The sequence below is a fragment of the Heterodontus francisci genome, chromosome 11 (assembly GCF_036365525.1).
Source record: "Heterodontus francisci isolate sHetFra1 chromosome 11, sHetFra1.hap1, whole genome shotgun sequence".
Taxonomy (NCBI): Eukaryota; Metazoa; Chordata; class Chondrichthyes; order Heterodontiformes; family Heterodontidae; genus Heterodontus; species Heterodontus francisci.
In genome coordinates this window covers 72,427,482-72,499,570 of record NC_090381.1, presented here as the reverse complement: position 1 = coordinate 72,499,570, position 72,089 = coordinate 72,427,482, and positions in this window count along the sequence as shown.

Here is a 72,089-nt window from a genome sequence, read left to right as displayed (position 1 = left end):
TCTTAATAGTGTTTAAGATTTAGTTTTTAATAAATAGTTAATTTCTTGTTGTCTAAAGATACCTGCTTTGGTCTGTTTTATTCTTGGGGGGTGGTGGGGGGGGGGGGGGGGGGGCGGGGTGCTGTTACTAGACTGTTTAATTTGGCTGTTTTCTGGTTGGGTGGGAAAACTTTAATATGTTGCAACCTGTGGAGTGATGGGACTGAATTAACAGTGCATTGCTCCCGCTTTGGTCGTAACAGTGAGAATATAACAAAAATGTTAAGGTAAATGGTACTCAAAAGATAAGCTGCTTGATGTTTTTATAGTGAGAAACTTACTTTGGGGCTGCTGTTTGGATTGTAGAACAAGCCAGAGCAGAAGTGAGATTTAGGTTATCGTTCCATCTATATCCAACATGATCATCACTGAAGGATCATTCACATCTGTGCCACTTTTTCTGATAGCTGTCACAAAGTGTTCATCCTGAAACTCTCATCCATACACACACTGTTCCACCCATCCAGGAATGTCAGAGGGTGGCTGCTAAGGGACAAGGGATACCCTTCCACATTTCTCTGCAACCCCACCATGCCTAAGCAGCATAGCTACAATAGGAGCCATGGGACCACCGGGCAATAGAACACACCTTTGGCATCTTGAAATAAATAATAACAGAAAAGTCTGGAAATATTCAGCAGGGCTGGCAACATCTGTGGAGAGAGAAACATAGTTAACATTTCAGGTCTGACCTGCTGAGTATTTCCAGCATATTATGTTTTTATTTCAGATTTCCAGCATCTGCAGTATTTTGCTTTTTTATTGTTATCTTGAAGCTTGAAGGTTCCAGTGACTTGATCAGTCTCCACACAGGGGCGTGGTTCCCTGCAATATGTCCCGGACAAAGTGGGTCACATCATGATAGTGTTCTGCATTCTGCACAACATGGCTATGGAATGAGAATTGGTATTAGAAGAGGCACATTAACAGCAAGAAATACAACTGACAAGGAAGGATTGGGTGAAGGTAAGAGAGAAGCAAAAGAAGCAGCAGCAGCAGCACAACATCTGGAAACCAGAGAGGTCAGGGAGCAGTTGATACCTCAGTGCTTCCATTGACCTGCTCAATCCATTCACCTGAAAAATGACAAGAAACCCCACTGCATTAGCAGTCCTTTTTACCCCCTTCACCATTCCCTTCATTCAGCAATAAAGAAAAGTTGGATTATTCAGACAATCTCTATATCAGTGACATTTTGACAATGTAGACTAATTGGCTGAAGTAAAAAGAGACTACGCATCAAATTCCCAAATGTGTAAAAAGTGATCAATTCATTTAGAAACCGAAGAAGGAACTGAAATATTTTGATGCCATAATGCTTTACTTAACAGAGGTAAGTGATGCAGTATATTTGGAGTTGATTTTTTTCCCCTTTTTTATGTTTGTTAGATCACATAGTTAAATAGTATCAATCCATTTTCTTGTATTGATAGCAACAATATTTTTCAAAGTCAAAGCTTTATGGTTTATGGAAAATTGAATGGAACCATGGAATATGATTCCCAAACATTTGAAAAATTGTGAAAGAATCCTAATGTAACAAAGTCATGACAATGCAGGTCCACTGCCTCATTTCCCTGGATAAATTCGAACAATGTCATATATAACATATAACTTAATAACTTTTTTGTGAATTTTGTCCTCACCCAGGTGAGGGATACTAAAGGAATGGAAGAGATTCTATTTCTGGTACCCAGCATCAGCATCAACAGCAGCCTAAGTTTAAGTTCGACTCAAAATGAAGGGATGGAAGTCTCAGTGGCAGTAAGGATTCTACGTGAAATACATTTGGTTAGTCTCAATTAGGTGTCTAATAGATATGGGCCCACAACACAAAACTACCCCTAATTTGGCATTCGATTATAAATCTCACTTAGACAGGCCACAGAATGGAAATAGCAAAACAATCTGGTGCAATAGGGCAGGTCTGCTGAGGTTAGGACTGAGACACATTATTCAATATAATAATTGGAATTTACTTTGCATCTGTGCCAAGTAGTAAAAAGAGATTTTAACTTAAATTCGTCACCATATACCGGCAGACCTAATTATAAGTAGATGAAATCATGTAATATAATGCTCAAAATGCTGGTAAAAATTCTTCAGTCTTAAATGATAAAGACAGAATTTGATTTATTCAGGCATTGTAAAACAGTGGCCGTGGGGATATTCCTTGGGTAAGGTGTATTTTTCTGGCCTGTCACATTTCTATCCTTTGTCAGTGGGAGTTTAAAATCAAGATATGTTCTACTGCCTGTATGATATTGTCAGTCTGACCTAGAAATGTAGGAAGAGCCATCTTTGCCTCATTTACTTGACACTGAGGCTAAATTTCACAGACACTAGGGTTTAAATTAAGCAAGATGTAGGTAGCCATGTGCAATCATTATAACAGTGACTACACTTTAAAAGTCCTTCAATTGTGATGAAGTGCTTTAGGACATCCAAAGAATGTGAAGGGTACTGCATGTTCTTCCTTTCAAAAAATATGTAACCTTACCGAGAAATATACCGAAATAGAACAAATATACACACCTTAAAATATATGTGCAGTACAATATATTCAATTCATTATTTAACTTCCAATGTTGTTGTCTTTTCACATGTTACTAAGGAAGTAAATACCATCTTAACATGAACATTTGAAAACAATGCTGAATGTCTTAGATCAACATAATTAGCTTGATGAGGATGTGTCATAAATTCAATTAACACGCCTTGTTCACATGTGGGAAAACACAGAAGGTATTTACTTATCTCTATGATGCTTGCTTGACTAATTAACTCATTTTAATTACTTCTGTATCCCATGCGTTTTCGTCTGTACCGGTACGTAAAGGCACATACTCACAACTACTTTCTTACCTCCCACTGGGAAGGGGTTTGTTGAGACTATTCGTTCTGAGAGGCTAATTTGTGGATGTCAAAGGTGTGAAAACTCAGAACATGAGGATACATGGCGCCATGGCGCCATGGCGCCATGGCTGCCATAGGTTGAACTACGGACAAAGAGCAAAATGACCTGCAGCAGCACAGCCTGCTGTGGAGAGACCAGCTGGTGACCAGCAGAGAGGGGAATTCCTTTAAAGCTATGCAGTTCTGTTAATTGCTCCCACTGGACTGATCATAAGATCACAAGAATCATGGCTGATCTGATTGTGGCCTTAACTCCACTTTCCTGCTGGCCCCCCATAACCCTTGATTCCTTTGTACATCAAAAATCTCTCTAACTCAGCCATGACTATATTCAATGACTTAGCCTCCACTGGTCTCTAGAGGAGAGAATTCCAAAGATTAACGACTCAGAGAAGAAATTCCTCTTCATCTTAAATGGGAGACGGTTTATTTTTAAACTGTGCCCCCTAGTTCTAGATTCCACACGAGGGGAAACATCCTCTCAACATCTACCCTGTCAAGCCCCCTCTGAATCTTATATGTTTCAATAAGATCACCTCTCATTTTTCTACACTCCAGTGAGTATAGGCCCAACCTGCTCAACCTTTTTTTCTTAGACAACACCTTCATCGAATAAGCAGGGATCAACCTAGTGAACCTTCTTTGAACTGTTTTCAATGCAAGTAAGGAAAACAAAATTATACACAGATGGAAGGTCACACAGACCTGAAATGTTAACTCGTTTTTCTCTCCACAGATGCTGCTGGATCTGCTGAGTATTTCCAGCATTTTCTGTTTTTGTCAAAGTACTCTAGGTGCAGTCTCACCAATGCCCTATGCAGTTCTAACAAGACTTCCCTAATTTTATACTCCATCACCCTTGCAATAAAGGCCAGCATTCCATTTGCCTTCCTCATACTTGCTGTACCTGCAGGCTAACATTTTGTGATTCATGTACGAGGACACCCAGATCCCTCTGTACCACAGCATTCTGCAGTTCTATTCTTCTCGACAAAGTGGACAACCTCACATTTTCCCACATGATACTCCATCTGCCAAATTTTTGCCCACTCACTTAACCTATCTATACCCCTTTGCAGACTCTGCACAACTTGCGTCCCTACCTATCTTTGCATCATCAGCAAATTTGGCTACTATACACTCAATCCCTTCATCGAAGTCATTAATATAGATCATAAATAGTTGAGTCCCGAGCACTGATCCTTGCAGCACTCCACTAGTTACAGTTTTCCAACCTGACTCTGTTTCCTGTAAATTTGCCAGTCCACTATCCAAGCTAACATATTATCCCAATGTCATGGGCCTTGTGTAGTTATCTTTTATGTAGTGCCACTACATCTACTGGTTCCCCTTTATCCACCCTGCTTGTTACATCCTCAAAGAACTCTAATAAATTTGTCAAAGATAATTTCCCTTTCATAAAACCATGTTGATTCTGCCTGATTGCATTACGATATTCTAAATGTCCTGCTACTACTTCCTTAATAATGGATTCCAGTATTTTCCCAACTGGCCTATAGTTTCCTGCTTTTTGTCTCCCTCCTTTCTTGAATAGAGGTGTTACATTTGCAGTTTTGAAATCCGCTAGGACCTTACCAGAATCTAGGGAATTTTGAAAGATTATACCCAATGCATCCAAGATCTCTGCAGTCACTTCTTTTAATATCCTAGGATGTAGGCCATCAGGGCCAGGGAACTTGTCAGCCTTCAGTCCAATTAGTTTTCCTTGTATTTTTTCTCTAGTGAGAGTGACTTTTTTAAAGTTCTTCCTTCTGTTTTGCGTCTTGATTTTCTACTATTCTTGGGATGCTTTTAGTGTCTTCTACTGTGAAGACAGATACAAAATACTTGTTCAAAGTATTCCATTTTCTTGTTTGCCGTTATTAATTCCCCAGTCTCATCTTCTAAGGGACTAATGCTTACTTTAGCCATGGTTTTCCTTTTTATATTCTTGTAGACATTTTATTGTCTGTTTTCATATTTGTTGTTAGTTTACTCTCATACTCTAATTCAACACAAAAACAAAAAGTACTGGAAATACTCAGCAGGTCTGGCAGCATCTGTGGAGAGAGAAGCATAGTTAACATTTCAGGTCTATGACCTTTCATCAGAACTGGCAAAGGTTAGAAAATAATTAGGTTTTAAGCAAGTGAAGGGGAGGGGGGTGGGGGAGAGAACAAAGGGGAAGGTGTTTGATAGGGCAGAGAGCAAGAGAGATTAAATAACAAAACTGTCCTGGGACAAAGGCAAAGAGTGTGTTAGTGCTTGCAGTGAAAGACAAAGCTGGTAAATTAGTGCACAGAGAGTGCTAATAGCAGAATAATAAGCAGCTCGGACCAAATGAAAAACTGGCACATGGTTAAAAAATAAAATATTAAAACAATTTTTTGAAAAGGCCAGTCATGCTCTGAAGTTATTGACCTCAATGTTCAGTCCGCAAGGCTGGAGAATGCCTAATCGAAAGATCAGGTGCTGCTCCTCGAGCTTGCATTGATGTTAGCTAGAACACTGGAGCAGACCAAAGACATAAATGTGAGCAGGGGGGAGTGTTGAAATGGCAGGCAACCGGAAGCTTGGGGTTATGCTTTCGGACTGAACGGAGGTGTTCCGCAAAGCGGTCACCCAGTCTGCATTTGGTCTGCCCAGAGTAGAGCAGCCCACATTGTGGGCAGCAAATATAGTATACTACATTGAAGTAAATCGCTGCTTCACCTGAAAGGAGTGTTTGGGGCCTGGGATAGTGAGGAGAGAGGAGGTAAATGGGCAGGTCTTACACCTCTTGCAATTACATGGGAAGTTGACACTGCTTCTCTCTCCACAGATGCTGCCAGACCTGCTGATTATTTCCAGCACTTTTTGGTTTTGTTTCAGATTTTAAGCATCTGCAGTATTTTGCTTTTTTTTGTATTCATTCATGGGATGTGGTCATCGCTGACCTATGCCAGCATTTATTGCCATCCCTAATTGCCCTTGAGAAGGTGGTGGGTGAGCTGCCTTCTTGAACCGCTGCGGTCCATTTGGGGTAGGTATACCTACAGTGCTTTTAGGAAGGGAGTTCCAGGATTTTGACCCAGCGACAGTGAAGGAACGGCGATCCAGTTCCAAGTCAAGATGGTGTGTGACTTGGATGGGAACTTGCAGGTGGTAATGTTCCCATGCATCTGCTGCTCTTGTCCTTCTAGTTGGTAGAGGTCGCGGGTTTGGAAGGTGCTGTCTAAGGAGCCTTGGTGCATTGCTGCAGTGCATCTTGTAGATGGTACACACTGCTGCCACTGTGTGTCGGTGGTGGAGGGAGTGAACGTTTGTAGATGGGATGCCAATCAAGCGGGCTGCTTTGTCCTGGATGGTGTCGAGCTTCTTGAGTGTTGTTGGAGCTGCGCCCATCCAGGCAAGTGGAGAGTATTCCATCACACTTCCGACTTGTGCCTTGTAGATGATGGACAGGCTTTGGGGAGTCAGGAGGTGAGTTACTCACCTCAGGATTCCTAGCCTCTGACCTGCTCTTGTAGCCATGGTATTTATATGGCTACTCCAGTTCAGTTTCTGGTCAATGGTAGCCCCTAGGATGTTGATAGCGGGCAATTCAGCAATGGTAATGCAATTGAATGTTAAAGGGACATGGTTCGATTCTCTCTTGTTTGAGATGGTCATTGCCTGGCACTTGTTTGGCGCGAATGTTACTTGCCAATTATCAGCCCAAGCCTGGATATTGTCCAGGTCTTGCTGCATTTCCACACGGACTGCTTCAGTATCTGAGGAGTCACGAATGGTGCTGAATATTGTGCAATCATCAGCAAACATCCCCACTTCTATCCTTATGACTGAAGGAAAGTCATCGATGAAGCAGCTGAAGATGGTTGGGCCTAGGGCACTACCCTGAGGAACTCCTGCAGTGATGTCCTGGAGCTCAGATGATTGACCTCCAACAAACACAACCTTCCTTTGTGCTAGGTATGACATACTCTAATTTCTTCCTCTATGTTTTTTAATAATGATGGAACAATTACAACCAACTTTCACTTTCCCTTCCTCTCACTACACCTCCACTCACCACCCCCGCCTCCCCCACCCCCCCAGTTCCATCCTCACCCACAAATCCCACTGACACAAAGCAATCCTGTAGCCAATAAACTACCCATTGCACACTCCCGACTGGTCTGTATCAAAGTATGTCTTCCTACACACCAACCCGGGAACCAAAAATGGTCAATGCTGCCAAGTACCTCTAGGTGTTGGAGCAAGTGAATGTCCCATGACTGCTGCCCTGACTTGGGCATCGAGAGAGGAGGCAGCATTTGAGGTATTATTTTGTGGTTGGGGGACAACAGGTGAGAATTGGAATAAAAACAGAAACTGCTGGTAATATTGAGTAAATCAGGCAGCATCTGTGGAGTTGGAGACGAAGTTAATAGGCAAAATTTTAACTTTTTGACACACTTGCAGCTGTAGTGGAGGCAGGCAGTGGGTGAGGTATGCGAACATTTGTAGAGCTGGCTTTGCTGTGGCTTTTTAACACAGTCACGGCAAATTAGCATTCTGCTTCCAGGCTTCCTGACCAACCAGAGCAATTGGGCGTAATCATCACCTGCACCTGATTTTTCAAGCCTCACTATTTAAAGTAGGGGTCAGAAAGATACCATTCTGCAATTGTCAAGATAAAGATAGAGATAGTATTCTTACAGATGGAGTCTAAAAGTGGGTCGACTGTCCCCCTGTTCTCTGAGGCATCCTTGGAGGTAATGCTGTAGATTGTAAGGACCAGCAGGGAAATATTCTTCCCAGCTGATAGTAGGAAGAGGCCAGCCTCTGAGACCAAGCAGGTGTGGCTGTAAGTTAGAGAGGAAATGGGAAGCAGGAATGTGATCCCTCACTCATGGATACAATGCCGTAAGAGGTTCAATGACCTCATCAGGGCAGGAAAGGTGAGTGCCATGGCATTTTCAATTGTCAACCCCCTCACTCTGACTTCCCCAGCATCTTCCTACACAGCACTCCTCAGACCAACACGCCTTGAAGCTCCAGCCACTCCTCTCTTTTGAGGAACCTTCTCATATCCTCATCGAAACAGCCAGCACTGGCACTCACCCTTATCTTGTCAGGTCACATCCATCCCTCACAGTCATCCTTCATAAATATTGTCCTCCATCCTCTCAAAACATTCCACTTCTCTCACTCATAACTCTCATCCTTCTCTCCTTGCAAGAGAAGCGAGCACAGAACAACAGGGAGTGGCAGAGAACTGGGATGGCCTTCCAGTTATTGCCACCCTGAACACTGCAGAGGAGACGGTGATGGAGATCAGCAGAGTGGTGGAGTGCCTGGCCACTGGAGATGGAGAAATGGGAGTATCTCAGATACCTGGTGACAGATTTCGATTACACACAGCCAACGTAGATGCGGTGTCTCCTGTAACTGAAATATAATCATCTGCACAATGATGACGTTGAACACTTGTCAGTTCTAATTCATGAACAGAATCTCATCACCTAAATAAAAGCAAAATACTGCGGATGCTGGAAATGCCTGCGGAACAGCGACACAAGTTTCAGGTTTGGAGCCCGACTCTCTGAATTGCGTGCTTGGCAGTTGCTGTTTACCAGAGCAAACCAATTGCCATCTAACCTCCAGGCTCTCCAAATAATTAGGGAGGGTGGGTGGGATAATGCAGCCATTCTGTCAAGGAATTATTTCTAATTAAGGGACCACAGCATGGGTCAGAAAAGCTCACCAACATTTGGGTTTTTGAGGCTGCAGTGATCACAGGAATGGAAAGGAGACCTGGGAAGGCTGTCCCCTGGGTCTCTCACTTTTATCTGGAGGTCCTGCTGGGAGATCTGAGAGGCTGCAGTGAGGTCTGAGAGGCTGCAGTAAGGTGAGCTCTCCCAAGGATGGGAGAAAGAGGACAACCTGTCCAAACAAAGCAGGTGTGGATGGAAGTGACCAAGGAAATCAGCAGCAGATGTATGGTATCTCCAGCCCAGAGAGAGTGCACCTAAATGATCCAGGACCTCAAGAGGGATAACAGGTGAGTGGCATGCCACTTGCAGGTGCCAAGCCCCACACTCTGACTTGCCTAGGATTGCACAGCACTCCTCAGGACAAGACCTGTCCACAAGATCCATTACAACCACACTCCCATCTCTGCTTTCTCTCCTTGCAGAAGAGAGCACACAACTTGACAGTCACATTGTCAGCCACTGGCAATGCATGCCCATCTGCTCCACTGGGAAAGAGGTCACATTCCAGGTGTCAGCAGTGACCTGCCATGACAGCCTAAGCCTCCTGAAGCATTGGTGCTCAGACATGTCGAGAGAGCTGATCCTCTGCCTGTAGACCCTGTGTTGGGGGTCTTGTCTCCTTCCAACTGAATCTCAGTGTCCATCCCATCTGCCCTGTGGAGGGATATGTGGCTAAGGAGAAGGCAGCTGGTGCTGCTGCTGGTGTTGCTCCTGTTGTTCTTGGTGCTGTTGGCAGTGGTGTGGTTTCTGTTCTTTTCCCACATCAGAGGTGGAAGCTGGAGCTGCATATGCTGGTCCCATGTCGTGGTGAAGGCTGGCAGCAGGGAAGTGCAGCTGAAGGCGAGTGAAGCACAAGACAGTTGAGGTGCTTTTCAAGAATTTGACAATCACCTGACAGGCAGTGAAAACACTTTGTGAGAGAAGAAGTGCTTTGAACAGCAGTCTCTCAATAGCCTTGGCTGGACCTCTTTAGTGTAACTGATCAAAGCCTCCACAGCTTGTCAGTTTCACTGAAGAAGCTCTTCCTGCTGTGCACTCACCTCGGTGACCTGAGCGAGTTGCTGACATATTGTGAAACAGATCCCATGGCTGGGAAATCCAGGATTCAGTGTTAAAACAGCTCTTAAGTGGATTCGTAACAACCTCAACCACCTGTTAATTATGTTCCTGACAGATCCAACGGGGTTCTCTGCTCTCCTTCAATCCCACATTGGGAAAAGCCAGAAGAGGGTGGGATCCCAAACCCTCCACCAGCTGGAAAAATTCTGCCCCATATCTTTCATCTGCATGCAGGAACTGGTGCAGGAAGAGGTCAACTCCTCCTCAGAGGAGTTGTGCACTCTGAGGAAGCATCCTCACACAACTCATGTGCACCCTCCACCAGCTCAGATATGCACACCTCAGTGGAGCCTCCAAAACAGCTAGCTACGTTGTCACATGGTGAGCAGGAGCATGTGTTGGAGAAACGAACAGCAGTGGGGAATAAAGGCCCGCGACCCGACCCGAACCCAACGGGACGCGACAATATGTGTCGGGTTCAGGTCGGGTCAGGTTGCACTTCCGGGTCCGGCATTTGGGCTCGGGTTGGGCCAGGTGGGACACACTCTATCATAGGTAAGTGGCTCCACTGTTAATTTAATTTTTGGACTAGAAAGGCGGTTTTGTTACAGTTATTTTAAGCTTGTGCAAATCAGCAACAAAGTGAAAAACGGAAGGTAAGTTAACTGATGGTTGGGTTGGGTCAGGTCGGGCGCGGGAAAAAATGGAAGGACCCGGGCCGGGTCGGGCTCAGGTCGGATGTGGTTCTATCGGGCTCGGGTCGAGTTTTTTTTGTAGAACCGAACACGCCTTTAGTGGAGAGTCCCTGTTGGAGGGTGCAGGACCCTTCAAACTCTGTTCAGCTGGATGCAGATGTTGAGACTCGGGGGGTCATCAATGAAAAAGACTGTTCTGGAGAAACAACAGAAAATATGTGAAGTTCTGTCAGCATTTCTGAAGGCACTGCACATGATTGGAGAGAAACTGGAGAACTCTGTATCTAACATGAGTGCCATGATGTCTCAGACCTTTGCGTTGATGTTCACCTCCATGAAAAGCGTGGCTATCTACATGGAGCATCAGCTGTGGCAGGCAACCGATTGCATGCTGACCAATGGCCTGTACACTCTGCCAGTGTAAATAGAATGAAGGAAAGCCTCACCTTGGCCGTTTAGCACCTCACTGAAGTGCAGCAAAGTGCTCTTCAGTTCTTGGCTAGCAGAAATGGTGTGGGTGGGCCATGAGAGGGAAGATAGAGAAAGGCATATGGAAGTGGGGACTCTGCTCAAAACACTCCCACTCTTTGCCCCTTGCCCCACCCTCAATCATGGCTCCACATGCTGTCCAATGGCCAAATCTGCCCCTGCACTCTTTGACAGGGCCCCCACAGGCTCCAAAACCTAGAGGACATTGGACACAAGCATCTGAGCAATCAGAGCAGAGGAACGAGCAGCCTGTCTCTAGCTCTGATGAAGCCATAGCGGTAGCAACAGGTAGAGGTTATCGCAAAAGGAAGAGAAAGAATTTGTCATAAGGGAAATCACACGCGTCTAAAAGTCTGTAAACGTGTCAATTTTATTGCCAATGTTTATGCTTCCATAAACCTTATTTCAAGTCTCCATTGTCCAGTCATTCCCATTGTTGCCTCTGGCCTTCCATCAGCCTTGAATAAAATAGTATGACAAGAGTAGAAGACAAGCAATGGCTGTCAGTAGAAGGAGGGATTATTGACTGTGGGGTTTCTTTATTTTGGGGATGGTGCCCAGTGGGTTCAGCACTGGTGTGCCATATAACTACACATCCTCATGTTAGCTGAATCGTGCCTGGATCAGTCCATTGTGAGCAGCCCTGGCAGCTAGGTGAGGGGCTGCAGGGACAACCTGTCCACATCAGGCTCCTTCTCCTCCTCCTGTTGCTTCTTCTTTTTGTCCTTTGAAGATGTTGAGTAGTAATCACCTTCCTCCTCCTGCAGCTCCAGCCTCTCTGCTTTGCAATGTTGTGCAAGGCACACCAGACCACTACCATGCGGAACACCCTTGCTGGTGCATACTGAAGGGTGTCCCCAGATCTGTCCAGGCACCTGAATCACATCTTCAGCAATCCAATGGCTTGCTCAATGACCACTTGTGCTCATGTGGCTTCTGTTGCACCTTTCTTGAGATCCATCGTTAGGGCTCCTCACAGGCATCGTCAGCCATGTCCCCTAGAGCAAGAAGCTATCTGCTGACTCTGCTCGAAGATGCAAATATCTATGGGGGATTCGACTGGCACAAACTGAAGGCATCATGGCAGCTTCCTGGATATCTTGCACATATATGTATGAATATCTGCCTGAGGTTATATACCAGCTAAACATTGATGTAGTGGAATCCCTTCGATTGACAAATACTATTGGTTGATCTGAGGGCGGCTTGATCGCCATGTGAGCAGTCTATGGCTCCCGCATTGCAGCAAATCTGAGGGCCTTCTCATTTTGATAGGTTCTCTTTGCAACTCTTGAAGCCAAAGTGGTCGCCCAGTCAAAATGGCATCCGTCACCTAGGAAATGCATGTGGCAGCATATTATGAGATTCCACAAATGTCACCAGCAGATCCCTGGAAAGAGCCGGAGGCGAAGAAATTCGCCTGTGGTGACCTTGAAGGCCAAAGGCAACGCATGCCCACCTGGTCCACTTGTAAAGAGGTCTTCTTCCAGGAGTCTGTGGATGCCAGCAACAACTTGCGAACAAACTCTGAGTTTCCTGAGGCACTGATGCTCGGCCATGATCAGAAAGCTGATCCTCTGCTTGTATACCCTGTGTTGTGGGTATCGCCACCTCTGAGTCCGAATTCTGGGCTCGTCCCCTCTGTCCTGTGGAGCGGCAGTTGGCTGAGGAGAAGGCAGCTGTGGATTCTGCTGCTCTTGTTCCTCATCAGAGGTCCCAGGTACAGCTGCATAAGCTGCTCCCATGCTGCTGAGCAGGCTGAGAGCTGGGAAATGGAGATCAAAGTCAAAAAAATCCAAGGTAGCAGAAATGAGCTCCAACGTCTTGGAAATCACCTCCAATGTAGTGAAAGCACACCCACAGAACAATTCCTGTGAGATAAAGCCTTTCACTTAGGCAAAGCAGCTGTCCTGGTTCAGTATTTAAAGGCTTTCCAGCCTGTCAATTTCACAGCCACGTCAATCCCTGCTGGTGTCTTGCCTTGTTGACCCAGGTGAGTTTCAGACAGCCAGGAAAGCCCTTGTGTTGGCAGTTAAAGCTGGAATCCAGGGCTAAATCTTCAGTCAATTGGCTTTTTGCATATTTAAATTGCAGACTCTCCATGAGGTTTCCCACGCTCTTAGAAACGTGCACTGGCTAAATGCACAAGACAGTGAAATGCACAAGACTGCTGACTTCCCGACAAGCAGTTATATTCTTCTGTTGTAACCATCCGCACACACAAATGCGCAACCTCCCATTCCCGAGCCCACAGCTCCACTCACACCTTACAGGGTAAAACTCCCCCCAATGTTTCAGGTCAATGAACGGTCATCAACCTGAAATGTTAACTCTGTTTCCATCACACAGATTAAAGGCCTGCTACCCGACCCGAACCCGACGGGACCCGATGACATGTGTCAGGTTCGGGTCGCTCTTCCGGGTCCAGCTTTCGGGCTTGGGTCAAGTTGGGTCGGGCCAGGTCCTGGTCGGACACATACAGTACTACCTTTTGCTCTACTGGGAGGAAAAGGGAAGTTGAGTAAGTAAGTGTCAAAAATTGAAAAGCCTGCCTGAGCTGGGAGTCTGGGACGTCAAGGAGGGAAACGTGCATTCGGACTCCACAGACTCTGAGTCTGCACAGTGAGCGAGTGAGCATCTCTATGACGTCGTCGTGCTCATGCTGTAGCTTCCTTCCATTCCATCCATCCAAAAGGGTTAAGTACAGTGAGTGCACTATGGATTAAAAACAAATGCTGTCAACTGGAGAAAGTGAACATTCCAGTGGTCGGGTCGGGCTCGTGTCAGATCAGGCGCGGGAAAAAATGGAAGGACTCGGGCCAGGTCAGGCTCGGGTCTGATGTGGTTCTGTTGGGTTTTTCTTTCCAGACTCGAGCAGGCCTTTAACATAGACATGCCAAAGACTTGCAGGTTGATAGGTAAATTGGCCATTAGCAATTGTCCCTAGTATAGGTACGTGGTAGGGAAATATAGGGACAGATGGGGATGTGGTAGGAATATGGGATTAGTGTAGGATTAGTATAAATGGGTGGTTGATGGTCGGCACAGACTCGGTGGGCCAAAGGGCCTGTTTCAGTGCTGTATCTCTAAACTAAAAACTAAACAGATGCCCTGACCTGCTGAGTATTTCTAGCATTTTCTGTTTTTATCTTAGATTTCCAGCATCTGCAGTATTTTGCTTTTGCTGGGTGAGAACTGGGAGTGCTTTGAGTGGCGTTCCCATTTTCTTGTTCCCTTTTGCCAGCATCCATCTCGTGGGCCAGCTGCATTTCATTACTATCACTCTGCTGGAGAGCAGCTTGGTGTAGATCAGTCATGCACTTTAAGGCCATGGCTATTGTGTCTGTCATCCTAGTTATGGGGCCAGACATGCTGGTATACAGCATTTGCATGGCTATGGTAAAGGCCTTATGGACTCATTTAATTACTGGATTGATGTATTGATGTTCCATGGAGGAGCCCAATCTATCCATGCAGGAAGATATTCCCGCAATGCGCTGCGACATCAGTCCACTACTCTGTGAGCTGGACTCCTCCATTCTCCGCACTCATGGACAATGTGTATAAAAGGCCTTCCAATACCTCATAGGTTTTCTGGTGCCCCTCATAGATTATCTTTTTAATCAATGGCTCCTGGGTCCCATGTGTGTCCAGCTGAGAAGAGCTTAGAGAGGGTTGTGCCCTTTAACTTGAACTCCCCATGGCTGCTCCTGTCACCTCTGCTTGCTCTTGCTCACTTATGAACTGTGAGTCACCAGGTGAAAACTAACTGTCTAACTGGTACCACCACCATCTATGCTGCTGTATTGTAAGCATAAGTCCTGTGACAGTGCACCCTCAGAATGAATCAGCTCCTCTGAGGAATTGTCATCTGGGAGGTCCATCAACTGCTGCTGTACGTGCCAAGATCCTGTCAGGGAGAAACAAAATGAATTAGTACTGGCAAGGTAAGAATGTTGTAACTTAGCATTATGAAGATGATCATATTGCATTTGTTGCTGAAATCAAGTCAACATGACTGCATGTTATATGACATGTGAGGTTGCTGATATTTAATTATATCACCAGGTAGCTAGGACATCCCAATCTCTCTATCCCCAATGGTCAGGGATGCCAAAATGCCAATAAATCTCCATTACCTCTTCTTTAGCAGCTTTCACCTGCACAATTTGTGGAGGATCACCTTTGGTCCTCTCCTTCGTGTCCATTTCGACAATTTCCAGTTTCCTGGCCCTAATCACCTCCTCTTCACTATGGACCTCCAATCTATCTATACCTCCATCCCCCACCAGGATGGTCTGAGAGCTCTCTGCTACTTCCTTGAACAGAGGCCCAACCAGTCCCCATCCATCACCACACTCCTCCATCTGGCTGAAATTGTTCTCAATTTGAACAACCTCTCCTTCAACTCCACTTACTTCCTCCAAATAAAAGGTGTTGCTATGGGTACCCGCATTGGTCCCAATTATGCCTATCTTTTTATGGGGTATGTTGAACATTCCTCATTCCAGTCCTACTCAGGCCCCTCCCCCAACTATTCTTCCAGTATATTGATGACTGTATCTGTGCCATTTCCTGCTCCCATACCGAACTGGAAAACTTCATCAACTTTGCTTCCAATTTCCACCCGTCTCTCACCTTCACGTGGTCCATTTCCGACACTTCCCTTCCTCAACTTCTCTGTCTCCATCTCTGACTCCCACAGCTACCTCTATTACACTTCCACACATCCTGCTCCCTGTAAGAACTCCATTCCATTCTTCCAGTTTCTCCATTTCTGACGCATCTATTCTGATGATGCTACCTTCGACAACAGCACTTCTGATATGTCTTCCTTTATCCTGAACTGAGAATTCCCCCCACTGTGGTTGACAGGGCCTTCAACCGTGTCTAATCCATTTCCTGCACTTCTGCCCTTGCCCCTTCCCATCCCTTCCAGAACTGCGACAGGGTTCCCCTTGTCCTGACTTTCCACCCCCACCAGTTTTCACATCCAAAGGATCCTCCTCCGCCATTTCCACCATATCCAACGTGATGCCACCACCAAATATATCTACCCCTCCCTTCCCCTGTCAGCATTCCGAAGGGATCATTCCCTCCGCGACACCTTGGTCCACTCCTCCATCATGCCCAAAATCTCGTCCCTTTCCCACGGCACCTTCCCATGCAATTGAAGGAGGTGTAATACCTGCCCTTTTACCTCCTCTCTCCTCACGATCCAAGGCCCTAAACACTCCTTCCAGGTGAAGCAGCGATTTGCTTGTACTTCTTTCAATTTAGTATAATGTATTCACAATGCAGTCACCTCTACATCGGAGAGACCAAAAGCAGATTGGGTGATCACTTTGTCCTTGGCCTGTCCTTGACCTGCTGCAGTGTTCCAGTGAACCTCAACACAAGCTTCAGGAACAGCACCTCATCTTCTGATTAGGCACTCTGCAGCCTTCTAGACTCAATATTAAATTCAACAATTTCAGAGCATGACTGCCTATTTTTATTTTATTTTATTTTATTTTTTTAACCATATGCCTGTCGTAAACCTGTTTTTCAGGTTTTTGCTTTTAGACAGAGCTGTTCATTACTCTGCCATTAACACTCTCTCTGGACTAATGGTTTGCCTTTTAATACAACTATTAACACTCCCTGTGCCTTTGTTCTGTGACATGTTTGTCATTTAATCTCTCCTGCCCTCTACCCTATCACGTCCCTTCCTTTTTGCTCTTCTTCCCCCCTCTCCCTTTTCACTTGCTCAAAGCCTATTTCATTTCTAACTTTTGCCAGTTCTGATGAAAGGTCACAGGCCTGAAACGTTAACTCTGTTTCTCTATCCACAGATGCTGCCAGTCCTGCTGAGTATTTCCAGCACTTTGTTTTTATTTCCGATTTCCAGTATCCGAAGTATTTTGCTTTTATTACCCTCATGTTCTGTGCTCTCTTCTCCTGTAATGAGGGAAATGAACAGACCTATGAGTGACTGTAAAAGCATGTGTGCACCTGATGGATGCAGTGCATTTGGTGAGGGTGACTATCAGGGCATTAAATTGCATCAGAATCAGGGTGAGTGACAGTTGTGGTTGGATAAATGGGAATGTGAGGAAGAGAACAATGGATGGACTTGCAAGATAAGTGGTTGTGAGGAATTATGTGATGGAGTAGGCTTGACAGGAAGGAGTGTGAGGGATGTGCTACTGTAGGTAAATTTGCAACTGTACTCACCTTTCCTGACCTGAATAGCTTATTAAAGCATTTGTTGCATTGAATTGAAGAGCGTGCCACCATGTTCTGCTCTTGACCTTCTCGGCCAACTCCAGCCAAGCCTACTTTGTATTAGCAGCAGGTTTATTCCTTGTGTTGATGCAGTACATTAACAATACATTGTTGAATCTTGATACAGCCAGTGTCCAACCTGAATCTATGACAACACTTCTTCATTTCACTCCCAAGTCGGCCAAATTCCATTCTTGGTTTGGCCCTTTAAATGCTCCAGTTGAGATCATGTCATGTGGATCTGTACCACACCCACTGTCACGTATTGGAGAAGCCCAATCTGGAAGTAAAATTAGAATGACGTGGCTCCCCATTGAAGTTGCACATTCCGACGCACCAGGACTTCTTCGGGTTTTCGCACTCCAACCCCACCTACTTCGAACATGCCTCAGTTAATTTTGGGTCCAATGTGTTTGTTAAACGTGCTGCCAAACAAGGATGTTTCTAAAACTCATTAATTGTTTCATGATATAACAGTACATTGCAAAGTTATGAACACTAATTGTGTCAAAAATCTATGTAAAATAAAGCTAAATTTTAAATGTGAACAACAATATTTGTGATACAAAAGCCTGATCCAAGCATAACTTATAGCACAGGCAATAATGAATCTAACTTAAAAGTTAATTGGATTCAACTCCTAATAATAGTCTTGATTGATGTTTTTAATTCACTGCCCTTCAGCATTTACCACTGTGTTAAACACATACAGGAATAGGCAATTTTCCATCAACACCGAGTAAACAAACATTAATGCCACATCTGCTGTTTTTTGGTTGTTGTTAAACTGCAGGAAAAATCAACTTTGAAGCATCAGCCCAGCCTCATCAATTTTAAGGCATCAGTTATCTTTACAAAATGTACCACTACAGTATATTGAATGTAATCTTTCAATATTTTTCTTCCTGCTCATTTATACACATGGATCTGAAGATCAATTCTTATTTGCCAGAGATTGAAAGTGACTTTAAGTGACATATGACCTCAAAAGGTGAATGCCAGCAACCAAAATTAACATAAAATAAAAGCAAAACACTGCAGATGCTGTAAATCTGAAATAAAAACAAAAAGTTCTGGAAATACCCAGCAGGCAACATATGTGGAGAGTGAAGCAGAGTTAACGTTTCAGGTCAGTGACCTTTCAGCAGAACTGGCAAAGGTTAGAAATATAATAGGTTTTAAGCAAATAAAGTGGGGGTAGGGGGAAAAGAGAAGGCATTGATAGGACAGAGGGTCAGAGAGATTGACTGACGAGGAGGTCATGGGGCAAAGGCAAAGAGTGTGCTAATGATGTGGTGAAAGACAAAGCATTAGTGCAGAGAGGGTGCAAAATTAGTGGGCATGCACATGGTGAAAAAATGAATGATGAAACAAACAAAAATAGAGTCATAGAGTTATACTGCACAGAAACAGGCCCTTCAGCCCATCATTTCCATGCTGGCCACCAAGCACCTATCTATTCTAATCCCATTTTCCAGCACTTGGCCTGTAGACTTGTATGCTATGATGTTTCGAGTGCTCATCTAAATACTTCTTAAATGTTGTGAGGGCTCCTGCCTCTACCGCCACTTCAATAAAAATAAAAATAAATAAAAATAAAAAAAGGTCAGTCATGCTCTGAAATTATTGAACTCATTGTTCAGTCCAGTAGGTAAATGAAGTGTTGTTCCTCGAGCTTGCATTGATGTTCACTGGAACACTGCAGCAAGCCCAGGACAAAGATGTGGGCATGAGAGCAGGGAGGAGTGTTAAAATAGCAAGCGACAGGAAGCTCGGGGTCATGTTTTCGGACTGAGCAAAGGTGTTCCTCAAAGTGGTCACCCAATCTGAGTTTCTTTATTCATTCATGGGATATGGGCGTCATTGGCTATGCCAGCATTTATTGCCCATCCCTAATAGCCCTTGAGAAGGTGGTGGTGAGCTGCCTTCTTGAACCGCTGCAGTCCATGTGAGGTAGGTACACCCACAGTGCTGTTAGGAAGTGAGTTCCAGGATTTTGACCCAGCGACAGTGAAGGAACGGCAATATAGTTCCAAGTCAGGATGGTGTGTGACTTGGACGGGAACGTGCAGGTGGTGATGTTCCCAAGCACCTGCTGCTCTTGTCCTTTGAGATGGTAGAAGTTGCGGGTTTGGAAGGTGCTGTCTAAGGAGCCTTGGTGCATTGCTGCAGTGCATCTTGTAGATGGTGCACACCGCTGCCACTGTGCATCGGTGGTGGACGGAGTGAATGTTTGTACATGGTGTGCCAATCAAGCAGGCTGCTTTGTCCTGGATGGTGTCGCACATCTTGAGTGTTGTTGGAGCTGCACCCATCCAGGCAAGTGGAGAGTATTCCATCACACTCCTCACTTGTGCCTTGTAGATGGTGGACAGGCATTGGGAAGTCAGGAGGTGAATCGCCGCACGATTCCTAGCCTCTGACCTGCTCTTGTAGCCACGGTATTTATATGGCTGCTCCAGTTCAGTTTCTGGTCAATGGTAGCCCCTAAGATGTTGATAGTGGGGGATTCAGCGATGGTAATGCCATTGAATGTCAAGGGGAGATGGTTAGATTCTCTCTTGTTTGAGATGGTCATTGCTTGGCACTTGTGTGGCGCAAATGTTACTTGCCACTTATCAGCCCAAGCCTGGATATTGTCCAGGTCTTGCTGCATTTCTACATGGACTGCTTCAGTATTTGAGGAATCGCAAATGGTGCTAAACATTCTGCAATCATCAGCGAACATCCCCACTTCTGACGTTATGGTCGAAGGAAGGTCATTGATGAAGCAGCTGAAGATGGTTGGGCCTAGGACACTAACCTGAGGAACTCCTGCAGTGATGTCCTGGAGCTCAGATGTTTGACCTCCCACAACCACAGCCATCTTCCTTTGCGCTAGGTATGACTCCAACCAGCAGAGAGTCTTCCCCCTGATTCCCATTCTCCAGTTTTGCTCGGGCTCCTTGATGCCATACTCGGTCGAATGCTGCCTTGATGTCAAGGGCAGTCACTCTCACCTCACCTCTTGAGTTCAGCTCTTTTGTCCATGTTTGAACCAAGGCTGTAATGAGGTCAGGAGCTGAGTGTCCCTGGCGGAACCCAAACTGAGCATCACCGAGCAGGTTATTGCTAAGCAAGTGCTGCTTGATGGCACTGTTGATGACACCTTCCATCACTTTACTGATGATTGAAAGTAGACTGATGGGGCGGTAATTGGCCTTGTCCTGCTTTTTGTGTACAGGACATACCTGGGCAATTTTCCACATTGCCGGGTAGATGCCAGTGTTGTAGCTCTACTGGAACAGCTTGGCTAGGGGTGCGGCAAGTTCTGGAGCACAGGTCTTCAGTGCTATTGTCGGAATATTGTCAGGACCCATAGCCTTTGCAGCATCCAGTGCCTTCAGTCGTTTCTTGATATCACGCAGAGTGAATCGAATTGGCTGAAGTCTGGCATCTGTAATGTTGAGGACTTCAGGAGGAGGCCGAGATGGATCATCAACTCGGCACTTCTGGCTGAAGATTGTTGCAAATGCTTCTGCCTTATCTTTCGCACTGATGTGCTGGGCTCCCCATCATTGAGGATGGGGATACTGGTGGAGCCATCTCCTCCAGTTAGTTGTTTAATTGTTCACTACCATTCACGACTGGATGTGGCAGGACTGCAGAGCTTAGATCTGATCCGTTGGTTATGGGATCACTTAGCTCTGTCGATTGCATGCTGCTTAAGCAGTTTGGCATGCAAGTAGTCCTGGGTTGTACCTTCACCAGGTTGATGCCTCATTTTGAGGTATGCCTGGTGCTGCTCCTGGCATGCCCTCCTGCACTCTTCATTGAACCAGGCTCCTGGCTTGATGGTAATGGTAGAGTGGGGGATATGCCGGGCCATGAGGTTACAGATTGTCGTTGAGTACAATTCTGCTGCTGCTGATGGCCCACAGCGCCTCATGGATGCCCAGTTTTGCATTGGTAGATATGTTCGAAATCTATCCCATTCAGCACGGTGATAATGCCACACAACACGATGGACGGTATCCTCAATGTGAAGGCGGGACTTCATCTCCACAAGGACTGTGCGGTGGTCACTCCTACCAATACAGTCATGGACAGAAGCATCTGCGGCAGGCAGATTGATGAGGACAAGGTCAGGTATGTTTTTCCCTCGTGTTGGTTCCCCCACCACCTGCCGCAGACCTAGTCTAGCAGCTATGTCCTTTAGTACTTGGCCAGTAGTGCTGCTACCAAGCCACTCTTGGTGATGGACATTGAAGTCCCCCACCCAGAGTACATTTTGTGCCATTGCCACCCTCAGTGCTTCCTCCAAGTGGTGTTCAACATGGAGGAGTACTGATTCATCAGCTGAGGGAGGACGGTAGGTGGTAATCAGTAGGACGTTACCTTGCCCATGTTTGACCTGATGTCATGAGACTTCATAGGGTCCGGAGTCGATGTTGAGGGCTCCCAGGGCGACTCCCTCCCTATTGTAGACCACTGTCCTGCCATCTCTGCTGGGTCTGTCCTGCCGGTGGGACAGGACATACCCAGGGATAGTGACTGCAGTGTCTGGGACATTGTCGTTAAGGTATGATTCCGTGAGTATGACTTTGTCAGGCTGTTGCTTGACTTGTCTGTGAGACAGCTCTCCCAACTTTGGCACAAACCCCCAGATGTTAGTAAGGAGGACTTTGCAAGGTCGACAGGGCTGGGTTTGCTGGTGTTGTTTCTGGTGCCTAGGTCGATGCCGGATGGTCCGTCTGGTTTCATTCCTTTTTATTGACTTCGTAGCAGTTAGGTACAACTGAGTGGCTTGCTAGGCCATTTCAGAGGGCATGTAAGAGTTAACCACATTGCTGTGGTCCTGGAGTCACATGTAGGCCAGACCAGGTAAGGTCTGATTTCCTTCCCTAAAGGACATTAGTGAACCATATGGGTTTTTACAACAATCGACAATGGTTTCCTGGCCATCATTAGACTAGCTTTAAATTCCAGATTTATTAATTATATTCAAATTCCACCTTCTGCTGTGGTGGGATTCGAACCCATGTCTCCAGATCAATACCCTGGGTCTCTGGGTTACTAGTCCAGTGATAATACCACTACGCCACCGCCTCCCCAATGTAGACGAGACCGCATTGTAAGCAGCGACTACAGTATACTAAATTTAAAGTACGTAAATCGCTGCTTCACCTGAAATGAGTGTATGGGGACTTGGATAGTGAAGAGACAGGAGGTGAAAGGGCAGATATTACACCTCCTGTGATTGCATGGGAAGGTCCAGTGGGAAGGGGACGTGGTGCTGGAGGTAATGGCGGAGTGGACCAGGATGTCGTGGAGGGAACAATCTCTTTTGAATGTTGACAGGGGAGGGGAGGGGAGGGTAAGATGTGTTTAGTGGTGGCATCACACTGGAGGTGGTGGAGATGGCAGAGGATGATCCTTTGGATGTGGAGACTGGTGGGGTGGAAAATGAGAACAAGGGGAGCCCTGTTAGTGTTCTGGGAGGGAGGAGAAGGGGTGAGGGCAGAAGTGTGGGAAATGGGCTGGACAAGGTTGAGGGTCCTGTCAACCACAGTGGGGGGAATCCTCAGTTGAGAAAAAAGGAAGATATATCAGAAGCACTATTGTGGAAGGTTGCATCATCAGAACAAAATTTACAGGCAGCCAAAGACCAGCTGGTCTATGAATTCTGTCCCATCTAGTCATGTTGCTATTAAGCATCATAAGCCCCCACTGATTCCACCCATTTGTTTTACTGTAATGATGAAAGTAAAGAAGTAATAGAAAGCCTTTTTTTTCTTTTGAAATTGTCGGTCCCCTATATTTTTGAATAAGCAGATAAAGGCCAAAGCTTTTACAGACTAAAGCAACTAAAATATTTATTTGTCATTAAATATGAAGCATTAAAGTATTTTACAGACTATCAGGTACAAATATTAAATATTAACACAGTAATAAGTCTGTAATAGGTATATTCCCCTTTCAGAAAATGTCTTTGAATATTAACAAAGCCTCTCAGTAGGCAAATATTGACTATTTTGACCTCTCGTCCCTTTTAATCTCAATGTTGATTAGAATTGAATCGGAATTGGAATTGATGTATACCTCAAAAATATCAGGAACCAGACTGCTGAACTTAAACAACCTGCAATTTTTAGCTTGTTGGAGTATCAGTCCCAACCATTCTGAAAAATCCCAAACCTTTCCTTTTCCAGCATAAACTCATGTGCAGGCATTCACATAACTGTCACATACATTACTGCTCACCTTTTAGGTTCTTATGTTGGATATTCTCAAGTTCAGCATTATAAATTACTCCCATGGGTGAACTTTACATCCCCTATGAACCTACCCATGTCTAGCTACATATGTTGAGCCTTGGATCAAAAGCTGTACTCCAGCTTACTGAAGTATATCATGTGTGCCATGTGATCTTCTTAATTTTGTACTTAGATGATAAACAGAAAGGAAGGCTTGCATTTATATATCATCTTTCAAGACCTCAGGAGCACCAAAGCACTACAGCCAATGATGTACTTTACTCACAATATGCTGCATGTTATCACACACCAGCTTGTTCAGTGAGTGGAAGTCCTTCCAATTCATATATGCTCTGGGGTCTTGTGTTAGAATACAGATTCTTAGCCTGTATACACTAGTGCGCTAGGGCCTCATACAAGATCCCTTCCTTTTGTCTCTTCTCCCTACAGCTGTAGGCTTGTGGACTTTTGCATGTTGCTCATCTCCACATACTCTTCCAGTCACAATGGCAGTCTACCCACCACACTCATGCTGTCACTGGAACCTTTGGCCAGAAGCCCCAGTCAAAAATCCAATAAAGGCTCCAAAAAGTAACCTCACAAAAAGTTTTAACACTGCTCCAGCAGCCAACAGAGCCAAAAGTAGCCAATAACAGCATTTACAGTGAAAATTAACAAACCAGTGGCTTACTGTAGAGCAGATTCTATTAAATAATGCTGAAAGAGCACCTCTTCCAACTATTCCCACTTATGATTTGTGGTAGTTTGTCAGTTTGGCAAATGAAACGCTGAAGAGGCTTAAAATGTTATTAAGGTCTTATATCAACTGCAGGATTCTAATTTACATATATTTATTAGACACTCACCAGTTTCAGGTGAGCACGATGGATGAGTAAAAACAGGCCCGACTGAAAATGGCATCAGGCATACTTCTGGTGCAGAGCAGGGTGCAAGGCTGTGACCCAATTTTTCAGGGTCCTAATATTTTCATTCTCAGATTGCATCCAGTGGTTTAGGGGTCTTTCGCATGGGAAAAAAATATATGATTAAAAATAGGCAATTTTAGGAAAGAAAGCAGGAGAAATCTTTTTTACATAAAATGTTGTGATATTGTAGAATGCACTACCAGTATTAGCAAATGAAGCAGAGACAACTTCAACATTTAGTAGGTTTGACACATGGTCGAAAGAAAGAGAACTTTTGAGATATGGGGATAGTAGGGCACATGAAATTAGGACTGGTATTCATATGGAGGATAAATATTAGATCATCTCTCATTCATCTTAAGTCCATAGGGTGTAGGCCCACTCTAAACAACCTCTCATCATAGAACAACTCCCTTATCCCAGGACTCAATCTAGTTTTAGTCTTAATCTGAACACAAGGGATAACATACAAATAAAGCCTGCTACAATTTCCTGTTCTCAAGCTGGTTTCTGTGTTAAAGTTTCTGAATAACTTTTGCAATTCCTGAATCTGCCATTGAGAACAGGAAATTGTAGCAGGCTTAATTTGAATATGATTGCTTGTGTTCCGATTAAGAGTAAGACTAGATTGATTCCTGGGATAAGGGAGTTGTTCTATGATGAGAGGTTGAGTTGAATAGACCTACACCCCCTGGACTTCGGAAGAATAAGAGGTGATCCAATTAAAATATATAAGAATCGGAGAGGGCTTGATGGCATAGATGCTGAGAGGTTGTTTACTCCGGCTATAACTAGTTATAGTCTATAACTAGGGGGCCTAGTCTCAGGATAAGTGACTGGCCATTTATGACTGAAATGAGGAGAAATTTCTTCACTCAGAGGTTTGTGAATATTTGAAATTCTCTATTCCAGAGGGCCGTGGATACTCAGATATTGAAAATCTTGAAGGCTGAGATCTAAAGGAATGAAGGGATACGGGGGATCGGGCAGGAAAGGGGATTCGATGTCGAAGATCAGCCATGATCTTATTGATTGGTGTAGTATAATGTAATATAGGGTTGTTACTGGGGCAGAATATGTAAATAGACTGTGAGCATCATCACAGGACGTGATGTAATATAAGCTGGACAGAGCCTTGTGGAGAGTTGTGGATGATACCTTAGATGCAAGACGTGTTTAATAAACTCCTGTTAATTTAACCGTCAGACTCATATATATTCTGTACTAAGCCTGGATAGTTATCAGAATATTACAATTGGCAGAGCAATCTCAAGTGGCCAAACGGCCTACCCCTGCTCCTGCACACTTTTCTTATGCCAATGAAGGTCCTGCATCTTTAGTGTGAGTGCTATCTTGCCAGTGTAAAAGGCCCCCAGGAAATTGCATGGTGTACAAGTGGAGAAGGCAACCAATGAAATGCATCCCGTTCCCACCCCCGCATATCCAATGAGAAGGATCCACCTCAGTGAAAAAGCTTCCCAAAAGTGCTCAAAAGTTTGAATTTGATTGCAAACATTACATTTTGTACTTTTATATAAGGCATATGGCCATGATTCAATTTAGGCCAATGGAAACATCAGTTAAGTATCACGGGAACAAAACTGATTTGCCAAAATGAAGATATATATACATACATATATAAAATGTCTTTGAGAATTATTGGTTCTAATTTTGGACTGTTGGATGTCGGAGTCAGCTCAGACAGTTTTCTGGTAGATGCTGTGTATATTTATCAATGAGCTGTTGGCCAGTATTTTATCCGCCCCAGGGTGAAGCTGGGTGGGTCAGTAAAATGCCAGGAAGCCAAATTGGGATGGCTCCCTGATGCAGTCCTGCCACTGGGAAAGTTTCTCAGTGGCAGGCTGCATACCGGAGCAGTTGCCTGTCGAACAGAAGCGGGCAGCCACTTTGAATAATTAAAGGCCCAATTAAGGGCCATTTTCCTGTGCCACTGGCATTTTCCCAGAGGTCCTCCACCATTTGGGGAGACCACCAGCCAACATATGAGCAGAGTTAGTAACATCAAGGAGATGACTATTATTGAACCCTAGAAAGTAACTGAAGAAGTTCTCTTGAGACTGAGATGAGTGTGGCTGATCTGCAAATCTTGGAACCAGCACGGGAGCAACAGATGTTGATTTGACAGCCTTCAGTGCTGGCACAGATTTCCAATATCTGTGTTGTATTTGGTTGATAGTGTACAATCATGATGTTGGAACCCATTCACAGAAAAATACATCTGCACCAAAGCTGATGGCATACATAATTTCTGCACCAAAATTGACAATAAATATTAGTTACCTTTATTGCTGATCTCATTACGTAGGTAATTTGCACATTCCAAATTTATGTTTTACATCTATCTACAGACAGACCTGGACCAAATAAGAGTTAATGAAAAGCAGCACAGCACACAGTATAACAAACAATGCATATTTCTTCAGCAATGATCAGAACAGATACTGCGGGACTTGTACCAACAGATGACATTGAGCCACCTTCATAGTGGCAGAGGCCAAAGCATTACTATTGCAAGAAGGCAAGTTGAAAAGATTCATAGCAGGCAGGTGTGTTGAAACAGAATCAGGATATGTACAATGCTAAATGATTGTGGAATAGAGCAGAGGCTGGGGACTCTTAAAGACCAATGCCAAATATATTGTTTGTTCTGAATTGTAGAATAGCTTCAAGAGAACTTTCCACATAGACAATATTATCCCACATAGGGTTGTAGTTTGGCAACTGGTGGGCAGTATTGCAGTGCATCCTGTCTGTGGCTATAACAAACATCAAATTCTGGATTACCAAATAATATTGCAAAGTACACTGGTGTTGATAATAAGGTACAGTACACTGGTGTTGATGCCAAGGTACACTGGTGTTGTATCCAGTGAACCAAATGCGCGGCACACTTATTCATGACTTGGGGCAGTCACTCAACATCAATTTTGCCTCGATTGGCCAATTAGTGCGCAGAGAGTGCACTCGCCATCCAATTAAGGATGGCAGGCAGTCTCTCAAATTTGGAGGGCCAATTGGAGGCCCTGCAGCACTGTAGGAACTGCAGCCTGCCATTGCAGGTAAGGGAGAGAGAGGGCACCTCCATCCTGAGGCACCCTCTCAGCACTTCTCAAATAATTGAAATAAAAAATGGCTGTAGTTGCCAGACCACTATTGTGGAGGGGAAGCCCATTCACAGGGTGTCCTCTGGTGGCAGTGTGGCCAGGTAGGTGATGCGGGGGCTGCAAAGTCATCCTGCAGCACTGCCCCCCACCCCCAGTCTGTTGTCGGGAAGCCCCCTCGAGGCAGACGCCATCCTCCCAAAATGAGAGGGCCTGCAGGCAACTGGAAAATTCCAGTCAGCCTCTGATCCATGTCCTTAATTGGCCTTTTCAAGACCTTAACAAGCTACCCGCTGCTTGCGGGCAGGTAGCCTATCTGCGCCGATCCAGCCTTACCAAAAATGGTTCGTAGCAGGATGCTCTTGGCAAACTGGTAGGCTGGCCGGAGGCGCAAAATTGTGCGCCTGCCCGCCTTAGCTCCTGCCTCCTGCCCCCATAGCCTTCTGAAAATCCTGCCCTTGGACTCTCAGTGCTATTCCTTGTTCAAATGACAAGAGTAGGAGCTATTGATGGATGAGTCAAATATTGTAGTTTACTTTCAGTGAGGTTGGGGATAAGGAGAATGCTCTTTCTCAACAAGGGGTTTTCCTAGCAGCCAGTTTATAACTGTTGAAGGCTGATTGCCTTTAAATCATCATTTTTATTCACTTTTAAGCATTGTGTTTTGGCTAATTGTGAAATTATGCCTTTACTGTTTGGATTTATGCTTGTAACATGAGCTATACATTGATTGCAGTGGAAAGAGATAACTTGCTCTCAGTACAAAGAAGGGATTGTGAAAAGTTGAATTGTACAGGTCATCTCCTGTGTTTTCTCCAAAAGTTAAAGCCAAAAATACCACTGAAAACCTTTTATTTACGTACCTTACTTCCATTGGCAAAGACTATCATAATTTTAAAGTTAATTTGAACTCTCAGTTACCGTCTGATAGGATCTTTTCTTTTTACTTCCAGTTCAAATAAAATTCCAACAAACTTCCATTTGTGCCTAAAAGGAATCGTTAACATAGACTGAATAAGTTATCTCTCTGTGAATTACTACCAAATATCCTTGTCAGTCAGAAGCTATATGAGGTGGCTTTGATGTAATAATAATATTATCCAGTGGAAGTTGTTCTGGACCAACTTATTATAACTTAATTCCTTTGTAGTGGAATGTTCAAAAGGTCATTTTGATAAGATAAAACCTGATATTTTAAACCACTTTAAAATAATAATGTCAGTTAATCTATTGATTGTTACAGATTTGGGACTAACAATACACAGAATATTTTGTCTTATAAAAAAAAAGCTCCTTTTCATGCTGATAATGCCTATCCAGGTAATATAAATTTTCTGTTGACATTAACATTGGTGGCAAAAGCGTATATATAAAACAACAAAACAGAGTCATTGGGACTGTCTGAAAAACTTGCAATCAGTGGCAAGTTGATTTTCTTTTCTTTTTGTATGAGATTTGTCGTTGGCAGCTACACATTTCTCAGAATACCATCCATATAAAGTTATTGTCAGGTGGTAAGAATATTTACCTCAGAAACCAGACATCACTTGCCACGTGAGTTAACTTTTCATACTCTTCCTTTTGGTGTTAGCTGCAAAAAATGGTTGTGGTTGATTCTTTGAATGTTTTTGTTCTCCAGCAGTGCTAAATTACTTGATGTTGGATTTGCCCTGAATGATAACCTGCTGTTAGACTTCAGGAGAAAAACCCTTACATTTTATGCCAATAAATCCTGAAAGAATTAAGACTAACTGGAATGTAAATATAAATGTAGATGCTGCCAAAGAGGAAATGTGGCTGACCATTTTTCCACATCACAGGTAGCACAGATTAAAATGGAGGAAGGGAACATATCTTGCTTGTGCTAGAACAGGGAGTGACATACAAATAGTCCTAAGACAGTAGTTCACTTTTTCAGAGCATCATGTCTTCTGGACATCACTCGATGCTATGGAAACAGGCTACCCTTTCTGAAGACGATACAAGAGCTAGAAAAGGCAACAAATCTTTTACATATGAGTAATGTTATCAACTGGGATCTTGATTGTGTAAAAGACTACATAAATAGGATAATAGCTACTATGAGCACATTTACAAAACATGTAATTACACACAACCCAGTGTCTGCACACTTTATAGAGACCAAGGGCCGGATTTTATCTTGAAACTGCAGATCGCTACATCAGGACTGGAAGCAGGTGCAGCTTCCTTCACGGCCATGATTGGCCGGTTGCACATGATCAATCAGCAGCTGGTCGATTAAGTTGAATGAGGCATGAGGGCTGTCCAATAAAGTGTATGGTGGTAGGGACGGAGGCAAAGACACTGGCATCAGCTGAGGCAGGTCCTGGCGCCATGTTTAAAGGGCTTACCGCCTTGCATTCAATGTTTTAGTTCAGTTTAGTGATACAGCACTGAAACAGGCCCTTCGGCCCACCGAGTCTGTGCCGACCAACAACCACCCATTCATATTAATCCTATGTTAATCCCATATTCCCTACCACATCCCCACCATTCTCCTACCACCTACCTACACTAGGGGCAATTTACAATGGCCAATTTACCGATCAACCTGCAAGTCTTTGGCTGTGGGAGGAAACCGGAGCACCCAGCGGAAACCCACGCGGTCACAGGGAGAACTTGCAAACTCCGCACAGGCAGTACCCAGAACTGAACCCGGGTCGCTGGAGCTGTGAGGCTGCGGTGCTAACCACTGCGCCACTATGCCGCTCGCATATTGTAAAGTGTAATGATTTCTTCAGGGAGAGAGGCTGCACAACAATGACAGAAGGAAGACTCTGGGTGGCCTCAGGTCAGGAGCCATGGGATCACCCGAAGGACCTGGATTCAGTGCCGCAAGCAGCTCAATGACCTCATCCAGGCAGCGAAAATGAGTACCTCATAAACCCTTCATCTCTTGGGCCTTGCATTTGTCAGAGGAGAATGCGTTGGGTGGAGACGGAGTGCCCACCCAGAGGTGGGCAAAGGATCAGGTCATAAAGACAAGCGGTTTGAGGCATGGCAAAATGGCTACCTGAAAGGTAGCCTTTTGTCATTGGAGACCCTCAAAAAGTCCCTAGAAAGGGTTCGCATGCAGGAGGCATCTGCGTGCCCCCATCAGTAACTGATGGACTAGCACTAGCATATGTCTTAGGCTTGACCCTGCTGAGAGACCAACAACATTCATCTTTGTGTCTGCAGGAGAAAATAGCACACAATCATTGAGAGTGAGGCAAGACCGTTGGTACACTGCCAAATATCCATGTGCTGAGCCCAATATCGGAGGCCATGGAGCTGACGTGGCTGCAAGACGGTGTGTTGTGGATGGAGAGACAGGGCACCTTCCCAAGACAGTGAGCAAGATTGCCATGGGGCACAAGGGTGCATCAGCAGCGATGGAGCCATACTGCTCATGAGGCATCCAGTGCCTACAGGGATCTGCAACATAGGGGCATTTGCTACAAAGGGAGGGGAGGCCCTTGACCCTTCAATGTCTCTGTCTGCATCCTCATCATCCAAGGAGGCAACATGCTCCTCTCTATCCTCATTGATCAACGCCTTCCCCCTTTATAGCGTCACGTTGTGCAGTGCACAGCAGACCACCACAATACATGAGACCCTCACCGGGGCATACTGAAAGGCTTCACCAAACCGGTCCAGGAACCTGAATCTCATCTTGAGCAGACCAGTGTCTTGCTCTATGATTGCTTGCACTATCCCATGACAGGTGTTGTACATTTCCTCCACATCTGTGCACATGTTCCTTACAGAAACCATGTCCTCAGTGGATAGCCCTTGTCTCCAAGGATCCATACTTCAAGGCATGCAGGAGGCCAGAAAAGCTCTGGCACCTGGGTGTGCCTTAAAATGTAGGCATTGTGGCAACTTCCCGGATGTGTGTACAGACCTGCAGAATCCATTTACGGCAGCTGCAGACAAGTTGTACATTGAGGGAGTGGAAGCCCATCCTGTTGATGAAGGCCATTGGCTGCTGTGCAGGAGCCTTGATGGCCACATGCATGCAGTTGAGGACACCCTGCACCTGGGGAAATCTAGCGATGCCTCCAAACTCCATGGATCTCTCAGCTTCAGAACTGGATGCGTGAGGAAGCACACATAATCATCAGCCCTCCTGAAAAGGATGTTGGTGACCGCCTTGATGCACCGATGGGCTGCTGACCATGAAGTCCCACACATGTCCCCAGTGGATCCCTGGAAATATCAAGAGGTGTAGAGGTTCAGTGCCATGGTGACCTTCAGCACCACTGGGGCTCAGCTCATCTTACATCATAGCATATAGGTTAGTGACTCCCTGGAGAGGTGGAATCTTCATTGGCACTGCCTCTCAGACATCTATAAGTAGCTGATCCTCAACTGGTAGACACTGTCTGGAAGGTAGCTTCTTCTGCATGGAGGAGGCAGCTGGCTTTCCCCTCTTCACCCTTCTCCACTGTCTGGCGGCCAACGCTGACTCTCCTGTGGGCTCACAGGTCGTTGCAGTGCTGCTGCCGGTGCCTGGACCTCCCTCCCATTCTGCTACACCTTCTCTTCAACGGGGTTCCCGAAGCCTGGATGAATGAGACACATGATAGGTAGTCTCCCCTAAGTTCAAGGCCTTCACTGACAACAACCTCCCTGCCTTCTTCCCCCCAATTGTCACCTCTGATGATGACTAGGGGCCTGTTGCCCCCTAGTATGACACCCCACAGTGCGTGCACCTTTGCCCTCACTCATCAGATCATGCCTGATGCTCTCCCTTTTCCATCCTGCCTTGAAGTTGATGTTCCCTCTTGATGGCTTTCCTTTGTAGCCAGCAATGAGCTCCCGCCCCCATTTCACCACTTACAACCAGCCACGGCTCTGAAGCCCTGTGATTCCCAAGTGTCATTAATAAAATTTAAATCTGTGAATAAAATCTCAATAGGTCTCTTAACTACCTTATTTGCCTGCCCACTGCATCACTATCTGCTCTCCGTCCTCCAAGTTTGCCAGAATCGATAAAATCAGGATGGTACATCATGACCAATGTCTCCCATCCCGATTTTATCCTCCCCACCCGCCTCCGTTACCATCCCAAAGTCCACATAAAATTCTACCTTATCTTACAGAAATCTTTGGTGTTTCTTGACAAAGTAAAGTTCGCAAAAGTTATAAAGTGTGAGATGACATTGCTGAAAGCTGGCTTATTTTTTCCTTTTTGTAGACAGTAATAAAAGGGTCTCATTATATAACCCTTTCTGTGGTTTTCAGTCATCTGATATTAAATATTACCATAGCTTCAGAAACACACACTCAGTTGTCATTTTTTAGTTTTATTCTCTGTGCTCATAGAATGTGGTCATCGCTGGCAAGGCCAACATTTATTGCTTATCTAAAAGCAAAATACTGCAGATGCTGGAAATCTGAAATAAAAACAAGAAATGCTGGAACCACTCAGCAGGTCTGGCAGCATCTGTGGAAACAGAAGCAGAGTTAACGTTTTGGGTCAGTGACCCTTCTTCGGAACCGTCACTGACCCGAAACGTTAACTCTGCTTCTCTTTCCACAGATGCTGCCAGACCTGCTGAGTGGTTCCAGCACTTTTTGTTTTTATTATATTATATATTATTATTTATTGCTTATCCCTAATTGCCTTTGAGAAGCTGGTGGGAAGCTGTCTTCTTGAACTGTTGCAGTCCATGTGGTGTAGGTACACTGGCTATCTAGAACCCCAGGCTTGATGGTAATGGTAGAGTGAGCCAAAAGGTTACAGAATGTAGTGGAAGACAACTTTGCTCTGCTGATGGCCCACAGCACCTCATTTATGTCCAGTTTTGAGCTGCTAGATCTGTTCTGTATCTATCCCATTTAACATAGTGCTGGTGCCACACAACATAATGGAGGGTCTTCTAACTGTGGTGACAGGACTTCGTCTCCTCAAGGACTGTATAGTGGTCACTCCTATCAATACTTTCATGAATAGATGCATCTGAATTATGTAGATTAGTGAGAATGAGGCATCGGTTCTCTCACCCCCTGCCGCAGGCCCAGGCTGGCAGGTATGCCTTTCAGAACTCAGCCAGCTTGGTTAGTAGTGGTGATAGCGAGCCATTCAATGCTGAATATTGAAGCCACCTACCCAGAGGACATTTTGTGCCCTCTCTACCTTCAGTGCTTCTTCCAAGTGGTGTTTAACATTGAAGATTTTTGATTCATCAGTTGAGGGCAAATGGTAGGTGGTAATCAGCAGGAGGTTTCCTTAACAATGTTTGACCTGATGCCATGAATCTTCATGGGTCCCAGAGTCAATGTTGAGGACACCCAGGGCCACTCCCTCCCAAATCTATACCACTGTGCTGTCACCTCTGGTGGGTCTGTCCTGCCGGTGGGACAGGACGTACCCAATGATGGTGATGGAGGACTCTGGGAAATTGGCTGAAAGATATGATTCTGAGAGTATAATTATGTTGGGCTGTTGCTTGACTCATCTGTGGAACTTCTGTCATAATTTTGGCACAAATCCCCAGATGTTAGTGCGGAGAACTTTGCAGGGTTGGCCAGGCTCTGTTTTCCATTGTTATATCCGGTGCTTGGTCGATACTGGGTGGTCTGCCCAGTCTTATTCTTATTAGATTTTTTTGTAGTGGTTTTATACAAATGAGTGACTTACTAGGCCATTTCAGAGGGCAGTTAAGAGTCAACCACATTGCTGTGGGTCTGGAGTCAGACACAGGCCAGGCCAGTAAGGATGGCAGATTTCCTTCCCTAAAGGAGATAAGTGAACTAGAAGAGTTTTTTCAACAATCCAGCAGTTTCATGGTCACCATTACAGATACTAGCTTTTTATTCCAGATTTATTTCATTAATTGAATTCAAATTCCCCAGCTGTCATGGTGGGATTTGAACTCATGTCTCCAGATCATTAATCTAGACATCTGGAAAACTAAGCTAGTAGCATAATCACCCACACTACTATTCCGGTACATTTAATCAGAAAAATTAAAATATTAAAAGTTAAAAATGAAGAAACTGGACTATGTTTCCCATAATAAGACAATGAGAGCTAGAAATTCTTGTGTCCCAGTTTTTGGGCATGGGAGTTGCGATTTGTGACCTGCCTGTGATGGTTCCTATTGAGGTGGGCAGCACATAAATTTGGTGAACTCACCTCATCTGCAGGCTGAGAAATTGAATAAAAAGGCATATGGGATTCTGGGCAGAGAGTGCAAAAGCAAAGATGTTATGATGAACCTTTATCAAACACTGATTTGGCCTCAACTGGTGTACTATTCTGGGCACTGCACTTTAGTAAGGATGGGAACACTTTAGAGAGGGTGCAGAAAAGGTTTGTGAGTGTGGTTCCAGGGATGAGGGACTTCAGTTACGTGGATATGGTGGAGAAACTGGGGTTGTTCTTCTCAGAGAAGAAAAGATTGAGGAACTTTGATAGAAGTGTTCAAAATCATGAGGGTTCTAGAACATGTAGATAGGGAGAAACTGTTTCCATTGGCAGAAGGGTCGACAACCAGTGGGCACCGCTTTAAGGTGATTGGCAAAAGAAGCAAGGGGGACATGATGAAAAACTTTTTTTACACAGCAAGTGGCTAGGATCTAGAATGCACTGCCTGAGAATTTGGTGGAGGCAGATTCAATTGTGGCTTTGAAAAGAGAATTGGATAGTGCCCAAAGGGAAGAAGATTTGCAGGGTTACAGAAAAAAGGCTGGGGCATGGAACTAGCTGAGTTGCTCCAGCAGAGAGCTGGCGCAGATATGACAACCAAATGGCCTCCTTCTGTGCTGAAACCATTCTATGATTCTATGAATGATTGTAGCATGTGGCTGAGCAGGTCACATGACGCTTCATTCTTCTTTATGCTGTCCGCTGCATCTGTGCACACCAGGAGGCTGAGCGGCGTTGTGTAAATACCATGTGGTGCAGCCAGCCTGCTCTTCTTAAAGGCAGGCTGTCCCTCTTAAAAGCAAGTTGCACTGAATAATATTGGTAAACATAATTGATGGGAAATTGAACACCAGGACAAAGAGAGAGTTCAGGATGATGGATGCGTCACAGGAGGTATTAGAGGTGCAGGTAGGCAGGAGGAGAGATGCTGTGGTTCTGCAAGGGGCCAGAAGGCCCTCAAGGGCCATCTTCAGAAGGGAGTTGGAGCAGATGATCAGGGAAGTCCATTCCTGGCATCTGGGCCCCAAGGACCTAGCAGTAGTTCCACAAGAAGTTTAATGATCTCACGTGGATGTTCAATATTAATGAATGCATCTTCATATGACATTTCCTACTCACCACACCACCACTCTTTCATGCTGCTCAATGCACCGCACTCCCATCATTCACCCAGCAGCACTCCCTGGAACTCAGCACTCTCACGCCTAACATCTAGATCCTCCACATCACCCTCACATAACTACCAATGCTGCTTGCCTAACGCATACCTCTCACTGTCTCCACGTACCTCCAGCTTTTCAGCTATGGCAGGAACATCACCCAAACACAGCACATCACAATCACTGGCATTCTACTCTCCCTCTTGCAGGATAAGGTGGTACCTAATAGAAGGCAGAAGAATAGAACAGGTGGGAAATAAGGATGGCTCCTGAGCTCTATGGAGGAGATGGTTCTCTGCATCATGGGGCCAGCTGCGACAGAGCCCATGGCATCCAGCATCACTGGAAACATTGAGGATAACACTAAGTTCCTGCCTTATGCCCCTTTTCAACTCCCAGTTCACCCTGATCCTGCTATCTGGCATGATGTGCAAGCTACAGATGGTGTGAGCAGGAATCTCTTGCTTCTGAACCCACCACCAACCCCCATCCCACTTTCCTCATGCCAACCTTCCCCTTCTGATTTCCGGCTTTCAGACACCCAAGAACCGCCATCTGCCCAGCTACAGAAGCCCAAGGAAGAGGAGAGAGAGAGCAACAGCAACAGTAATAATGAAGAGGCCCTGTCATCTGATCTGACAATCGCAGTCACCAACTTCAATATTGGCACTGCGTGTATCTTGGAGGATAGTATAGTGTTAGATCAGCACATGGTGAGTCACCAGGCACAAGTGGGCTGCAACCAGGCCAGGGGGTAAGGATGGTTTGTTACCCAGCTCACCAGAGGGGGAGGTTGCAGATGAGTTCTGCTATAGAGGAATCAATTGAGGACCTCGGTGATATGGCATTTAGAAGAGCAGTGATGGGAATGTACACCAAGATGTTGGGTGCATTGGCTGGCCTACCAGACAGCCTCATGTTACTATCAAGGAACATGGAACACTCTGACTCCAAGTTAGCAGAGCTTCCCTTCTCCAGAACTTCACCTCTTGTGCTACTAACCAAGAGGCACTGCAACTGCTGCCCCATACCTGTGCAGCCTTTGTGTGGACAGGTTCCCAAATCTCTTGCTCTCCCTGTCAGGATGCACAACACTCTCTGGCAAATCTAGGGCAATCTGTTTTTATATTTCTTGCTAATTTACTTACATATTCTATTTTCTCTTTCTTTATCAGTTTTTTGATCCTCCTTTGTTAAATTCTAAAATGCTCCCACTCCTCAGGCTTATTACTTTTTTGGCAACTTTATAAGCCTCTTCCTTTGATCTAGTACAATCTTTAACTTCTCTTCTTGGTTATGGTTGGATAACTTTTCCTGCTGGAGTTTTGTACTATGGAATCTTGCCCTCCACGAGGGTCAACAATGTTTCAACCATATGCTCGCATGCCTGGGACATGGCAACAGTCATGGCATGGATGGACTTCTCCATTGTCCGCTCAAGGCTGCACATGGCCTCTGACATCTCCGCCAAATGTTGCCTTACTTCTCCCTGCAACTCCAGCATGCCCTGCGCTGTCGACACGAGAGGCTCGTCATCATCCTGGGGCTCAACATGGGATTGGTCACCCACAACACAAAAACCCAGCAGGAAAAGTGATCCAACCATAGCTAACAAGAGACAGACTGTCAAAGCTTCTACAGGTATGTAAGAAGGAAAAGATTAGCAAAGACAAATATGGGCCCAATACAAGCAGAGACAGGAGAATTTATAATTGAGAATAAGGAAATGGCAGAGTGTCTGTCTTCACGGAGGAAGATGCCAAAAACCTCCCAGAAATACGAGAGAACCAAGGGACTAATGAGAATAAGGAACTAAAAGAAAAAAGTAGTGCTGGAGAAATTAATGGGACTGAAAGTTGATAAATCCCCTGCACCTGATGATCTACATCCTAGAGTGTTGAAAGAGGTGGTTGTAGAGATCGTGGATGTGTTGGTGGTCATTTTCCAAAATTCTATAGATTCTGGAGCGGTTCCTGCAGATTGGAAGGTAGAAAATGTAACCCCGCTATTTAAGAAAGTAGGAAGAGAGAAAACAGGGAACTACAGACCTGTTAGCCTGACATAAATACTGGAGAAAATGCTAGAACAGAGATGTCCAACCTTTTTGTGTGAGGGGCCACATTACAAATTTTGTCCTACATAGGGGGCCGGTGAGCAAATTTCAGAAGGATAAAGGCATTAGAAATGTATTTTAAAGTTAATCAAAACAACAAAAAATATGCATTTTTGTGAATAAGCTTTAAACTAGACTAATTTATTAATTTCTTTGTTGAACACTAATTTAGTGAGATACCTGGCATTGTTTTTGCTTGCACCAGTAGACAATGTCTACCTGCACACTTGATGTAGCGATGCAGAGTATTCCAGATAGATGTCCATCTGTCAGGAGTGATCGTGATCACTCGCTCTCCCCCGCTCTGTGTGTGTGTGTCTCTCTCTCTATCCCTCCCTCCAGTCGGGCCTAGGCTGCAAGCCTCAGGCTCACCTTCACTTTAATCAGCATGCTGTTGGTTCCTTCCGCTGACTGCAACTACTGTCTCTGTTGTGACCCGCTCCACTCATTAACCTCTGGGTACATGCCACCAGGCCACAGCCAATTGCCATGCAGGCACACGGTGCTCTCTGGGAGTTGTAGCCCTGGATTACTGTAATGTCTATAGGGATCGGGGAGCAGGGGGACTAAATATCCCAGCCGGCGCTCACTCACTGAAAACAGCAGGAGCGGCCAGTTGTAATAGGAATCTTTGGCGGGCAGGAAGAAATTTCACATCCCTGAAGCTGAAAGCAAATGGCCAAGGGCAAAAACCATGAGGCAAGGAGGAGGAATGGCAGAGTACAGTTTTCAATCATACGCCAGATGGAAAACTTTGGCAGGCCGAACTCTGGCCCGCGGGTTGTATGTTGGACAACCTTGTGCTAGAAAGGATGTGATAACTGAGCACTTAGAAAATAATGGTAGGATTGGGCAGAGTCAGCATGGATTTATGAAAGGGAAATCATGTTTGAAACTTGTTGGAGTTTTTTTTGAGGATTTGACTAACAGAATAGATAAGGAAAAATCAGTGGATGCGGTATATTTGGCTTTTCAGAAGGCTTTCGGTAAGGTCCCACAAAAAAGGTTAGTAAGCAAAATTAGAGCACTTGGGATTTGGGGTAATAAGAACAAAGAACAAAGAAAATTACAGCACAGGAACAGGCCCTTCGGCCCTCCAAGCCTACGCCGATCCAAATCCTCTATCTAAGCCTATTTTCTAAGGGTCTGTATCTCTTTACTTCCTGCCCATTCATGTATCTGTCTAGATACATCTTAAAAGACGCTATCGTGCCCGCGTCTACCACCTCCGCTGGTAATGCGTTCCATGCACCCACCACCCTCTGCGTAAAGAACTTTCCACGCATATCCCCCCTAAACCTTTCCCCTTTCACTTTGAACTCGTGTCCCCTTGTAATTGAATCCCCCACTCTGGGAAAAAGCTTCTTGCTATCCACCCTGTCTATACCTCTCATGATTTTGTACACCTCAATCAGGTCCCCCCTCAACTTCCGTCTTTCTAATGAAAATAATCCTAATCTACTCAACCTCTCTTCATAGCTAGCGCCCTCCATACCAGGCAACATCCTGGTGAACCTCCTCTGCACCCTCTCCAAAGCATCCACATCCTTTTGGGAATGTGGCGACCAGAACTGCACGCAGTATTCCAAATGTGGCCGAACCAAAGTCCTATACATCTGTAACATGACCTGCCAACTCTTGTACTCAATACCCCGTCCGATGAAGGAAAGCATGCCGTATGCCTTCTTGACCACTCTATTGACCTGCGTTGCCACCTTCAGGGAACAATGGACCTGAACACCCAAATCTCTCTGTGCATCAATTTTCCCCAGGACTTTTCCATTTACTGTATAGTTCACTCTTGAATTGGATCTTCCAAAATGCATCACCTCGCATTTGCCCTGATTGAACTCCATCTGCCATTTTTCTGCCCAACTCTCCAGTCTATCTATATTCTGCTGTATTCTCTGACAGTCCCCTTCACTATCTGCTACTCCACCAATCTTAGTGTCGTCTGCAAACTAGCTAATCAGACCACCTATACTTTCCTCCAAATCATTTATGTATATCACAAACAACAGTGGTCCCAGCACGGATCCCTGTGGAACACCACTGGTCACACGTCTCCATTTTGAGCAACTCCCTTCCACTGCTACTCTCTGTCTCCTGTTGCCCAGCCAGTTCTTTATCCATCTAGCTAGTACACCTTGGACCCCATGCGCCTTCACTTTCTCCATCAGCCTACCATAGGGAACCTTATCAAACGCCTTACTGAAGTCCATGTATATGACATCTACAGCCCTTCCCTCATCAATCAACTTTGTCATTTCCTCAAAGAATTCTATTAAGTTGGTAAGACATGACCTTCCCTGCACAAAACCATGTTGCCTATCACTGATAAGCCCATTTTCTTCCAGATGGGAATAGATCCTATCCCTCAGTATCTTCTCCAGCAGCTTCCCTACCACTGACGTCAGGCTCACCGGTCTATAATTACCTGGATTTTCCCTGCTACTCTTCTTAAGCAAGGGGACAACATTAGCAATTATCCAGTCCTCCGGGACCTCACCCGTGTTTAAGGATGTTGCAAAGATATCTGTTAAGGCCCCAACTATTTCCTCTCTCGCTTCCCACAGTAACCTGGGATAGATCCCATCCAGACCTGGGGACTTGTCCACCTTAATGCCTTTTAGAATACCCAACACTTCCTCCCTCCTTATGCCGACTTGACCTAGAGTAATCAAACATCTGTCCCTAACCTCAACATCCGTCATGTCCCTCTCCTCGGTGAATACCGATGCAAAGTACTCGTTTAGAATCTCACCCATTTTCTCTGACTCCACACATAACTTTCCTCCTTTGTCCTTGAGTGGGCCAATCCTTTCTCTAGTTACCCTCTTGCTCCTTACATATGAATAAAAGGCTTTGGGATTTACTGGCATGGATTGAGAATTGGTTAATGGAGAGAAAACAGAGAGTAGGATTAAATGGGTCATTCTCAGGTTGGCAGGCTGTGACTAGTGGGGTACTGCAAAGATCAGTGCTTAGGTCCCATCTATTCACAATCTATCTCAATGATTTGGATGTGGGGACCAAATGTAATATTTCCAAGTTTGCTGATGACATAACATTAGGTGGGAATGTCTATTGTGAGGAGGATGCAAAGAGGCTTCAAGGGGATTTAGATCAGGCTAAGTGAGTGGGCAGCTGGAGGGGTCCTGGGCAGCAAGTGACACTGTGGAAAGCAGTTGCTCTCAAATGCCAGGAGTGAATGCAGGGCTGGCAGGCTTCTAAATATGGCACGGGGTCATCTGATGATGTGATGAATGTTTCGCCTCCTGCCTCCACTGTGTGATTGGGGGGGCATCGCCTCCAGTATGTAAAACAGCCACCCCCCACATGATCGCAGTGGACCAGCAGTCCATATCACATTTGGTAAAGGGTTTCATTTCCGGGCCTAACACCAGACTAAATTCAGCCCATCGTTTGCAGAGTGATGCACAAATTCATTGCCTGAAGCTGCATGGTCCAAATTTGGTATTCTGGCAGCACATCAGCTAGTTGCATGCGTCACATCAGGATAGCATCGATTCACAGCCTTCTGCTGCACGCAAGGGACACCCCTGTGTGCAATTAAAACAGAAAGTGCTGGAAATACTCAATTGGTCTGGCAGCATCTGTGAAGAGAGAAACAGAGTTAACGTTTCAGGTCGATGACCTTTCACTCTTTTCCTAAGGGATCACTGCTCAGGCTGTGCAGGATGTAACCAGTGACATGTTGTGCCCCAGCAAAGTGGCTCTAGGCCTCCGTGGTGTTCTGAGTGTTTTGATATTAGGGAATGTGTTATGAGTGCTATTTTGTACTCAACCAGTGTTGGCTTACCATCAACTTAAAATTTTAAAAACTCCTTACTGTCAACTTGCAAGTTTAACTTGAGGCCCATGGAAGGGGAGAATAAGCACATTCTAAGCAATGTTAAAGTGAACTTTGTGGAGGAGGGGAGATGGTCAAATTCCCCCTGATGATGATTTTCTTCTAAGAGTTAGCATCAGTACAAAATGTCTTGTACTTACATTGATTCTTTCACTGCAATTATTAGCTGGAGGAATTTTGCTCCCTTAGGTCTCCAACATACTGCACCACAGAACGATTGGTTTAGCTCTGCAGTTTTCCACCTGGTAACTTACTACTTTTGGCAGTGCTGCAAGGAGGATGTGCCAAGTGGAGACCGCACAGAGGAAGGAGAAAATAAATATATGTGGCCGAGTTAACCCTTGGACACTTCCAGAAAGCAAGCTGAAGAGCAGCACTGAGAGAGGGAGCTGCCCACCCTTTCTGTCATGAATAGCTTATGGCATAGAAGGCCTTACAAAGAGAGAATGGATACATGCAAAATGATGCAGAAATAATCAACGAGGAAATTTTCAATATTAATTTCTTCACTTGTGTTACTTTATTGAGCGTATGGAAATGCTTGATATTAAATGAGCCTATGAACCAACCATCAGTTAGTGATTGATAATTATGAATGCACACTAAATGCTGAATATAGCAACAGCATATATTTCCTCAATAAGTGAAATCAGATTCAGCTACCTTTAGTATGCACTACCCATTTAACATCTGCATGGAGACAGCCAGCTAAGTAGTTCTTACTCAATTGTTATATCAGAAGCCGAATGTTTAATATTGCTTCATAACCTTTCATACTTACACTGTAAGTGGAATTGAGGTTCCAATCAGATCAGCCATGATCGTGTTGAATGGTGGAGCAGGCTCAAGGGGCTGAGTGGCCTATTCCTGCTCTTAATTCGTATATTCATATGTAAGTATATTCAAAAAACAGTTGGTTGATGCATTTTTAAAAGCAATAGTTTTTGTATTTTTTTTTGTATTGCACACACATAAAAACTAATTTGATATTTCTCCCTAAACTTGCTGCAACCTTTCAGTCCTCTTTCAACTTCTTTGCTTGACAGAATTTCCATTTACTCACTTTAGATCTATATTTGATCAGAAACCATCCATCATATCTTTCTAATCTTGTTCTGGGCCAGTGCAGGTTTCAGCTTCTAAGCTGATTAGATACGATTATATCAATTAGAACCATGGAATGCTATAGCACAAAAGGAGACAACATTTGAGAGGCACTACCATACAAAATATTAACCCCTCAACTAAATTATAGACCATAAAGATCCCATGAGCTTTAGTGAGGACCTCTGTGCTAAGAAAGTGTATTTCTTGAAAGAGACAATGGAGGAGCTGTGCCAACTATTACATGAAGACTTATGACACAGATCATCTGCTTGTACATGTTCCCCATTTATACCTGCTTAACCAAAAACTCTGCTTTTGTGTATTAATTAATGAAACTATGTTATTAAAATGTTACGTTTGCTTGATGTATTTCATGTCCAATTGCATAATTGAATATTCCGATCACCTGGCAGTCCATTCCAACTATCGATTCAAGTCATCAGATTCCAATCAGGGCATTGCAAATCATCAGAGGCTTGCAAAGCTATTTCTCAGGGTAGTTAAGAGTCACCACATTACTGTTTGAAGTCACATATAGGCCAGATTGGGTAAGGACAGGTGATTTCCTTCCAGAAAGGACATTAGTGAACCAAATGGGTTTTTATGATACTCCAATAGTTTCAAGGCTACCATTATTAATACTAGCAGTTTATTCTAAAGTTATTTAATTATTTGAATTTGAATTTCTCAGCTTCCTTGGTGGGATTTGAACTCAATTCCAGGACTGATAAGTGGGCTGATAAGTGGCAAGTAACATTTGCGCCACACAAGTGCCAGGCAATGTCCATCTCAAACAAGAGAGAATTTAACCATCTCCCCTTGATGTTCAATGGCATTACCATCACAGAATTCCCCACTATCAATATCCTGGGGGTTACCATTGACCGGAAACTGAACTGGACCAGCCACATATCTGCTGTGGCTACAAGAGCAGGTCAGAGGCTGGGAACTCTGTGGTGAATAACTCACCTCCTGTCTCCCCAAAGCCTGTCCACCATCTACAAGGCACAAGTCAGAAGTGTGATGGAATACTCTCCACTTGCCTGGATGGGTGCAGCTCCAACAACACTCAAGAGGCTCAACACCATACAGGACAAAGGAGCCTGCTTGATTGGCACCCCATCCACCACCTTCAATATTCACTTGTTTCACCACCAATGTACAGTGGCAGCAATGTGTATCATCTACAAGGTGCATTGCAGCAACGTACCAAGGCACCTTCCAAATCCGTGACTTCTACCACCTAGAAAGACAAGGGCAGCAGATGCATGGAAACACCATACCTGCAAATTCCCCTCCAAGTCACACATCATCCTGACCTGGAACGATATCGCCGTTCCTTAACTGTCACTGTCAAAATCCTAGAACTCCCATCCTAACAGCATTGTTGGTGTACCGACATCCCAAGGACTGCAGCGGTTCAAGAAGGCAGCTCACCACCACCTTCTCAAGGGCAATTCAGGATGGGTAATAAATGCTGGCCTAGCCAATGACATCCACATCCCACGAACGAATGAATAATACTCTGGATTACTAAAATAAAAACAAAATACTGCAGATGCTGGAAATCTGAAACCTGATGAAGTGTCACAGACCTGAAACGTTAACTCTGCTTCTCTCTCCACAGACGCTGCCAGACCTGCTGAGTATTTCCAGCACTTTCTGTTTTATTGTCCTGGACTACTAGCTCAGTAACATAATCACTATGCTAACATACCCTACAATGTATGGTTAAAGTGACTCATCTGAAAGGCAGCACCTCCAATAGTGCAGCATTCCCTTAGCACTGCAGTGGAATGTCAGGCTAGATTTTTATGCTCAGGTTTTTCAAGTGGCAATGGAACCATAACCTTCTGACTCACAGGCTAGAATGCAACCAACTAAGCCATGGTTGTGGTCTGGACATTAGTAAGCAATACAGTGACTGACACTGGTAAACAATACAATGACTTAGAAATTGCATTGCACCATGCCCATTTTTCAGGTGTGTAATGGGCACTATATGACGGGCGATGAGTGCATGCTTGTCCTGCCTCAGAAGTGTGCCACCCTCAATATTGGATTGGGAATGCAGGGCAAACATTGGCCTTTGAGTACCACCACCTTAAACATTCACTCCCTCCACCACTGTCACACAGTGGCCGCAGTGTGTACCATATACAAAATACAGTGCAGTAAGACACCAAGGTTCCTTCAACAGCACCTTCCAAACCCACAACCTCTACCACCTAGAAAGACAAGGGCAGCAGACACATGGGAACACCACCACCTGCAAGTTCCATTCCAAGCCACATACCATCCTGACTTGAAACTATATCTCCATTTTTTCCACTGACACTGGGTAAAAATCCTGGAACCCCCTCCCTAACAACACTGTGGGTGTACCTACATCACGTGGAACTGCAGTGATTCAAGAAGGTGGCTCACCAGCACCTTCTCAAGGGCGATTAAGGACGGGCAATAAATGCTGGCCTTACCAGTGATGTCTACATCCCATGAATGAATAAAAAAAAAACTGGGAGCAACTTATCCTGAAGCTGGACTCCTCCCTGCTCCCAGTCATTGCGCACAAGTTGGTAAATTGTTATTAAGGGTAATTAATTTAGGATTAATGCAAGAAGCATAAAGGGTAGTTAACATAGTTTTTTCATATTAGAATATGGAATATTTATCACCACAAGTGCTACTGATGCCAATTCAATCTCAACCTTTAAGATGGATTTAGATAAACATTAGAAAAAAGAATAAAGGATATGTGGGAAAACTCAAAAAAATTAGATTAGTGCAGATGGACTGAAATGACCTCCATTTGTACTTAATTTCTATGATACTATGAATTATCTCCCAAAGTTAATCTACTAAATTACAGAAGAATCTTGACTGAGCAAATGGTAATGATGGCAATGTGAAGAGAAATTAAAATTAATGCAACTCAAACAATTCTGTTCAAACCCACATATAGATTCTCCTGTTTAAGCAATTAAAAGTTCTTGACCAAATTTCAACAAAACATCATGGGGTAGAGTTTTCACTCAGTTGCGTAGGTTTTCTCAGCAGAATTCACCCGAAATCAGTGTAACCCACACAAAATGTCACGGAATTTTATCATAAATTGCGTTCAGCACAACTGAGTTCCCAGCTTTTTTTGCGCTAGTATCAGACCCTGCCCACAAAACTGCCCATGCCCGCAGGGCGAATTAATCAAAGTTCGAAGTTTCCACTAATCGCGCTCATTTGCGGGCGTTCCAGGAGGCTCTAACAATTAAGCTGGTTCTTTTAGGCACAAGATCACTCACTAATAAGTACATCGTAAAAGGTTTTGGATTTTTTTTTTAAATACTGAGAAACTGACCACTGTACCTCAATAGATCTAGCAAATCGCTCTATATATTGTTTCCTCATTTTTAGTAATTTAAAATCAGGTTACTCACAGATTGGGGATTTATACTGTGATTAAAAATTCTTATTTTTTGTGATAAACCCATTTTCGGTCGTATTAATAAAACTGCACAAAGTTGTCATTCTTTAATACATTAAATTATTAAGGAATATTTTTAAAGCAATTTTTTTTTTAAATTACTTTTTGAAATGCTTCCCAAAGAGGAAATTCTACCCCCATGCGTCGCTCTGCTTTAAAAGATGCTTTAAAACTTCTGTTCCAAATGGGAATTTTGGGAATTGTGTATGAACCAATGTCATTTCTATCACCTAATGTGTTAACCAATCATTGAGTCACTGGCCTACTTTCTTAATTGTGTTTGTTGGAAATCATTTGTGTGTTCACTAGCACCAGCTTACTTTAAAAGGGCAAAACTGCCTGTGATATTCATAGCTAGTACAATCCATTTTGTTCTGTTAATAAAATTTGAATAGAACAGAGCACCCTTTAGTAAAATCCAAAATATTTCTTTATGACTGACAGTGCTTAGTGTCTGCAGATACACAGGAAGTCTCGATAGTTCAATCACACACATCCAATTCTAACTAATATTGACCCCACACCTAATTTTCAGCTTTCACCTGTGGGGCCTACCGCTGCTTGGACAAGACTGGTAGAAGCTGGCTGTGTTCCCTGCACAGCTAAACATGTCAACTCTATGAGGCTCAGATTAAGGTCTCGAGTCCCATCCTCTGCAGCATGGGACTCCAGCTGTTCAAGGCGAAGTATATTTGACTTTAAGTTTTAAACAAAAAATTAAATTGCCTAACAATTACCACCCACTGTTCCTGGAAATGGTACAAAATGATGACTGCATGAAATCAAAAAAGTCAGCTTGGTGAACTTTTGAACATTGAAATATAGACAGATTACAGTTCTTAGGCGGAACCAGATTGACTGCCAACATGATTAGTGATATGTTCAGTGGAAGAAAAAAATGACCCTGGGGGTCCATTTTGGAAATTGATATCTTGGAAACTGTGCATGCATTTTTCTCCTGTTGCCAATGTTAATGATAAAATCAGTGTTTGTGTAAAACGGGTTTCCCCATTTTACATTCATACTGCTTTTCCCCTACTAGTTTCCACAGGAACATATACCCTATAGCTGTCTTATTCCTAAAGCTCTTGCTAATCAGACATTATAAGTGCATGTGATTTTACACAAAAGTATATCAAAGATCAGAAAAAGTTTCTACCATTAGAGGCCCCAGAATTTCAGAAATGCTAGTTAAATGCCTGACTGGTTGAAACGATTTAATACTAATGAAAGCATTTCTAGTCAATCCTCACGAGACAAGAAGATAGCTCTCCTCAAGGACGCAAGGTAACTTTTAATGTGTCCAACAGTCCAGCCTATGTAATGGGACAGGAAAAGAAATAAATTCCAATTTTGATGTATTCCCATGCAGTGCTTTGGTTTGATGATGAATCTGAACAACCAATAAAGAATGTTATTTGTAAAGTGAAATAAATCAGAGCTTTCAATAAATGTTTGCGCTGGTAGACTGCTTACTTAAAATTATATTTCAAGATTTGTGCATACTTAAATAAAAAACACATTTTGACTTTACTTGCATGATTTCTATTGCTGCTCTTACTAGAAGTCATGGAGTCAGTCATAGGCTGGAATGTGGCACCGAAAGTGGGTCCCGAGACCATGCAGATGGATGGCGGGACCATGGGTGGGAAATTACCAGTGGCGGCTAATTAAGAGACTGCCGCCGAGATGCCGTACAATTGAGCATAAGAACATACGAATTAGGAGCACGAGTAGGCCGTTCGGCCTCTTTGAACCTGCTCTGCCATTTAACAAGATCATGGCTGAATCTGTTTGTGGATTCAACTCCACTTTCCTGCCTATCCCCGATATCCTTTGACTCCCTTGTTAGTCAAGAATTTATCTACTTCTGCCTTAAAAATATTCAATGACTCTGCCTCCACTGCTCTCCGAGGAACAGAGTTCCAAAGACTCACAAACCTCTGAGAAAGAAAGTTTCTCCTCATCTATGTCTTAAATGAATGACCCCTTATTTTTCAACTCTGTCTTCGAGTTCTAGCCTCTCCCACAAGGGGAAACATCCTTAAAGCATCCAACCTGTCAAGTTCCCTCAGGATGTTATATGTTTCAATAAGATCATCTCTCATTCTTCTAAACTTCAATGGATACAAAGCCAACTTGTCCAGCCTTTCTTCATGAGATAACCACCACCTCCACCCCCACCATCCCAGGTATCACTCGAGTGAACCTTTTCTGAACTGCCTCCAACACATTTATATCCTTTCTTAATTAAGGAGACCAAAACTGTACACAGTACTCCAGATGTGGTCTCCCAATGCAACTGTAGCAAAACATCCCTACTTTTATATTCCATTCCCCTTCAGGGTGGCATCCTGCCAATCAGAGCTTATGGCCCAGAGGGCCAACAGCTCAGCAGCCAAGGCAGCACCACCGATGGAGATGGCCGCTAATGAAGTTGCAAGAAGAAGAAGAGGGTGCCTGCATGTTGTGTCCTCGAAGGCCAAGTAAGTTATTTTTATTTAATGTGCTGGGGCCAGGCAGGCAGCGTCCGGTGATCAGCAGGGGGAACCCTCCAGCAGCAGCGTCAGCACTGTGAGGGGGGCTATTGCCACTGGGGGGCAATCTGTGGGCCATGGAGCGGCTATTAGGGAAGGCTCCTCCCCACAGGAAGCTGCTGGGAGGCCGCCACTGTTTACCTGTCAAAATTACCTGATTAAAATGCCGGCAGGGGTAGAAAGTGGCAGTTAACTGGCCAACTAAATGGTTTAATTGGCCACTGGCCACCAGCTGGCGGGCAGCTGCACTGCTGCCGTTCCTGATGTACATACTATCTCGTGGTGGCGGGACGACGTCGGGTTCCCTCTCAATGCCTTCCACCACCATTTTACCTCCTGCCTCCCAACCCATCACCTGAGGGCTGGTAAAATCAAGCCCATAGTGACATAGTTATTGGGGCTGAACTTTATGGAGATGGCTGAAGTCCTGTCACTGGGGCCAAAAGTGGGAGGAGACTCTTTGTCGATGGGCAGTGGAACACGGGATGGCATTTTGCTGCCAGTGGCCAATGAAGGACAGTGACATGTCCCCAGGAGCTGCCAACCCAATTAAAAGGCTGGCAGCTCAGCAGCCTCAGCAATGGCCACTGCTTGTGGTGCCCATTGTTGAGGCTGCAGCTGCAGGGAGAAGGCATCTCATTGGCTGAGCATCCTCGAAGGCAGGTAAGTGGAGTTGGGGGACATCAGGACCAGGCAAGCAGGCCCCGGCAATAGTGGGTTGCAGTAGCTGAGCACCGGCGGCACTGTTGCCATGAGGGTGGCCATTGCAGCTGAGGGGTCGCTCCATGGGCCAAAGAGTGCCCATAAAGGAGGCCACCTCACTCCCCACAGAGCTCGCCAAGTTTCACCCAGCAGTCTCCCCACACGGCAGCGGACCTGCCCAATGTGGGCAAAACTCCCACAGAAGCGGGAAGTGGCCCCGAATTGGTCACTTCAGTGTCTCAATTGGCCTCCCAGCGGGCGTCCAAGCCGCCAACGTTCCCACTGCTGGCAAAATGGCATGGCGGCAGGAAGACTTCGGGCACCCAACACCAGCCCCTGCCCGCCCCCCCAAAGCCTTCCCGCACCATTTTGCCAGCCTTCCTGCCTTCCAGCTCGTATCCATAGGGCCTGGAAAATTCTAGCTATAGAGCCATTACGGCACAGAGGGAGGTCATCTGGCCCATCATGTCCATTACAGCTCACTGAAGGGCAATCCAATCAGTCCCAATTCACCCTCTATCCCCATAGCCCTGAAACTTTTTATTTCTTTCAAGTGCCCATCCAACTTGCTTTTCAAATCATTGCTTGTCTCTGCTTCCACCACCTTCGTAGGCGGCGAGTTCCAGGTCATTATCATTCACTGTAGAAAAAAGTTTTTCCTCACATTCCCTCTGCATCTCTTGCCCAAAACCTTCAATCTGTGTCCCTTAGTCTTTGGATCATCAACTAATAGGAAAAGCTTTTCTTTGTGTTCCTTACCTAAACCTATCATTGGCCGGGATTTTTACTTTGGTGGACGGGAGTCGTCCACTGACTGAAAAGTCGGTGGCGAACCTGCTTCCGCCTGGCATGGGGATCCGACCTGTATTTTGCGGGTCCCCAGCCTTTAACTGTTCTGAGGCAGGGTTTCCACCCATTTGAGGCAGGATGTCCCACCTAATGGAGCTGCTGGCCAACAGCTCTTAGTCCCAGCCGCGCCACTGGGAGCGATGGCCACTTTTGGGACTGCAGCCCAGCTGGAAGAAGATGATGTTGGGGAGCCTCGGAACCAAGGTAGGTTTTTGTTGCTTCGCCGGGGGTGTTTGATGAGGCCCCTGTGAGGCAAGGGTGGTCGCTTGGGGGAATGGCGGGTGTGTTGGGAATTGGGGGTGATTGGGGCAGCGGGGGCGGCCCTCCATCAGGCACAGGGTGACCGATCATGAGGGCACCCCCCAGGCCAAGAGAGCCACCTGATTTTGTCAGGCCATTCTGTCAGGCCTGGGCCGCCCGTTTGCCAAGGGTAAAATACCCATGGCGGTGAGTGGAGGCCCTTAAGTGGCTGATAAGAGGCCATTTAAGGGCTTTGATTGGCCTGGGGTGGACGGGCCATTTTTCGCCACCACCACCCTGCGTAAAGTGGCGGCGGAGGCAGGAGCAGGTTGGGAAGGGCCCCCGAGCCTCTTGCAACATTTTACGCAAACCCCCACCACCTCCTCCACCCCACCACCTTCCCGCTCGTCCGGAGGCAGTGTAAAATTCCGGCCATAATCTTGCACACCTCTATCAAATCTCCCCTCAATGTCCTTTGTTCAAAGGGGAAAAACCCCAGCTTCTCCAACCTAACCTTGTAGCTAAATTCCCTCATCCCTGGAATCATTCTGGTAAATTACCTCTGCACCCTCTCAAGGACCCTCACATCCTTCCTAAATTGTGGTGGCCAGTTGTGGTCTAACCAGAGCTTTATAAAGGTTCAGCATAATTTGCCTGCTTTTGTACTCAATACCTCTATGAAACTCAAGATCCCAAATACTTTGCTAAATACTTTCTCAATATGTCCTGTTTTCTTCAAAAAACTCGGCACAAGCAGAGCATTTGTATACTGCCCTCTCTGTTGGGGAGATGTAAATAAAGATGAATAATGGCTGCTTACAGTAAGACCTCATGTTAGATTTACTCAATGAGTACTCAACAGAACATGAACCTCCTGGTCCCTCTGTCCCTGTACACTTTCTAGCACTGTGCCATTTAATCTATATTGCCTCTGACTATCCCTTCTGCCAAAATGCATCACTTCACATTTATCTGTATTAAATTTCATTTGCCACTTATCTGCCCATTCTGCTCACCTATGTATGTCCTCTTGCAGTCAATTGGTATGATCCTCACAGAATGCCACACCTCCAAGTTTGGCATCATCAGCAAATTTAATTTCAATGTCCAAGTCATTTACACATATCAAAAAATCAGGGGCCCTGCCACTGAATTATGAGGAGGCCCACTGTCTGCCATCCTCCAGTCTGAGGTGTTGGAGAGGAGTCTGGCGTATCACTCATATTCCCAATTTTTCTATTGGGGTCTTTCAAGAAGGGCAGCAACACCAACTAGCACTTTTAATGTAGAAAAATGTCCCAATGCACTTCATAGCACCTTCCAAACCCGCAACCTCTACCAGCAAGAAGGACAAGGGCAGCAGATGCATGCGAACACCACCACCTGCATGTTCCCCTCCAAGCCATGCACCATTCTGACTTGGAACTATATCACCGTTCCTTCACGGTCACTGGGTCAAAATCCTGGAACTCCCTTCCTGACAGCACTGTTGGTATATCGACACCCCAAGGAGTGCAGTAGTTCAAGAAGGCAGCTCACCACCAACTTCTCAAGGGCAATTAAGGATGGGAAATAAATTCTGGCCTAGGCAGCGACACACATATCCCATGAACGAATAAAAAAAATCGAACAAAACATGAATGCAGAGCCAAAGGAAGAGGTATTCAGAAGGGTGACAGAATTTGATCAAGTCGGTACATTTGAACAGAAGGTGTTAAAGGGAAGAGAAATCGATGTATCGACGGATTGATTTAGGGGAGAATTCCAGAATATGGACTCTGGGCAATTGAAGACACTACTATTAATAACTGGGGCAAAGGGAGGGGTGATGTACAATAGGCCAGAGTCAGGGGAACAGAAGGTGAAGTTTTAACTGGAAGTGGGCCCTGGTTAGGTGGGCAGAAAACCAGCATGATGTCAGCAGTTTGAGGCCCTGTAATTTGAAATGTCGGGCCTCACAACAGCCTGGCAGGCTGCCACCAAATCGTGTTGGCCTCCAGCCCATTTGCAAGACAGAATTTCCTGAGGCCCAGTTAAAGCATGAATGCACTTCTAAAAGGAAGGTTGCATTTATATCAGCCAGGTTACTGAGTTGTACTGTGGCAAAGACATGATTCTTTCAAATGAGTCGCAAGGCTGCCCCTGGGAAGTATTTGTATAATATGCTAATGATGTGATGATGCAAAGATGTAATTTCATAAATAAACACTTCCTTGAACTGGTCATGCTTGGTGTCCTTCTTGTCTGCAAGTGCCACCCAAATATATCAGAGAAAATTGCAATGAGGATGCAATAAAGGTCTGATGACCTACCTGTTCAGATGGCAGAGATTTTGTCTGGTTTATGCAAAACCTGAGCCTCAAACTGTCTCCTCGATTGACTGGGATGCCGCAGGATCCTGATGTGCATCAGATTCAAAGTGTTCATTTGGGCAAGAGAATATTTTCAACCGCTGACTTGACTGGTTTTAGGTGTCACAGTTACAGACAGCCACAATAAAAGGATTTACTGGGTTACTGTGAATATGCAAACAGGACAATATGGCTGTACCCAGAGGATATTTTGGAAGGCTAGGAACATATGAGAGAGCTTGAGAACCATGCAGTTCATATATTGAAAGAATGGACATGTTTTTCAGAGCTAATAACATTTTTGAACTCAAAGGCAATAATAAAGAGCTCAAAACTCAGAATAAGGCAATTCTTGAGCACAAGAAAGCAATTTTGCTAACATAAATTGGCCTGGAAGTATAGAAGAGCATGCTAACAAACCTTCTAGCGCCCAACAAGGCAAAAGATGTGCCTTTCAGGGGAAAGCTACAAATTTGGATCCAGAAATCAGAAAAGTAGTGAAATAGGTTGTTGAGTACATTGTGGCACTGAAGAATTTATCACTACATTGCAACTTTGGCACATTTTTAGACAGTGCATTACAAGACAGACTTGAATCCAATCGAAGTTGCTATACAAACAAAATCTTACAGTTAAGCAAACGTGTAAGATTGCTCTTTCTATAGCGATCACATCAAAGAATGCTTGGGAATGTCATGCCAGTGACTAGTACAGCTTCTATCCACTGTTAGAAGGTTTTTGCCTAACCTGGACAGACCAAGTCAGAAGAATGCTGGTGATCGCGGTTCACTGTCTTGTTATCGCTGTCAGGGCAACTGCACGGAACAAGCACGTCAGTACAAGAACAAGTGGCCAAAAGAAAGGTCGTAATGCAACTGCTTGCCAAGTGAAGGCCAAAGCAGGAAAGGGTACTCATTCCAGTGGTAACAGAAAACAACGATGTCACAAGGGTGGAGTTCATAATCTTGAAGTGAATCCAGTGTGCCAAAATGAAGAGGAACTAGGGCTATACAGCATTTATAGTTTTTTATTCTTTCATGGGATGTAGGTATCACTGGCAAGGCCAGCATTTGTTGCCCATCCCTAATTGCCCTTGAGAAGGTGGTGATGAGCTGCCTTCTTCAACCACTGCAGTTCATCTGGTGCAGGTATACCCACAGTGCTGTTAGGGAGGGAGTTCGAGGATTTTGATCTAGTGATAGTGAAGGAATGACAATATATTTCCAAGTCAGGATGGTGTGTGACTTGGAGGGGAACTTGCAGGCGGTGGTGTTCCCATGCGTCTGCTGTCCTTGTTCTTCTAGGTGGAAGACATTGCGGGTTTGGAAGGTGATGTCGAAGTAGGTGTGGTGAGTTGGTGCAGTGCATCTTGTAGATGGTACACACTGCTGCCACTGTGCATCGGTGGTGGAGGGAACGAATGTTTAAGGTTGTGGATGGAGTGCTGATCAAGCGGGCTGCTTTGTCTTGGATGGTACCGAGCTTCCTGACTGTTGTTGGAGCTGCACTCGTCCAGGCAAGTGGAGAGTATTCCATTAGGCTACTGACTTGTGCCTTGTAGATATTGGACAGACTTTAGGGAGTCAGGAGGTGGGTTACTCACTGCAGAATTCCCAGCCTCTGACCTGCTGTTGCAGCCATAGCATTTATGTGGCGGTTCCAGTTTAGTTCTGCTCAATGGTAACCCCCAGGATATTCATGGTGATATTCATGATTCAGCGATAGTAATGCCATTGAATGTCAAAAGGAGATGGTTGAATTCTCTCTCGTTGGAGATCGTCATTACCTGGCGCTTATGTGGTGCGAATGTTTCTTGACACTTATCAGCCCAAGCCTGAATGTTGTCCATATCTTGCTGCATATGGACACGGACTGCTTCAGTATCTGAGGAGCTGCGAATGGTACTGAACATTGCACAATCATCAGTGAACATTCCTACTTTTGACTTTATGATGGAGGGAAGGTCACTGATGAAGCAGCTGAAGATGTTTGAGCATAAGACACTACCCTGAGAAATTCCAGCAGCAATGTCCTGGGGCTGAGATAATTGGCCTCCAACAATCACCCATTGTGCTAGATATAACTCCAACCAGTGAAGAGTTTTCCTTTGATTCTCATTGACTTCAGTTTGGCTAGGCTCCTTGATGCCATACTCGGTCAAATGCTGCCTTGATATACAGGGCAATCACTCTCCCTTCACAAGTTGAGTTCAGCTTTTTTGACCATGTTTGGACCAATTCTGTCATGAGGCTCTGGCAAATCCAAACGGAGCATCGGTGCGCAGGTTATTGCTGTATAAGTGCTGCTTGATAGCACTGTTAACGACACCTCCATCATTTTGCTGATGATCGAAAGTAGACTGATAGGACAGTAACTTGCTGGATTGGATTTTTCCTGCTTTTTGTGGATAGGACTTACCTGGGTAATTTCCCACATCGCAGGGTAAATGCCAGTGTTGTAGCTGTACTGGAACAGCTTGGCTTGGGATGCAGCTAGCTCTGCTGCACAAGTCTTCAGCACTACAGCTGGGATGTTGTCAGGACTCATAGCCTTTGAAGTATTCAGTGCCTTCAGCCATTTCTTGATATCACATGGAGTGAATTGGATTGGCTGAAGACTGGCATCTGCGATGGTGGGGACCTCAAGAGGAGGCCACGGTGAATCTTCCAATCAGCACTTACATATGAACATATGAACTAGGAGCAGCAGTAGGCCATTTGGCTGCTCAAGCCTGCTCTATCATTCTATAAGATCTTGGCTGATCTGTTTCTGGAGTCAACTCCACTTCCCTGCCTTACCCCGATACCCTTTGATTCCTTTGCTTGTCAAGAATATGTCTAACTCTGCCTTAAAAACATTCAATGACCCTGCCTCCACCATTCTTCAGGAAAGTGAGTTCCACAGACTCACGGCCCTGAGAGAAATAACTTCTGCTCATCTCTGTCTTAAATGGGAGACCCCTTATTTTTAAACTGTGTCCCCTACATCTAGTCTCTCCCACAAGTGGAAACATCCTTTCACCATCCACCCCGTCAAGTCCCCTCAGAATCTTATATGTTTCAATAAGATCACCTCTCATCCTTCTAAACACTAATGAATACAGTCCCAACCTGTACAACCTTTCGTCATAATAAAACCCTCTCATCTTATTTTCTATGTTTCTATAGATATAGATCTTGGGTCTAAAGGCATCAAAGGGTATGGGACGAAAGCGCGAACAGGTTACTGAGTTGGATGGTCAGCCATGATCATAATGAATGGTGGAGCAGGCTCGAAGGGCCGAATGGCCAACTCCTGCTCCTATTTATAAAAGCAAAATACTGCGGATGCTGGAAATCTGAAACAAAAACAAGAAATGCTGGATTCACTCAGCAGGTCTGGCAGCATCTGTGGAAAGAGAAGCAGAGTTAACGTTTCGGATCAGTGACCGAAGAAGGGTCACTGATCCGAAACGTTAACTCTGCTTCTCTTTCCACAGATGCTGCCAGACCTGCTGAGTGAATCCAGCATTTCTTGTTTTTGTTCCTGCTCCTATTTTCTATGTTTCTATCCCAGGAATTAGTCGAGTGAACCTTCTCTGAACTGAACCAGTGCAAGTATATCCTTTCTTAAGGAGACCAAAACTGTACGCAATACTCTAGATGTGGTCTCACCAATGCCCTGTACAACTGTAACAAGACATCTCTACTTTTATATTCCATTCCCCTGCAATAAATGACAACATTGCATTTTCCTCCTTAATTATTTGCTGCACCTGCATACTAAATTTTGTGTTTTGTGTACTAGGGCACCCAGATCCCTCTGCATCTAAGAGTTTGACAATCTCTCTCCATTTAAATAATATGTTGCTTTTCTATTCTTCCAGCCAAAGTGGACAAGTTCACACTTACCCACATTCTTCTCCATCTGCCAAATCTTTGCCCACTCACTTCACCTTTCTATATCCCTTTGCAGACTCCTTATGTCCTCTTCAAAACTTACTCTCCTACTTATCTTTGTGTCATCAGTAAATTTAACAACCAGTTGAAGCCCAAGCACTGATCTCTGTGGCACTCCACTAGTTACAGCTTGCCAACCTGAAAATGTATGCCTACTCTCTGATTCCGGTTAGGTAACCAATCCTCGATCCATACCCCCTACACCATGGGCTCTTATTTTGTTTAGTAACCTTTGATGTGGCACCTTGTCAAATGCCTTCTGGAAATCCAAGTACACCACATCCACAGGTCCCCCTTTATCCACGTTGCTTGTTACTTCCTCAAAGAATTCTAATAAATTAGTCAAACGCAATTTTCCTTTCACAAAACCAGGTTGATTCTGCCTGATGCATTGAGATTTTCTAAATGAGCTGCTGTAACCTCCTTAATAATAGATACCAGCATTTTTCGAATGACCGATTTTAAGTTAACTGGCCTGTAGTTTCCTGCTTTCTGTCTTCCTCCTTTCTTGAATAGCAGAGTCACATTCACTATTTTCAAATCTGAGGGGACCTTTCCAGAATCTAGGGAACTTTGAGAATTAAAATCAATACATCTACTATTTCAGCAACCACTTCTTTTAAGATCCTAGGATGAAGTCCATCAGAACCTGGGGACTTGTCAGCTTTTAGTTCTCATATTTTCTCAGTACCCTTTCCCTGGTGATTATAATTGGTTTAAGTTTCTCCCTCCCTTTCAATTCTTGATTCACAATTATTTCTGGGATGTTATTTGTATCCTCTATAGTGAAGATAGATGCAAAACATCTGTTCAATTCCTCCGCCATTTCCTTATTTTCCATTATTAACTCCACAGATTCACTTTCTAGAGGACCAACACTCATTTCACTTCACTTAGAAACTCTTTCTATCCATTTTTATATTTATAGCTAGCTTTCTCTTGTACTCTAATATCTCCCTCCTCATTATTCTTTTAGTCTTTCTTTGCTTTTTTTTATATTATGTCCAATCTTCTGACCTGCCACTATTCTTCGCTGAATTGTATGCTTTTTCTTTCAATTTAATACTATCTTTAACTTCCTTAGTTAGCGATAGATGGTGCGCCTTCCCTAGAGCCTTTCTTTCTCACTGGAATGTATCTTTGCTGAGTGTTGTGAAATATCTCTTTAAATGTCTGCCACTGCAACTCTACTGACCTAACCCTGAACCTAATTTTCCAGTTTACTTTAGCCAGCTCTGTTTTCACACCCTCATAATTCCCCTTATTTAAGTTTAAAACACTAGTCTTAGATCCACTCTTCTCACCCTCAAACAGAATGCGAAATTCAATCATGTTGTGATCACTGCTACCTCGGGGCGCCTTTACGATGGGGTCATTAATTAATCCTGTCTCGTTACACATTACCAGATCTAGAGTAGCCTGCTCTCTGGTTGAGTCTAGAACATACTGCTCCAAGAAACTGTCCAGAAAACACTCCATGAACTCATGCTCCAGGCTACCTTTGATTCATCCAATCTATCCATAGATTTAAATCACCCATAATTATCACCATACCTTTCTCACAAGCCCCCACTATTTCTTCATGTATACCCTGTCCTACAGTATGGTTACTGTTAGGGGGCCTATAAACAACTCCCACAATGGACTTCCTAACTTTACTATTTTTTATCTCTGCCCAAACTGATTCTACACCTTGATTTTTAGAACTAAGGTCACCTCTCTCTATTGTACTAATGTCATCCTTAATTCACAGAGCCACTTCTCCACCTTTTCCCAGTTTCCTATGCTTCTGAACTACAACTACAAGGGAATTTCACTCCTTAGCATCATGGGGAAGGCTTTTGCTAGGGTCATACTTAAAAGACTCAATTTCCTTGCAGACCGAGTGTACCTGGAAGCACAGTGAGGTTTCCATGCCAGCAGATCTACTGTGGATATGATCTTCTCCATATGCCAGCTACAAGAGAAGTGTAGGAAACAGAGTTTACCCCTTAACTTACTTTTGCAGATCTCACAAAGGCATTCGACACCGTCAGCAGAGCAAAGCTATACAAGATTTTGGAAAAAGTTGGCTGTCCACCAGATCTCCTCAGTCTTATCCGCTCCTTCCATGACAACATGCACTGCACTGTACAGTCTGATGGCTCCACTTCCAACAGTTTCAGAGTGAAGAATGGAGTGAAACAGGGTTGTGACCTAGCCCCCACTCTGTTTGGCATCTTCTTCTCCATGCTCCTGATCTTCGCCTTCCCTGCAGATTTGGAAGGAGTCTACTTGCACACTAGGTCAGATGGCAAGCTATACAATCTACCAAGGCTGAAATGAAAGACAAAAACACATCACGTCCTGATCAAAGAACTCCTCTCTGCTGATAATGCTGCACTAGTCACTCACACGGAAACTCAGCTACCAAGACTCATGAACAGTTTTGCCCATGCCTATAAGTTATTCTCCTTGACTATAAGCATCAAGAAAACCATGGTCATGAGACAAGGCATTGCCTCTCTGCCCCTGATCACACTAAATAACACCCCACTGGAAGTGGTTAACAAATTCTGCTACCTTGGGTCCACAGTGACAGACAATCTGCCCCTTGATGCAGAACTCGATACACGCATAGGAAAAGCAGCTACCACCTTTGGCTGACTTTCGAAACGCACCTGGAATAACACCAAGCTGGACCTTAGGACCAAGCTCATAGTTTAGGCCTGTGTTCTCAGCACTTTGCTGTACAGCTACCAGGAAAAAGAAGCTCAATAATTTCCATCTTCGCAGTACATTAGGGGTATATCCTGGCAGGACAAAATCACAAATGTGGCAGACCTCTCAAATGTAGAGCTCCCAAATGTGTTGGCACTATTTAAGCAGAGGCAGCTTCGGTGGCTCAGACACGTCCACAGGATTGAAGATGGTCGCATACCCAAGGGCATTCTGTATGGTGAGGTAGCCAGGACCAGATGACTGGTGGGGCGCCTAAAGCTCCGCTTCAAGGATGTTTGCAAACATGACATGAAGGCCCTAAATGTCGACTATTGCACTTGGGAGTCACTAGCTGGTGAAAGAGGGAAATGGCAACATGTCCTGTGGACTGGTGCACACTACCACGATGACCAGTTGCTACAGCAGCTTTTCAACATGCACCAATGTCAAAAACAACAACTCACAGTGTCATGTGTGGCACTTGTGACAGAACCTACCTCTCAAGGATTGGCCTTCACAGCCATCAACAACGGTGCATCAAGAGAAGACACCCCGCTTAAATGGATTGTTTGCAGCATGTCCATCATCTTTTGTAGATGGAAGGATGCCAACCATATCCTTCCGAAATGTCATATACCCTTGAATATTCAGGTCCCAGCTTTTGTCATCTTGCAGCAATGTCTCTGTAATGGCTATCAGATCACACATATTTATTGCTATTTGAGCTATCAATTCATTTGTTTTGTTATGAATGCTACATACATTCAGATACAGAGCCTTTAGTTCTGTCTTTTTACTATTTAGACAACCTCTAGCCTTAGCTGCTTGCACACTCTTAATTTTGTACATTCTGTCTCTTCCTGCCACGCTCTGATTATTATTTCCCTTATTGCTACCTTGCTCTCTTGCTTTGTCCTCTCTCTTTAATTTGTCATATCTTCTCACTTGATCACTTGCTCCCACTATTTAGTTTAAAGCCCTCTTTACTGCCGTAGTTATACAACTCACCAGAACACTGGTCCCAGCACAGTTCAGGTGAACATCATCCCAACAGTACAATTTCCACTTTCTTCAGTACTGCTGCCAGTGCCCCATGAATCAAAACCCAATTCTCCCACACTGATCTTTGAGCCACGCAGTTAACTCTCTAATCTTATTTACCCTACTCCAATTTGCTCATGGCTCAGGTAATAATCCAGAGAATATTCCCTTTGAGGTTCTGCTTTTTAATTTAGCCCCTAGCTGTTCATATTCGTTATGCAGAATCTCTTTCCTAATCCTATCTATGTCGTTGGGACCCACGTGGACCACGACAACTGGATCCTCTCCCTCCTATTGCAAGTTCCTCTCCAGCCCTGAGCAGATGTCCCAAACCCTGGCATTGGGCAGGCAACACAGTCTTCTGGACTCTCGCTCTTGGCTGCAGAGAATGATATCTGTCCCCTGGCTATACTATCCCCTACTACCGCTATATTCCTATTTACTGCCCTCTCTGGAATGGCTTCCTGGACCATGGTGCATGGTCAGTTTGCTCATTCACCCTGTAGCCCTTGCTCTCATCCATACAAGCTGAAAGAACCTCAAACCTGTTGGACAATTGCAAGGGCTGAGTCTCCTCCACCTCTGCCTTATCAATCCTCTTACCTGCCTGACTTGCATTCACATCCTCCTGTCCCTGACCACTGACCAAATCAGAAGACCCTATCCTATGGGGTGTGACTACCTTCTGGAATAAAGTGCCCAGGTAACTTTCCCCTCCATGATGCATCACAGTGTCTGTAGCTCGGCCTCCAGCTGATCAATTCTGAGCCAAAGTTCCTCAAGCGGTAGACACTGCAGACATGGTTGCTGTGAATCACACTGGTGTCCACAAGTGAATCAGCATGATTTGCTTGATCACGGGTTCATGTCAGAGTTTGAACCAATTCAGACTTCAGTGTCTAAAAAACAATTTGGGAGAAAGGGACAAGATCTTCTCTGAGTTCAGAACCTAAACCAAGCAGTCCAAAACCTGACTCTACACCAAAACCTGTAAGGAGATCAGAAAGACTTCATAAACCTGCTATTAAACTTGATTTGTAAATATCCTTCAATGTAAAGAAAAATACTTTTCTTTTAAAAGGGGAAATCAGTGTAATGTATTTGTATAATATACCAATGATGTGATGACATAATGACTTGATGATGTCATTACATAAATAAACACTTCCTTGAACTGGCCATGCTTGGTGTTCATCTTGACTGTTAGTGCTGCCCAAATGTATCATAGCCCCCACTTTCTCTGAAACCTCACTGGCAATCCCAGTGAAAAAAAGTCAGGGCAAGGATGGATGTTTTCTTCTCCAGGTGTGGAAAGATTTCAAAAACCTACATACAGCAGGACTGGAGAGAAGTGTCAGAGACAGTCAGTTCCAGAAGCATCAACCTCATGGCCTGAATTCAATGCGGGATATTCTTCAGTGACTTGACCAAGAGCAGCAAGGATAATGCAGCTCCTCATTTCTCCATCTCTCTGCATGACACCCCGCAACATTCCTCCTCTTTTAAAATTCTAAATAATTCCATCCCTGCATCACACGGAAGAAGGAATTTTCCTCCACGCAAGATCAGGGGGCAGGTTGTTCAACCTTGCCCGTCTAAGAGTGAAGTCCAAAGTACGGAAAGTCCTCATCAGGGAACTCCTCTTTGCTGACGATGCTGCTTTAACATCTCACACTGAAGAGTGCCTGCAGAGTCTCATCGACAGGTTTGCGGCTGCCTGCAATGAATTTGGCCTAACCATCAGCCTCAAGAAAACAAACATCATGGGACAGGACGTCAGAAATGCTCCATCCATCAATATTGGTGACCACGCTCTGGAAGTGGTTCAAGAGTTCACCTACCTAGGCTCAACTATCACCAGTAACCTGTCTCCAGATGCAGAAATCAACAAGCGCATGGGAAAGGCTTCCACTGCTATGTCCAGACTGGCCAAGAGAGTGTGGGAAAATGGCGCACTGACACGGAACACAAAAGTCCACGTGTGTCAAGCCTGTGTCCTCAGTACCTTGCTCTATGGCAGTGAGGCCTGGACAACGTATGTCAGCCAAGAGCGACGTCTCAATTCATTCCATCTTCGCTGCCTCCGGAGAATACTTGGCATCAGGTGGCAGGACCGTATCTCCAACACAGAAGTCCTCGAGACGGCCAACATCCCCAGCTTATACACACTACTGAGTCAGCGGCGCTTGAGATGGCTTGGCCATGTGAGCCGCATGGAAAATGGCAGGATCCCCAAAGACACATTGTACAGCGAGCTCGCCACTGGTATCAGACCCATTGGCCGTCCAAGTCTCCGCTTTAAAGACGTCTGCAAACGCGAAATGAAATCCTGTGACATTGATCACAAGTCGTGGGAGTCAGTTGCCAGCGTTCGCCAGAGCTGGCGGGCAGCCATAAAGGCGGGGCTAAAGTGTGGCGAGTCGAATAGACTTAGCAGTTGGCAGGAAAAAAGACAGAGGCGCAAGGGAAGAGCCAACTGTGTAACAGCCCCGACAATCAAATTTTTCTGCAGCACCTGTGGAAGAGCCTGTCACTCTAGAATAGGCCTTTATAGCCACTCCAGGTGCTGCTCCACAAACCTCTGACCACCTCCAGGCGCTTACCCATTGTCTCTCGAGATAAGGAGGCCAAAGAACAGCATCACATCCTTCACCACCAAACACAACAACTTGCATTTAGATAACATAGGAAAATATCCCAAGGTGCTTCGCAGGAGCAGTATCAATAATTCTTCTTCTCAGACATAAACACGAATGTCTTGCTTGCCGCCTTCCTATGTTTTAATGTCTACCCATTGTTTGCAGCCCCTCATAAACTTCAAAAAAATACAATTCACCCAAATTAACAACTTCAACTGCATTATGAACCTTGTTATCTGCTACTGTTTCAGTCTGTCCATACAATGCTAACTATTATAGTGTTTCTCTTTCTTCAAAGTGCTTTTGAGCAGCAAGACCCTGAAGAAGACAAAAGATGGAGGATAATCCTCCTGAGGATGCACCAGCACCCCAAAGCTACCACACAGAGACCAACACTCCAGTTGGGTTAAACAGAGAGTTAAAAGAGGAATGCTGAAGTGAACAGGTAATGGTGGCAGCTACAACCCAGGTGACGGCTGGTAGGAGGGCAAGGTCATCTACGAGCATCTGCTAAGCAGGCCGAATAAGCAGAGTTCAGGGGTCGAGCCTTGATTTTAGGCTGCATGATCTGGAATATGCTCACAAAACCTCTCCATCTCTCCCTCTTCTTTTAAGACGCACCTCTTTGATCCAGCTTTCAGTCACCCCTCCTAATATTCCCCCCTTTGGCGATATTGTGTGATAACACATAGGAACATAGGAATCTAGGAACAGGAGTAGGCCATTCAGCCCCTCGAGCCTGTTCCACCATTCAATGAGATCATGGCTGATCCGCGGCCTAACTCCATATACCTGCCTTTGGCCCATATCCCTTAATATCTTTGCCTAACAAATCTATCTTAGATTTAAAATTAACAACTATTCTAGCTTCATCTGCTGTTTGTGGGAGAGAGTTCCAAACCTCCACCACCCTTTGCATGAAGAAGTGTTTCCTAACATTTCTCCTGAACGGTCTGGTCCTAATTTTTAGACTATGCCCCCTAGTTTTAGAATCTCCAACCAGTGGAAATAGTTTATCTAATCTGTCTTTTCCTGTTAATATCTTGAAGACTTCGATCAGATCACCCCTTAACCTTCTAAATTCTAGTGAAAACAGGCCTAATTTGTGTAATCTCTCCTTGTAACTTAGCACCTGTAGTCCAGGTATCATTCTTGTAAACCTACGTTGCACTCCCTCCAAGGCCAATATATCCTTCCTAAGGTGTGGTGCCCAGAACTGCTCACAGTACTCCAACTGGGGTCTAACCAGGGTTTTGTACAGCTGCAGCATAACCTCTGTGTCTTTATACTCCAATCCTCTGGATATAAAGGCTAGCATTCCATTAGCCTTTTTGATTATTTTCTGCACTTGCTCGTGGCATTTTAAAGATCTATGCACCTGAACCCCCAAGTCTCTTTGGACAGCCACTGTTCTTAACCTCTTCCCATTTAGAAAGTACCCTGCTCTATCCTTTTTTGATCCAAAATGGATAACCTCACACTTGCCTGCATTGAAATCCATCTGCCACAGTTTTGCCCACTCACCTAGTCTGTCAGTATCTCTTTGCAATTTTATCCTATCATCTAGAATGTCTACAATGCCACCTAACTTTGTATCATCAGCAAATTTGGATATATGACTTACTATCCCATCATCCAAGTCGTTAATGAATAATGTGAATAATTGAGGCCCCAACACAGATCCCTACGGGACACCACTAGGCACATCCTGCCAATCGGAATACTTACCCATTATCCCCAATCTCTGTCGCCTACCACTCAACCAACTTCCTAACCATGTCAATAATTTGCCCTCAACTTCTACCTTAGTTAACGGTCTCTTATGTGGGACTTTTATCAAATGCCTTCTGGAAGTCCATATAAATAACATCCATAGACATTTCCCTGTCCACTACCTTAGTCACCTCTTCAAAAAATTCAATGAGATTTGTCAGGCATGACCTTCCCGTCATGAATCCATGCTGGCTGTCCCTGATTAACTGACATTTTTCGAGGTGTTCAGTCACCCTATCCTTGATTATGGACTCCAGCAACTTGCCCACCACAGATGTCAGGCTAACTGGTCTGTAATTTCCTTGGTTCCCCCTTTCACCCTTCTTAAAAAGTGGAGTGACATGTGCAACTTTCCAATCCAGAGGGACCACTCCTGAATCTAGGGAACTCTGAAAGACTAGTGTTAGGGCATCTACAATGTGCTCCCCTACTTCCTTTAACACCCTCGGATGGAAACCGTCAGGTCCTGGGGATTTCTCACTCTTTAGTTCCATTAATTTCCTTGTTACTGATGTTTTACTTACGTTAATTGTATTAATTCCCTGTTCCCTATCAGTTATTAATTTTTTCGGGACTTCTGGCAAGTTATCCTCCTTTTCAACTGTAAATACTAAGGCAAAGTAATTGTTCAATATGTCTGCCATTTCCCTATTATCAATGACAATTTGATAATTTTTCAGCTTTTAGTGGGCCTACATTGCTCTTGACCACCCGCTTTCCCTTTATGTAACTATAAAATTTCTTCTTATTGTTTTGATTTCCCTTGCAAGTTTCCTTTCATAATCTCTTTCAGTAGCTCTTATAAGCTGCTTTGTGACCTTTTGCTGGTCTTTGTATCGATCCCATTCGGCCGGATCTGTGCTGCGTTTTGCATTTTTGTAAGCCCATTCTTTTTGTTTTATGCTATTTCTAATCTCTTTAGTTGTCCATGGCTGTTTTTTCTATGAAGTGGAGCTTTTTCCTCTCAGGGGTATATACTCGCTCTGTACTTCGTTAAATGTTTCTTTAAATATTCCCCACTGTTCTTCAGTCATTTGACCCCTTAACAGATCTACCCAGTTTACCGTGGACAGTCTCTGTCTCATCCGATAAAGTCAGCCTTACCCAAGTCTAAAATTCTCGTAGCTGATTCGTGCTTTTCACTTTCAAACACTACCTTGAATTCGATCATGGTGTGATCACTATTTGATAAATGTTCACGCACAGTTAGGCTACTAATTAAATTTGGCTCATTACTCATAACTAAATCTAATATTGCCTGTCCCCTTGTTACATCTAGGACATGTTGCTGTAGGAAAATATCCCGGACACATTCCAGAAATTCACTACCTTTCTGACAGGTGCTAGTCTGCCTCTCCCAATCTATGTGTAAGTTAAAAACCCCCATTTAATACTATGCCTTTGTTACACACTTGCCTAATTTGTGCATTTATACAACCTAACACCTCAGAACTGCTACCAGGGCGTCTGTACACAACACCTGTTACAGTTTTAGATCCTTTTCTGTTCCTCAATTCCACCCATAAGGTCTCCACCACTGGATGCTTTCCCCTCATTATATCCTCCCTCACCAATGAGGTGATATTATTTCTGATCAGTAAGGCAAATCCACCCCCTCTGCCATTTTCCCTGTCCCTCCTGTAAACTTTATAACCAGATATATTTAGTTCCCAGTCCCGACCATCCTGCAGCCACGTCTCCACAATGGCCACCACATCATAATCTTCCATTTGAATTTGCGTCTGCAGCTCTTCTAGTTTATTCCTTACACTCCGTGCATTTGTATATAGAACTCTATTTGGGCTATACCCCCTAACCTGTCCCTCAGCACTGATGCTTTATTCACCTGTTTATTATTTCTCTCTTCTGGTTTAACCAGTATACTTCTTGCAGTTTGGTAACAATCAGCCTCACCACTAACCTGCACTCCTAACTTCGCCTTTAACTTCCTGTTTTTCCATGCAACTGAACCCTCCCCCCCCCCCCCCCCCCCCCACCCACTATTTAGTTTAAAGCCCTAGTTATGCAATTCGCCAGGATTCTGGCCCCAGCATGATTCAGGTGGAGCCCGTCCCATCGGAACAGCTCCCTCCTTCCCCAGTACTGGTGCCAATGTCCCACGAATTCGAACCCATTTCTCCCACACCAATCTTTGAGCCACGCATTTACCTTTTTAATCTTATTGACGACCCTTCGCCAGTTTGCTCGTGGCTCAGGTTGTAATCCGGAGATTATTACCTTTTTGGTTCTGCTTTTTAACTTAGCCCCTAGCTGCTCATATTCCCTCAGCAGAACCTCTAACCTCATTCTACCTATATCGTTGGTAACTACTTGGACCTTGACAACTGGATCTTTCCCCTCCCACTCCAAGTTCCTCTGCAGCCTAGATGAGATATCCCGAACCCTGGCACCAGGTAGGCAACAGAGCCTTTGGGACTCTCGATTCTGGCCACAGAGAACAGTGTCTATGCCCCTAACTATACTATCCCCGATTACGACTACATTTCTCTTTTCTCCCCCCCACTTGAATGGCTCCCTGTACCACGGTGCTGTGGTCAGTTTGCTCATCCTCCCTGCAGTCCCTGCTCTCGTCCACACAGGGAGCAAGAATCTCGAACCTGTTGGACAAGGACAATGGCTGAGGCTCCTGCAACACTACCTCCTGGATCCCTCTACCTGCCTCACTCATAGTCACCCCCTCCTGTTCCTGACCACTGGCCGAATTCAAGGTGTTTAATCTAAGGGGTGTGACTACCTCCTGAAACACAGCGTCCAGGTAACTCTCCCACTCACTGATGTGTCGCAGTGTCTGAAGCTCAGATTCCAGCTCATCAACTCTGAGCCGGAGTTCCATTTTTCTAAGTCAAAAATGCTCCTTAAAGGCAAGTTATTCTTGCAACTGTAGTCCCAGGGTTACATTGAGATGTGCTACTGTATTAGCTTCTGTATCTAGAATCAATACAACAGCAGTTAAGCTTGACTGGCACTACTTTAGCTGTACTGCTTGTTCTTAGCAGGACAACTCTGTGGCAGAAACCCCTGCACATTCCCATGGGCAAAGAATTTGCAACCTATCAGTGCATGGCAGGTGCAACACCATGGCAGGTGCAAAGAAGATGTAGATCTGGCGATTCAGTACTAGCTGAATTCAGCCTCAATTCTATAGCCTGACCATTCTATCACCAAAGCAGCACAGGTGAGCCCCCATCTGAGCTGACTTTCCTTTACACTAACAGTGACTGAGGTACAGTAGAGATGGGGAAGAGGAACATGCCGCTGTAATTTGAGAAGTCGGTGAATTGTTTTCCTTCCTCAGCCTGCTGAGCCCATAAATGAACCATAATTTGTGAATTGGCATGTTTCATTTTCCAGCAGGTTTGCTTTGGTAGCTCCAGGAAAGGGAAAAGCTGGCACTGCATGCCAGCTGAGGAGAAACACAGAGTGCTTACTTAGGTGTGGAACTGAGGACTCCAACTCTATGGATAGGATAGTAGATTAAACTGGAAACACATTGAGAAGATTTGGACGATTTACTGTTTCATTAAATGCAATTTAGATACATGGAATTAGATTTCCATTTTCACCACTGCAGGGGTTGAGGGGGAATGTGGACAGGCTAGGCAAGAAGAGAAGATCACTTGCAATTTAAAGTACTTGCCTGATCTACTCGTAAAAGCTATTCTGCTAGATTACCCCTTTCCCCGGCAGGCAGTGAAGATAAAAATCCACCCCACTATGACTTATTCACACTCGAAAGAGGCTGCTTCATCATCAGAAACTTCTAAAACCAAACAATCAAAAAGAATTGTGATTAACACTATCTTTCTTTGATTATTTTAATTTACTATGTTAATTTTAATACTGTAAGTATGATGTCATCAGGATTACTGGCTTGTAAGGTTTTACTGAGTTTAACAGTTTAAGGGAGCTCATCACCCCATAATTCCCACAGCAATCATGGGATTATGACTGATGGTCACCCTTGATGCCTTCATCCTGATAGTGAGACTTTGACCTAGAAATTGGATTGTACAGCACTCATTTTTCAGGCAAACATAGGCACGAAGGGGTTTATTATGACATGTGTGCGCTCATTCTACACTGGGTATGTGCTGTGCACCGTATTAGTTAGGATTCCTTGTATTGTCCAGGGTGCCCATTTGAAAGAGATGTTAGTTCCATTGCCTATGCAAATCAGTGGCACCGCGCCTGCAGTGGTCAGTTTTCTCAGGCACAGAGAAGACAAACCAGCCAAACCAGAGGAGAATGCCACCAAAAAACAAGTAAAAAATGTTGACCTGAATACGGAGCTAGAAAAAAGTTGCTCCGGTACCAGTGTCTCTGACGGATGATGTTTTTCTCTGCGACCGGCACAATGACATGCACAACATGCCAGTTATGTTCTGATGATACAAACAAACCAACTTTATCAGTTTTGATGTGGTGGTGTGCATTTGCTATTAAATTTGTGCCCAATTTCTAAGCACTTTAAAGTGCACAATCTGCAATATTTCACAGCGTTAACAGCTAGCATAGATACATTATTGAAAGACTGACAAACTGTGGAAATCTTTGAAAGGCACTAAGTTTCATCTTTGGCTGTAATTGAGAAGTGACAGAGATGTGAAATTCTTTGTAGTGAACTTGCTGAATATGACAGAGAAAACACAGAGCCAAAGATAGACAGCAAATGTGTCTGGATTGATAAATCAAGAATTTTGGAAGACAGAAAGAAATGGAGGGAGAACGTGAAATATTGGAATTTGATCTGATTTGAAGGCTGCTATTTCAGTTTTAAGAGGATATATTGGAAAATAGCTATATAATGGGGAAAACATATTTGATCAGCAACTGTTTTTGTCCTGCTTTCACAGTATTCCCTTGATAAATGAGGCCACATTTCTACATGAAAATCGGAAGAACAGCAATATCAAACTACTGTAATTTATTCAGACTTCTATAAATGTGGAAATGCTCTGGGGCTGGACAACTTTCACCATTCTACTTTAGAACTATCAGTTATAGAAATGTACAGGGGAACAATTCCTCTAGTAGCCTAAAGCTTGATCCAGAGGAACGAAGCAGTACAAACCAGGAAGATCTAAGGTGGCAAATCCTTATTTGGTGAAAACACAGTTCTCATCCTGTGTTAAATAGGGTAAACTTCCTCATTGGATTTTCTTACATTAGTCTAGATGGGGAGAGTAAATTCGCTTCAGTCAACTATAGCTGAAAAGAAGCCCTTTGTTCTGTGACTGTGTAGCAAAAGCAGGAATCTGGCCAGATGCTTTCACAGACTCCATTAGAATTACCTAGCCTTCTTTGTTGATAGCCATGACTGTTTCTCCTTGAAGTGTTAACATATGCAACTCTACAGGAAATAGATAAATTTATTGGCCTAGAAATTTGTTCCACCTGCGCAAGGCCCACCCAATACTGGGTATCGGGTTTCATTAACATCAGCTGGCAGCTCACTGGTGAAGACCCCCAGGAACTTTGGAACATAGCAGCCTACTTGAAGGTAAGTCTTATAGGCAAGCGAAGCAATTGAAAAGGAAGGGGTGACTGGCAGAGGGAGGGGAGGGGGGAAAGAGGGTTCATCTGGCAAAGGATAGAGGCTAACCGTGGTTAATGGGCTTATGGTCCTCCTTATTCCACATTCAGGTAAATATTTTTTAAACAAATTTTCCTTTTTGGTGGCAGCCTGTAGCAGTCCCTTTAAGGACTTCTGCTTAGGCTGCATGTAGTCTTGGTTTTCCTGAACACAGCTGGCCCAATGCTACCTGACCTGCTGAGTATTTTCCAGAATTTTGTCTTTTTATTTTCAAAATACCAGCACTTCCAGTTGTTACGACTAGGTAAGCAATGTGTCTCAGGGTCTTTTGCTGTCTTTACCTGGTCTTATTGTAACAGGGTTTAATTTTAAACACAGTGTTTTGAGCTCCCCCTTTGTGATTCTTTGTCCACAGTTTCCAATTATCAGGCAAATAACGGAGCACAAACAGGCTTTTTTGGTTTAAAGCAGAAAGAGGAAATTTATTAAAACCTTAAAACTTCAATATGCTGTATGCCTATGGACATACGGCGTGCTCACACTAACATGCACACACGATATAAACATGCAAAATAGGGACAGAAAAGAGCAGAAGCAAAGATAAGATGAACAGTTTGCGGCAATATCTTGTTACTGTTTCTCAAGCTCACTGTAGTCCTTGATTGAAGTTATAGTCTTACATTTCCTTGGGGCCCAGTTTTTTTTTAAATTCATTCATGGGATGTGGGCATCACTGGCTATGCCAGCATTTATTACCCATCCCTAATTGCCCTTGAGAAGATGGTGGTGAGCTGCCTTCTTGAACCGCTGCAGTCCATTTGAGGTAGGTACACCCACAGTGCTGTTAGGAAGGGAGTTCCAGGATTTTGACCCAGCGACAGTGAAGGAATGGCGATATAGTTCCAAGTCAGGATGGTGTGTGGCTTGGGGAACTTGCAGATGATGGTGGTCCCATGCACCTGCTGCCCTTGTCCTTCGAGGTGGTAGAGGTCGCGGGTTTGGAAGGTGCTGTCTAAGGAGCCTTGGTGCATTGCTGCAGTGCATCTTGTAGATGGTACACACTGCTGCCACTGTGCATCGGTGGTGAAGGGAGTGAATGTTTGTGGATGGTGTGCCAATCAAGCGGGCTGCTTTGTCCTGGATGGTGTCGAGCTTCTTGAGTGTTGTTGGAGCTGCACCCATCCAAGCAAGTGGAGAGTATTCCATCACACTCCTGACTTGTGTCTTGTCGATGGTGGACAGGTTTTGGGGAGGCCGGAGGTGAGTTACTCGCTGCAAGAATCCTAGCTTCTGACCTGCTCTTGTAGCCATGGTATTTATATGGCTACTCCAGTTCAGTTTCTGGTCAATGGTAGCCCCTAGGATGTTGATAGTGGGGGATTCAGCA